The sequence below is a fragment of the Microtus oregoni genome, unplaced genomic scaffold (genome assembly GCF_018167655.1).
Source record: "Microtus oregoni isolate MIOR12 unplaced genomic scaffold, Mior012 000025F_ref0000491, whole genome shotgun sequence".
Classification (NCBI taxonomy): domain Eukaryota; kingdom Metazoa; phylum Chordata; class Mammalia; order Rodentia; family Cricetidae; genus Microtus; species Microtus oregoni.
The window spans coordinates 26,148,308-26,217,458 of NW_024543084.1; the positions used below are offsets into that span (position 1 = coordinate 26,148,308).

Consider the following 69,151-nt stretch of genomic DNA (forward strand, 5'->3'; position numbering starts at 1 on the left):
GGTCCCCAGCCCGGACACCTATGGATAATTAATGCACGTAGGTTTGTTGTGTTAAATTGTGTGTGGGGGTGTGTGTGCATGTGTTGTGGGGGGTGCATGTAGGTGTAGGTGCCTCTGGAGGCCAGGAGAGGGCACTGGGTGCCTGGAGCTGGAGTTACAGGTGGTTTAGCATCCATGTGGGTGCTGGGGACTGAACTCAGGTCCTCTGCGAGAGCAGCCAGTGCTCATAGCCACTGAGTCAGATTTCTAGCCCTGATCTTTATCTCTGAGACACATTCTCTCTATGTAGCCTAGGCTAGCTTCCACCTCATGCCAGTCCTGCCTCAGCTCTCCAAGTTCTGAAGTAAAAGGTGTGAGCCTCCACATTCAGCACCCCTTTCCCTCACAAGACAGGACTTCTCTGTGTAGCCCTGAGTGTCCTGGAACTTGCTTTGCAGACCAGCCTGGCCTCAAACTCACAGAGATCCACCTGCCTCTGCCTCCCAAATGCTGGGACTAAAGGCGTGTCGCCACCATGCCTGCCAGGTCTCTTTTTTAATATATGCTTTTTTATTTCATTTATCAGTGTGTGTGTGTGTGTGTGTGTGTGTGTGTGTGTGTGTGACAGAGAGAGAGAGAGAGAGAGAGAGAGAGAGAGAGAGAGAACACACCACACATGGACATCAGAGGACAACTTGCACGGTTAGTTATTGTCTTCCATCATGTGGGTTCTGGGTTGTTGGACATGGCAGTAAATGCTTTAACCGCAGAGACAGCTTGCTAGCTCATGTCTTAGATTTTTGGAGACAGAGTCTCACTCTGTAGTTCAGGCTGGCCTTGAACTTGAAGCAATCCTTTTCCTCTACGTTCTGAGTACAGAGTGACAGGCGTGAGTTACCAGGCCCAGCTCTTTTCCATTTCAATTTTCTGGGTTTCTCTGTTTTTTGTTTTGTTTTGTTTTGACAGAGTCTTACTATGTAGTCCAGGCTTGTCTCCAACTTGCAGTGATCCTCCTGCCTCCGTTTCTCAGCGCTGAGGCCACCAGCTCTGTCACCATGCCCACCTCCCAGAGCCTCCTTGGTGCAGGCTAAGCCCTCCCAACCCCCAGCCCCCGCTTCTCACAGCAGCTTTCTCAGAAAAGCCATCTCTACCATCGTCCGCAGCTTGTGAAATGTCCTCCCTGTTGTTGCCCGGCATCTGCAAGCCGAGCTTGCTATGCAATCACGCAGAGGACTTGTGGTTCAGTGAGCGCCACCTATGGGTGGCTGCAGGATGCTCTTCCCCCTGGATTGGAAAGCGAGTGGTTCTGCCCGCCCTCGAGGAACACAGGACAGGAAAAGGACAAGGCCATGGGCAGCCAGGCCAGCCCCCCTCTTGTGTGGAACCCTGTAGTCTGGCTTTGCTCAGCCTGTTTCCCCTCTGAGAAATAGGATGAGCCACTCTCCTCCACTTGGTTATGGATATCTCAGTTCCTGGCACGGCACTAGGAGGACTGAAAATATGCCCACTGTAGTCTGGCGTGATGGTGTACACCTTCAACCCCTGTGCTTGGTGATAGGCAGGTGGAGCTCTGTGAATTTCAGAGTAAATACAGAATTTACGTAGTAAATACACTCACACACTCACACACACAGACAGAGACACAGTCACACACACTCACTACACACACACACACACACACACACACACACACACACACGCTCACACCCCAAGGCAGGGTCTCTCTAAGCACGTTGGAGGTTTTAGGAGCTTTAACCAGAGGGCGGCTGCAGGTCTGAGTGTCCTACTTGTGAACGTTTTGACCTCGGCTGCAACTTTCTCCAGCCCAAGTTTCAGAGCCGTGCACCTGGCTCGCGACCGGTACTGAGCCTCCTGTCATGACGCAGAGGCCAGCCTGGAGGGACACATGCAGGCCTGCAGGCCTTTGGCTCTGTGGCCTCAGGCAAGAGAAGTCTTGGTCTGTATTCATCACCAAGGCTTAAGGACGTCAAGGAACACATGATCGCACTGAGACCGTTCTTGGGGTACGGAAACGGAAGGCCCGGCCCGGGATAATACCCCACCGCGACACTTTGGCTCAATGCGGCTTTTCAGGCACAGGGGCTCAGAGCTGCACTCTGGGCGGGGTCTGGCCCAGTTATATCTGGCACAGCCGTTCCCTTTGGGTGGCTGCAGCTGCCCGGGTGGGGGCCACAGTGCCTGCTTCAGCACTCGTACTAGCAGGTGCCAGTGGCCACTTTACATAGCCACGCTTGGTGTCCCTCGCCCACCTCTCCCCTCCCCAGCTCTGAGCAGGGGCCACAGACACAGAAAGCTCAGGTCTGTCTCACTTCTACTTTTCGCTTTTACTAGCCTGGGGAGCACGGCGCTCGTCGAGAGGACCTGGAGTTGGGCTGTGTGCTCCACCTGGACGGACTAGTGAAGGTGGAACCAAGTCTTGTAACAGAAGCAGGGTCAGCCTAGGCTGTGGTGGCCAGGGCCTCTGGACTGCTGTGTGACCTCAGGCTACTGCCTTCCCTTCCCTGGAAGATGGAAATAGTTCCAGCGATGTCTTTATAATCTGTCAGTCTGCTCCAGCTTGTGCTACTTTTTGGCCTGGAACTCACAAAGATCCCCCTGCTTCGGCCTCCTGAGTGCACAGGAATTAAAGGTGTATGTCACTGGACTTAGAGTTTTTTCTTTCCTCTTTTAAAAAAAATACTTTAAAATCACACGTATTTATTTACTTTATTATGCTGTATGTTTTTATAGGGTCAGTGGACAACTTACAGGACACAGGCCCTGGGGACCAAACTCGGACTGTCAGGGCCTTTTTTTTTTTTTTTTTTTTTTTTGGTTTTTCGAGACAGGGTTTCTCTGTGGTTTTGGAGCCTGTCCTGGAACTAGCTCTTGTAGACCAGGCTGGTCTCGAACTCACAGAGATCCGCCTGCCTCTGCCTCCCGAGTGCTGGGATTAAAGGCGTGCGCCACCACGGCCCGGCCCAGGGCCTTTATTCTATTTCTCTGACTCCTTTTGTTGCCGCCATTTTGTTTTAGGGTATGTTTCTTTGTTTTCTGAGATAGGGTTTCTCTTCATAGCCCAAGCTCATCTGGATGTCACTATGTGGCCAAAGCTGGTTTCAAATATTTTGCAATCCTCCTGTCTCAGCCTCCCAAGTGCTGAGGTAACAGATGTCAGTCAATACACCTGTTCCTTTTTTTTCCTGTCTCACGTAGCTCGGGCTAGCCCAAACTCTATATGCAACTATGGTCCTCCTACCTCCACATCTGGAATGCTGTGTTATGCTGCGGGGGTGGAATTCAGGCTTTTATGCTTGCTAAGCAAGCACTCTACCAACTGAGCCACAGTGCCAGGCCCTAGCTATTATTTTTATTCATTTATTGTTTAATTTTTAATTGGGTATGTGTGTCTGTATGCAGATTTGTGCGCATGACTGCAGGTGCCCTCCTAGGCCGCAGGTCCTCACTCCCCAGGAGCTGGAGTTACGGTGACGTGGGTGCTGGGAACTAAATCCCTTCCCTGCACATGCTCTTGACCATGGCACCATCCCTTCACACCCCTGGTTTCATTTATTTGTTTTAGATTGTATTTGTGTATGTGGGCTTGTGTGTGTGTGTGTGTTTACCTGCATGTATGTATGTGCGTTGCATATATTCCTTCTACCTGCACGGTTCAGAGGGTGTCAGACCCCCTGGAGCTGGAGTTACAGATGGCTGTGAGCTACCCTGTGGGTGCTGGGAACTGATCCTATGTCCCCTGCAAGAGCCGTCAGTGCTCTTAGCTGCCGAACCATTTCTCCAGCTCTGGGCTCTGTTTTCACTTGAACATGGGGTTTTTACAAGCTGGCTCAGTCTGGAACCTTCAGACAAGGCCCTGGCCTCCCAGTAGGTTTTTCACCTAGGACAGAATCCAGGGAAGGTTATGAACGCAGAAAGAATCCAGGGACAGTTATGAACGGGGAAAATGGGCCTAGAAAAGCAAAGCCACCTGCTTGGGTTGTCCAGCGGTCACAGAGAAGGTTGTGTCTCTGGAGAGGTTTGTGAAATCAGGTCCCCGTGTCCCTGCAGTCTCAGACTGGCAAGGGACGTAGAGATGGAGCCTTCCCCCGGGGAACAGTCCAGCTCAGAGCAGGAGCTGAGTCCGGCTTAAATAGTGGCTCCCAAAATATCAGGCCAAGGATAGGCTGAGCCTGGTGCGGGCGCGGTTGGCTCATGTCGTGGTTTCCTGCTTGCTAAGATGTTTCCTGCTGATAGCCCTCTGGCAGCCTTATCTGTGACCCGGGGGGACACTCAGGGGACAGGCTGTGCTGGCCCTGGCAGGGGCTGTGAGGACGGGAAGGGGGCAGGGCCCAGGTCGCTGTGGCTGGGCACCCCCTCGTTCACACGTTTTCAGAAAGAGCACTGTATCGGGAGTCCTGCTGCGTGAGCATCTGTTATTACCACTTTCCAGCCCTCTGTGTCCCTCAAGGAGCTCCAATGTAGGGGAACACAGATGTCCCGACCAGGCAGCCTCAGGGCTCTGCTGCAGGGGGATGAGAACACAAAAGCGTCTGTATGGAGGAGGGACATTGCACATGAGAAACCTCACACAGGAGTTCACCGGGAAGATGGCATGGCAGGGATGACCAAGCAGAGGGAGCATAACGCACAACGCGTAGAATCGAGTTTCTATTGCCCCCTTCCCAGGGGAGCAAATGGAGGGTACAAGATGGAACCTAAAGCCTGCCTCTTTAAAGTTTGTTTCTAAAATGTGTTTGTGTTTATATGTGTGTGTATGCGTGCATGGGCGTCTGTATTGTGTGCATGTGTGTGTGCATGTGTGTGCATGTGTGTACGTGTGTGTGCATGTGTGTGCGCGTGTGCGCGCACGTGTGTGTGCACGTGTGTGCACGTGCATATGCCATGGTGGACATGGAGAAGTCAGAGGATAATTGGGAAGTAGGTTCTCTCCTTCTACCAAGTAGGTCCCTGAGGATCGAACCCTGGTCCTAAGGCTTGGCAGAAAGCATCTTTACCCACTAAGCCATCTCACGGCCTGGAAATCTGATTCTTTCCCTGCCCTCATCAACCAAGACACAGACTTCTGGAGAATTCTTTTGCTATTGTTGTGGTTATGATTTTAATATAGGGTCTTGTTCTGTGGCCCAAGCTGGCATGGAGCTCATATCTCCTGCCTCAGCCGCAACACACAAAACATGCAAACACAAAACATGTCACCTGCCTCAAAACACTGCTCTTTTACTTTAAAGGTTTTTTTTTTTTTTTTTTTTGAGGGGAGAGGATTCAAGACAGGATTTCTCTGTGTAGCCCCTGCTCTCCTGCCTCTGCCTCCCGAGTGCTGGGATTAAAGGTGTGCGCCACCACTGCCCAGTTTAAAAAGTGTTTCTATTGCAAGCTTACTACTGAAAATACATAACTGACACCCAGTCTATACGTCTGCCTGAACGCCTGTGAGTGTGTGTGCATTTGCATGTGTAGGTGGTCAGAAAGGAAACTTATTTTGCTATGAATTCACCAAAACAGTGAGATCGTGCATGAGTTACATAGAGACATCCTTTACTTAGGGTAAGAACATTCCATTTTCACCTTCCTGCATCTCGTAAAATCCTGGCACCTGTATATACTGTCTTCAAAATGGGCCAGGATGGGGCAGGAGAGATTGTTCGCTGGGTAGAGAGACTAGCCATTGAGCCTGAGGACCTGAGCACATGGTGCTCACAAGCACACACAAATAGTGTGGTTCTAAAACAGTTATAAAAAGATAAATGTTCAAACAAGTGTGTGTGGTGTGTATGTCTGTGTGTCTGTGTGGTGTGTGTGTGGTATGTGTGGTGTGTGGTGTGTGTGGTGTGTGTGGTGTGTGATGTGTGTGGTATGTGTGGTGTGTGTGGTGTGTGGTGTGTGTGGTGTGTGTGGTGTATGTGGTATGTGTGGTGTGTGTGGTGTGTGTGGTGTGTGTGGTGTATGTGGTATGTGTGGTGTATGTGGTGTGTGTGGTGTGTGTGGTGTATGTGGTGTGTGTGGTGTGTGTGGTGTGTGTGGTGTATGTGGTGTGGTGTGTGTGGTGTGTGGTGTGTGTGGTGTGTGGTGTGTGTGGTGTGTGTGTGGTGTGTGGTGTGTGTGGTGTGTGTGGTGTGTGGTGTGTGTGGTGTGTGTGGTGTGTGTGTGGTGTGTGTGTGGTGTGTGGTGTGTGGTGTGTGGTGTGTGTGGTGTGTGGTGTGTGTGGTGTGTGTGGTGTGTGTGGTGTGTGTGGTGTGTGTGTGGTGTGTGTGGTGTGTGTGGTGTGTGGTGTGTGTGGTGTGTGGTGTGTGTGGTGTATGTGGTGTGTGTGGTGTGTGTAGTGTGTGGTGTGTGGTGTGTGTGGTGTGTGGTGTGTGGTGTGTGTGGTGTGTGGTGTGTGGTGTGTGTGGTGTGTTTGGTGTGTGGTGTGTGTGGTGTGTGTGGTGTGTGGTGTGTGTGGTGTGTGTGGTGTGTGTGGTGTGTGTGTGGTGTGTGTGGTGTGTGTGGTGTGTGTGGTGTGTGTGGTGTGTGTGTGGTGTGTGTGGTGTGTGTGTGGTGTGTGTGGTGTGTGTGGTGTGTGTGGTGTATGTGGTGTGTGTGGTGTGTGTGGTGTGTGTGGTGTGTGGTGTGTGTGGTGTGTGTGGTGTGTGTGTGGTGTGTGTGGTGTATGTGGTGTGTGTGGTGTGTGTGGTGTGTGTGGTGTGTGTGGTGTGTGTGTGGTGTGTGTGGTGTGTGTGTGGTGTGTGTGGTGTGTGTGGTGTGTGTGGTGTATGTGGTGTGTGTGGTGTGTGTGGTGTGTGGTGTATGTGGTGTGTGTGGTGTGTGGTGTATGTGGTGTGTGTGGTGTGTGTGGTGTGTGTGGTGTGTGTGTGGTGTGTGTGTGGTGTGTGTGGTGTGTGTGTGGTGTGTGGTGTGTGGTGTGTGGTGTGTGTGGTGTGTGTGGTGTGTGGTGTATGTGGTGTGTGTGGTGTGTGGTGTATGTGGTGTGTGTGGTGTGTGTGGTGTGTGTGGTGTGTGTGTGGTGTGTGTGTGGTGTGTGTGGTGTGTGTGTGGTGTGTGGTGTGTGGTGTGTGGTGTGTGTGGTGTGTGTGGTGTGTGTGGTGTGTGTGTGGTGTGTGGCGTGTGGCGTGTGTGGCGTGTGTGGCGTGTGGTGTGTGTGGTGTGTGTGGTGTGTGTGGTGTGTGGTGTGTGTGGTGTGTGGTGTGTGTGGTGTGTGTGGTGTGTGTGGTGTGGTGTGTGTGGTGGTGTGGTGTGTGTGGTGTGTGGTGTATGTGGTGTGTGTGGTGTGTGTGGTGTGGTGTGTGTGGTGTGGTGTGTGTGGTGTGTGTGGTGTGTGTGGTGTGTGTGGTGTGGTGTGTGTGGTGTGTGTGGTGTGTGTGGTGTGTGGTGTGTGTGGTGTGTGTGGTGTGTGTAGTGTGTGGTGTGTGTGTGGTGTGTGGTGTGTGTGGTGTGTGTGGTGTGTGGTGTGTGTGGTGTGTGTAGGTTCATGGCTAACACAGTGCAGCCCACCTACACTGTGGAATATTGAATACTGGGAAGGGGCAGAGCTTTGACACACGTTGCCTGGAGAACAAGACACGGAGTGGCAGAGCCGGGCAGAGAAGGCCCCACAGCATGTCCTCCCCGCACCACACAGTGCTCAAATCAAGGCAGTTAACGGGCATAGGACACAGATCACAGGCTGCCAGGGCCTGGGGTGGGTGGGTGTGGTTGCTCTTGGGGATGGGGTGACGTTTCCTTCTGGTAAATGGAATGATCTGGAAGTTGGTGACAATGATAGCTGTGCTGCATTTAATGCTAAGCTGTGTGGATTTAAGTTCAACTAGAATGTTCTTAGGGGCTGGGGATGTAGCTTGTAGCTCAGCGGCAGAGGGGTTGCCCAGCAGGCATTCCCAGCACAAAGCAGAGGTGGCAGTGCCCGCCTGCAGCCACCTCAGCGCTGGGGATTTGAGTGTAGTAGGAAGAGCGGCGGTGGGCTGCGTTCCCGCCCAGCTCCGCACAACTAGCTTTACCCAAAATAATTACATGGAAACTGTATTTTTTTTAAATACTGCTTGGCCCATTAGTTCTAGCCTCTTATTGGCTAATTTTTACATCTTGATTAACTGATTAACCCATTTCTAATAATCTGTGTAGCACCACAAGCTGGCAGCTTACCAGGAAGATTTTTAACCTGCCTCTGCCTCGGAGAGGAGAATTATGGTGACTGCCTGACTCGGCTTCTTTCTCCCAGCATTCTGTTCTGTTTACTCCGCCTACCTAATTTTCTGTCCTATTAAAGGGCCAAGGCAGTCTCTTTATTTAACCAATGAAATTAACACAAAACAGAAGACTCTCCCCCATCATATGAGGGCGGGGGTGGGGGTGGGGGGAGATCACTCCAGTCTCTAGAACTTGGCAGACTGGCTGCCAGTCTGGCTGCATGAGACCCTTTTTCAAAATAAAGCTGTGTTTGGTGGAACACACCTGTAATTCCAGCACTTTGACACTTGGGTAAGAAGGTCCATTGAAGTTTGTGGCCAACATGGGCTATTTAGTTTGATTCAGTTCCCCAAAACTACACACATATATTTATTTGTGTCTGTTTTCTTAAAAAATTCTTTATTTGTGTGTATCTGTGTGAGTGGTGTGTGCACACAGAAGCCATGGTCCTGCTGTGTCCCTCTCTACCTTGTCCCTTGAGCCAGGGTCTGGTTGAACCTGGGGCCAGGCTGGCAGCCAGCAAGCCCCAGCATCCTCTGTCTCCACCCCCACAGTGCTGGGGTTACAGGATCACAGACAGTTTTTCACATGGGTGCCAGGATCTGAATTCGAGCCCGCATGCTTGCACGGAAAGCTCTGTCCCCCTACACCGTCCCAGCCCACTAAGTATGGATTTTCCAGCATGTGGCAGGTGTGGATCCAGAATAGAACATTATTACACTGTCATGGAGGAATTTTGGGGTTCATTCTTGACTCGAGACCTTGACTATGACGACACTGACTTCCTGCATGCACCCCCCATCCCACCAGACTCACCCTGAGAGTTCAGGCCCTTCTGAGCCCATTTCCCAGACAAGGCTTGGGGACTCAGAGGCCAGCAAGGTGGCAGTCAGGTTTGGTGGGCTCCAGCCCCCTCGAGCCCAGCCCCTCCCATGCAGCAGGTGTAGTGGGCATGGCCACGTGACAACACACCTCCCACAAACCCTTCACGTGGCTTGTCTGCTGCTGCCAGGCCTTCTGGGAAGCTGTGCCAGGTGCAGCCTGTTTCTCTTGGAAGCAGCTTGGATGGGGAGGGGTGGGAAACAGCTGGGTGAGTGGAGCGGGAAGTGCAGCTTCTGCAGGAAAGGGCTGCGGGGATCAGCCTGCTGTGTCTCCGGCTGTGCACCCTGGACTTGGTGTGCTTCTGTGGGGCTTGCATCTTCAGGGCCACTGCCTGCTGACTCAGGGTCTGTGTGTGAGTAGGGAGCATGTGTGTGGAGTGTATGTGTGGCATCTGAGTGTGCAGTGTGTGTGTGTGCTTGTGTATGTGGGACATGTGAGTGTGTATGACATGAGTGTGTGGTGTGTGAGTGTGTATGTGTGTGTGACATGAGTGTGTGTGGAGTGCGTGTGAGTGTGTGGCATGGGTGTGGTGTGTGAGTGTGGCATGTAAGTGTGCTCAGATCTGTGCAGCTGCATGCTCACAGCGGCCACAGAAGTATGTCAGGCTCCATCCACAGTCACTCTTGGCTAACTCCTTTGAGGCAGTCTCTTCCTGAACTTAGGATGTCTTTTAGTAGCTGTCATTCTTCTGACCATTTTGCCCCCCTCAATGTTGGGGTTACAGGCATTTGTGGGGCTCCTCGCTCATTACATGGATGTTCAGATCAAAACTCCAGTACTCATGCTTGCATAGCAAGTGCTTATAACTGCATCTCAGCTCTCCTGCCCCTTGGGAGAGACCTTTCCTTCAGTGGTGTAGCCACTGGGAGCTTGTGCTCCTGTATACAGCCCTGCGTGCTCCTGAAAGTCATTAAGTAACCAAGAAGAGGAGGAGCAGGAGGAGCAGCAGAAGGAGGAGGGAGAGCAGTAGCAGGAGGAGGAGGAAAAGGAGGAGGAACAGCAGGAGGAGGAGCAGAAGGAGGAGGGGGAGCAGCAGAGGAGGAGCAGGAGGAGGAGTAGCAGGAGGAAGAGCAGCAGCAGGAGCAGCAGGAGAGGGAGCAGCAGCAAGAGGAAGAGCAGCAGGAGAAGGGATCAGTGGGTGTTGGAGGGGGACAGAAGAGTGAATACAATAAAAACACATCACATGTGTGTATGGAAACATAAGAATGGAATTCAATATGCATAATTCATATAAGTGAATTAAAAACTCTAGGGCACAGAGATAAAGGTAGTTGTTGGGCCTCTGGAATTGGCATGGCTCAAGAAAGTAGACATGTCAGTTCCCACTGAATCCCTGCTCTCATGTCCAGCAGCAGGCACAGAGCCTGGATTGCAAAGTGGTTGTAACCTGCATAAGCCACTCCCACGGGCAGGGTTGCAATCAGAGCCTGATATCACTAAGTGCTGGCATGAATACAGAGCAACTGAACATTCTCCCTCGCTGCTGCGGAAGAAAAGAGGCTTACCAGCGTGGGAAACTGCAGCATCCCTTATGCTGAGTTCAGATTCTGCCTATAATCCAAATATTCTATCCTGGACACTAGCCACACATCTGCCACAGTGAGACAGGCATGCTGGGAATAGCTTCATGCCCATGCTCATGATGGAACCGTATGCAGTAAGGACAAAAGGGATGCGGTTCACTGCACACAGGTGACTAGGAGGATATAACAGCCAAAGTTTGCACAAAGCAGGTATAACAGCGACTGGAGAGTCTGCTGATGTAATGATGGCCAAGGACAGAGAAGCTGGCGACAACTGCAGAGGACTTGAGAGCTTCCCAGCACCATGTAGGATAGCTTACAACTCTCCAGCTCCAGGAATCTGACATGGTCTCCTGGCCCCGGGGGCTCTTATGGGCACACACACAAATAATAAGTAAGATCTTAAGACAACTGAAACTAACCAGCGGTTTTGCCGGACATTTTTCTCTAGGAAGAATGACTACAGTCAAGGGCATGCAGGGAGGATTCGTGTATCAGGATACACATTTGTACTTGAGCTTGGGTGTGACTCGGGTGGAGCCCCTGCCTAGGATCCCGAGTGAGGGGCTGGGGGCGTGGCTCAGGGGTGGAACCTCTGCCTAGGATCCCGAGTGAGGGGCTGGGGGCGTGGCTCAGGGGTGGAACCTCTGCCTAGGATCCCGAGTGAGGGGCTGGGGGCGTGGCTCAGGGGTGGAACCTCTGCCTAGGATCCCGAGTGAGGGGCTGGGGGCGTGGCTCAGGAACGAGCTCCTACCAAGGAGACAATGTAAATTCCACTCCCAGGTTGATGGAGGTTGGGTGGTGTGGGGCAGGGGCTGCAGTTCATGATAGGTGGTGGAAAAAGCATGTGTGCCACGCAAGGAATTTACAAGAAATTTCAAGACACCACCTTCCTACCTTGCCAAGAGCAAGGGTCTTTCACAAAGAAAGAAGGAATTCTGCTACTGGGAATCTACTTAAAAGAAATGCAGGGCGATGGTCAGACTGATCTTTGTGCCGCATCTCGAAGGTGGGACGGCTCATGCGGCAGCCAAGATGAGCAGTGAGACGCGTGCAGCTGGGTCATACTCAGGCACAAAAAGGGAATGAAGCACTTACCTGTGCCACAGTGAGACCAAACTGGAAACCTTCCTGAGTGACAGCAGACATGTAGGGCTTCACAGTGTGACCTCACTGACCTGAAGCATCCAGACCAGGCTACTGCATGCAGATGGTAGCAGAGCAATGGCTTCCAGGGTTTAGGGAAGCATGTGGGGATGAAGGACATGGTAGGATTCGGGGTCACACAATATCGCCAGTGTTTGGAATGCTCATTTCAAAGCCCTCCGTGAGCCTGGGGAGACTACTTGGTCAATAAGTGCTTCGGCAGCAGTATCTCTAATCCCAATGCTCTTGCAACCAGGAGGGAGCATCAGCAGGGCAGTCAGAGTGACCAAGAAACCCTGCCTTGAATGGGGTGGAAGGCAAGGCCACACCTGAGGGTGTTCTCCTGTATCCAAAGGCGTGCAATGTTCTTTTTTTTTTTTTTTTTTTGGATTTTTTCGAGACAGGGTTTCTCCGTAGCTTTTTGGTTCCTGTCCTGGAACTAGCTCTTGTAGACCAGGCTGGTCTCGAACTCACAGAGATCCGCCTGCCTCTGCCTCCCGAGTGCTGGGATTAAAGGCGTGCGCCACCACCGCCCGGCTGTCGTGCAACGTTCTTACATGGCCCCCTAGATCAGCAGTTCTCAAATTGGAGTCACAACCCCCTTGACAAACCTCTGTCTCCAAAAATATCTACAGTATGATTCATAACAGTAGTAAAATTATGGTTATGAAGTAGCAATGGAATAATTGTATGGTTTGGAGGCACCACAACACACAAAAAAACTGTATTAAAGGGTCACAGTATTAAGAAGATTGAGAACCACTGCCTCAAATCATTAAAAATCAATTATCAATGGTGGTGCACGCCTTTAATCCCAGCACTCGGGAGGCAGAGGCAGGCGGACCTCTGTGAGTTCGAGACCGGCCTGGTCTACAGAGCTAGTTCCAGGACAGGCTCCAAAGCCACAGAGAAACCCTGTCTCGAAAAACCAAAAAAAAAAAAAAAAACGAAAAATCAATTATCAGCTACCTGGTACCTGAATTTCACCTCTTTGTAAAAGCAGTTGTGCTCAGCAGGGGCGGTCCATGCCTTTAATTCCAGTGCTCAGGAAGCAGAGGAAATCCAATCTCTGAGTTTGCAGGGAACTTCATCTACAAAGTGAGTTCCAGGACAGCCAGGGAAACCCTGCCTTGAAAAAAAGCAAAAGCCAGAGGCTGGAGAGATGGCTCAGTGGTTAAGAGCATTGCCTGCTCTTCCAGAGTCCTGAGTTCAATTCCTAGCAGCCACATGGTGGCTCACAACCATCTGTAATGAGGTCTGGTGCCCTCTTCTGGCCTGCAGGCGTACACGCAGACAGAATATTGTATACATAATAAATAAAAAAATATTAAAAATATATTTTAAAAAATCAAAAGCCAACACAAAACAAAAATGTAGGTCAGACATGGTACTTCATGCACCCTGTCTCAAACAAACCAGCCAGGGCTGGGCTGGGCTTCGCTTGGCAGAGCATTTGCCTGTCTGTCATGAAGCCTGAGGTTCACGTCCAAACACTGGGTAAACGGGGTGTGGTGGCACAGGCCTACATCTTCAGCACCCACATCTTCAGGAGGTAAAAGCGGGATTCTGAGTTTGAGGTCATTCTTGGCTACATCAAAAATTTGAGGCCAACTAGTTAGCTACATGAGACCCGGCACCACTCATAGGTTTGCACATGCAGACAAAACATTCAAAACAAGAACACCCAACCCAGCCTGCCTTGCCTCCTTTTCTGTGGATAGCTATTTCTAACACACGTGTGCCCCCTAGTGGTCATAACTGGAAGTGTCCTATGAACAGTCTGCACATCCCAAGGATAAGAGATAGCTTTTCTCCCTGAGAACAGAGCAGTGACAACCAGGCTTTAGGGACAGAGGCAACTGTGGAACCAGGGACAGCTGTGTGTCTGTGTGCAACAAGTTGGAGGGACAAAAAATGTTGGTCACGGTTTCTCTCATGCATGTCAAGACGTAGCTAACATCAGAACAGGCTGTGTTGGGGTGGGGGAAGATGGGCGGGGCAGGGTTGCTGCGGGGACAGAGGGGGCCAGCAGGGTAGGGTAGGGAGTGAGGGTTTTCTCTGAGGGCACTGAGGAGCCATGGTAGGCTTCTGAACAGGGGAGAGGAGAGAGATGACCACAATTAGTCCTATGTCATTTTGTGTCTCGGGTCTCATGTGTGCTGTGTGCATCTGGATACTCAGGCATGCTTAGTGACCTATTTTCCCCCGGGGTCCTGCGGCTGCAGCCCAGAGCCCTGTGCAGGCTGGGTGGAGCCCACCCCAGGGCTGCCCCATTTGAGTCCACTGTTTGAGGAATGTGGTTCAACCTTTGGGGACACCTAAGGTGTGTAACTGGGGCCGGGGCTTTCCCCTAGGCAGGCTGGAAATGTCACTCAGCTATCCCACAATCTTTGAAAAGCCCGTCTGTCTGTCTGTCTGAGTTTTGAAGGTCATGCATATTCTTTTTCTCCGGCCCGCCTTTTGTTGTTTTTCTCACTGTGTTGCCGAAGCATAGCTGCAGAGACGAGCGAACAGATGTGTGCGGTTGCTTTCTTCTTCTTGTTCTTCAAGACAGGGCTTCTCTGTGCAGTCTTGGATGTCCAGGAACTCGCTCTGTACACCAGGCTGGCCTCGAACTCACAGAGATCCACCTGCCTCTGCCTCCCGAGTGCTGGGATTAAAGGCGTGCGCCACCACTGCCCAGCTGTAGTAACTATTTTTTTTAAAAGAACCAGGAAGATGGATACAGGGTAAAGGTGTTACTTATCCTGATGACCTGAATTTAAGCCCAAGATATACATGGTGGAGGAGAGACTGACTCCTGAAACTTGTCCTACACACCAAATAAATGAATGAAAAGACCGACTCCAAACCAGAATGTGGGCCAGGTGCTAGGGCTCGCCTTTAATCCCAGCACTCGGGTGGCAGAGGCAGGTGGTTCTGTGCATTACAGACAAGCTTGGTTACAGACTAGCTTGGTTACAGAGTGAAACTATCTCAACTAAGCAATGCGACCTGTTCCCCCGGTGGTTGATGAATGTCCACTCACAAGTGAACAAGCCGGTCCAGACCAGGCCACATTTCACTGTGCGTGTGACCGTGCGCTGTAGGCAGGACACAAGCAAGCCCCCAGAGGCTTGCACCTTTAAGGCCAACACCAGGGAGGCAGAAGCAGGATAGCTCAGTGAGATCCAGTCCAGCCTAGTCTACATAGTGAGTTCTGGGACAGCTAGGGCTATGGAAAGAGAACCTGTCTCACAACAACCAAAACCAACAACAGAAAAAAGCATAGAAGTATTCCTTCACAGTTCTAGAGGCTGCCATGTTTTCCAGCACCTTCCGTGTCATCTCAGGACAGGACTAACAATATGAGGCAAACGCCCTCCATCGGGAACATTGTTTTCTTTGCAGTGTGGGGACAGAGTCCAGAGCCTTATGTGTTCCAGATGCCAACTTTTTTTTTTTTTTTAAAAAAATTTACTTTTATGTGGCCGGGGAGCTGGTTCGGTAGTGCAGAGCCCATGCTGTTCTTGCAGTGGACCTGAGTTTGGTCCCCAGCACCTGTGGTGGCCCACAGTCTGTCACTCCAGTTTCTTCACCCATCTACTTACTTTTATGGCGATGGGGTTTTACCTGCATGTATGGGTGTGCCAAGCGCATGCAGTGCCCCCGAAGGCCGGAAGAGGATACAGACAGTTGTAAGAAGAGGATACAGACAGTTGTAAGCCTCCCTGTGGGTGCTGGGCAGAACTCAGAGACAGTCACCTTTCCAGCCCCTTTACCCACTTCTTGTTATTTGCTGAGACAGGGTATTATGATTCTCCTGCCTCAAACTCCAAAGTACTGGAGTCACAGGCGGGGGCCACCATACCTGCCTTGGTTCCTTTTATTCTGAGCGTGTATATTAGCTCACATGGAGGTCAGAGGGCAGCTGTCTCTATCTTGCAAGTGAGCCCTGAGGGTTGAGCTCAGGCCCTCAGACTTGGCAGCCATTTCACTTGCTGCACCATCTTGCTGGCTGATGTTGGTACTCACATTGGCTGGCAGACTGCAGACCAGCTTTCCTCCTCTGTCTCCTGCTATCTGTGTTCTGAGACATCGGTGCTCAGCCGTGCTCCCTGCTTGGGGCTGAGCTTGGGCTTCTCTGTGCCCTGTCATGGCCCAGCCTGCGCCTCTGCCTTTCAGGTGACATTTCTTCTTGTTGGTGTGCAAGTACGGAAGCCAGAACCCTGCACACCTCTGTCCCTCCCAGAACCCTGCACACCTCTCCCTCCCAGAACCCTGCACACCTCTGTCCCTCCCAGAACCCTGCACACCTCTGTCCCTCCCAGAACCCTGCACACCTCTGTCCCTCTCATGCGCAGCTCAGCGGGGGGTGCACAGAGCCATAGCCTGCAGTGCTGCAGACTGTAGAGGGTGGCAGGGTGGTGGACACAGTCCGAACTGGGCAGCCTTCAGAGCCACCGGTGGGTGAGGAAGGGTGAGGCCTCCAAGGTGCTGTCAGGTTCTGCTCTAGGCCCCGAGCTGGGAGCTGGCCTTGCTGCACTAGGAAGGTTGTTCTTGGCCATGGGGGGGTGAGATGCACGTGACACATCCCAAGTAGGAGCGGGGTGCCGAGAGAGGCAGAGCCCAGAGTGTGAGGATGCTGAAAGGGCAGAGTCCATGGACAGACCATGGAGACACAACTCCCAGGCCCATCAGAACTTGGGCACCAGTCTGGGGGCTGAGCCCAAGCCTGGACAGGTGAGAACATGGAAGCCTCCAATTTCAGACCACCCGAGGAAGGCTACCATCCACAGGAGACAACAGGCTAGACCCAGTGAGGATAATCTACCCTGTGTCCCTCAGAAGGGCTCCAGCTACTCAGGAGAGGGTCAGCTTCCCCTCACTGCTAGGTCTACTTGGCCACAACCCAGGGTGTCCAAGTGGGCCTGAACCACAGCAGAAAGGACAGACAGCAAGTGTAACAAATGGACTTTAATGCAATTGTCACACAGGGGTAGAGGGCAAGGTGGCCCTGTATAGTGACAGTAGCTCGTGCCTGCCCAGGGACCCTCGGGGGCAAAGGCTGAGAGGCCATGTCCCCTCTCGGGGAAACACTGTTGTGGCCTAGGGCTGGCACAGGAAGCACAGCCAGCCAGGCGACTGTCCTGGACATGGTGCAGTGTCAGAGGGGACAGCTGCCCTCACTGAGTGCTCCGTGGTGACTGCCCAGAACATGTGTGACAGGACACGTGTAACAAATGACAGTGATCAACATGCTCAACAAAATGGCAGCGAAAGGAGACCCTGTGGTGGGCGAGAATGGCATCCACAGGGTGGCGAGTGGCCAGGCATGTGGCACCAGGAGCCAAGGCTCAAGCTGGCTTGTCTCTGGGGAGGGCTGGCAGGCCCTTCCTTCCCACCCCAGAACAGAATGGGATCAGGGAAGAGGTTCTGCGTGGGTTCACGCAGGATTGAGGAGGGTTGCTGCTTATGTCCAGAGCCACCCTCCAGCTTCAGTTTTGGTGCGTGTGGCCGATGCGTCCTGAGGCCGGGTGGGCTGGGGTGGTTGCAGAGGCCCCTCACTGGGTCCGGAGCTGGTAATCTAGAAACATGGGCACCCACCCTCAGCTCCACATGGGGACACGGGACACCCACCCTCAGCTCCATACAGGAAGCCCCAGCCCAGAGAGACCTCACAGGTCAGGCAGCCGCTCACCTCCGTTCTGTGTGATGTAGCGCACCCAGGGCAGCGCCTGGTAGCCGCTCTTCTCAATGATCTTCAGGTAGCGCACCTGGACACAAAGGCTCTGAGTGTGCCGCATCCCCGCTATCGCCCCTCATCCAAGGGGCAAGGCCAAGGGGCAGGCCAGGCACAGCAGGAGGGGTTGTCAGAAGTGGTCAGGCCCCAGTTTTTCAGGGGACCAGGATGTACCCCTCACCCATACACCTTCTGAGAGGCTCCAAGGAAATAGACCCCAGGCCAGGATTGGGGTTCGGGGTTCCTGCTGTGACTCTGGGCTTAAGTGTTCCAGGCAGTGCCCTGGCACTCATACCTGGATGCCAGAGGTAGTGAAGTAGGGGATCTCGAACTTGACACTGATGGGAGGTTTGCCCTCCTTGTCTTCGGCCTCTACACTGGGAAGACCAAAATGGGCCCGCATGAGGTACTCCTTGCCACCCTGGGTAGACAACATAAGGGGCTGTTAGGCAGCTGCCCAGCGGTGCGGCCCACAACCAATGTGCTGTCTCCCAGGCTTGTCCATCGCTCCCAGGAGCCGAAACTGGGCAGGCTGTGCAGGGGCTCCACCACCTCCCAGGGAGAGACAGGCCAGACTGGCCACGGTGGGAAAGGGAGCCTGGGAGAACACTGAGGGTGGTGTGTTCCACAGCACAGCCCGCCTTCTCAGTCTCTGGACATGTAAGAAATGAAAAGAGGCCCAGGCAGAATGACAGTGCTGAACCATGGGTGGGCTCAGGTTCCCGGGAACCCAGCAATAACTTGGAGGTGATTTGAGATTGGTCAGGCAGGACTGGCTGGGGCCTTTGCCCTACCCTGGCTAGGTAGAGCATCAGGTCTGGGCCTGGCTGTCCCCTGTGCCTGGCACCCTGGCTCTCGCTCTATCTGGGACAATGTGGCCTTTGGTCTCCTGAGCTCAGGCTGAGGGGCAGAGGAGTGGCCGTGAATACAGCCCTGCCTAGGAGTTGGAGTGCCCTAGGGCTGAGCCTTGGCTCCTGCACAGGTGCTCCACATCAGCTCCCAGCCATAAAGGACACCATGGAATCTCCATGGGAGATGGTGAAAATAACATTCCAGCTCCTGGACCCAAAAGCAAAGGGAGGAGAAAGTGGAAAGAGAAGATCTACCCATAGGAAAATTCAGGCAAACTGAGTTAAGCTGAGTCTCATAACCCAGCATTCAGGAGAGAAAAGCAGGAGAATGGAGGCAAGTTCAAGGTCAGCTTGGGATACATGGTGAATTTGAAGTCAGCCTGAACGACATGGTAATTTTGGGGCCAACCTATAATCCATGATGAATTTCAGGCCGCCTGGGCTACATAGTTAGAAGGTCAGGTTGCTGGAACTGGAATTATAGACAATTGTGAGCTGCCATGTGGGTGCTGGGAATTGAATCTGGGTCCTCTGGAAGAGTAGTTGGTGATCTTAACCACTGAACCATCTCTCCAGCCCCATGGGGGAGGTGTTTAGGGGCATGTGTGAATATGGGGCTCACCGGAAAGGACTTGATGGACCACACGATCTCGCTGTTCTCGGGGACCCACTTGACACTCCCCACTGTAGTCTTGAACTTGGGCGAGTCAGCATCGTTGGGGACCGGTATGTGGATCTCTACATTGTTGGCTGTTGACCGCCGCTTGAACTGGCTCTTGGCCTGCAAGGAGGCCCCGGGCAGAGGCTCTAGGATGCAGGGGAGGGAGTCTAGCGACCCCCACCCCAGCCACCTACCAGGGCTACACAGTCTCTACTTGGCAGTGGGTCCCCACTTTCTACCACCAGGCTTTTCCAGCCAGTGCCCACACCTGACTCTCCCTCCTGTCTCAGGCCTCCAATTGCCCGCCCCCCTAGGACAAGGTAAGTGTCTGCAGTATGAGCCGGTCCCAGGTAACAGGGTGCCTGCTCTCCCACCGACCTTGACCATGTACTCGATGCGGCTGTGGGAATGCTTCTCAATCACAGACTCAATCCAGATCAAAGGCTTCACCTGCGGGGAGGGCGGAAGGAAGGCACAACAAGTCTCACTCTACTGAGGGGAAACTGAAGCCTGTTCTTCCCAGCCAGTGTGCAGGCAAGAGGTAGGCAGTCTACCCAAGGAAGTCCAGCAATGGGCAAGGCTTCTGCTCACCTACAGGGCTGGAGGGTGGCACAGCAGGTGAGTGAGAGCTGATACTGAGCTTCCCTGGGAACCTGCTACCCTGGGAGGCACTCACGTGGGTATTGAGGCGGTAGGACATGAGTTCAAACTCTCCATCGGGAGGGATGAAGGAGATGGTGCGGTCGTTCTCAAAGCGTGACAGCCGCACGCACTGGTGGAACTTCACATCCTCCAGCTCCACCGACTTGCTCTTCCCTCCTGTGTGGGGCAGGGGTGAGGTTGGCATGCGGCTTCGAGTCCCCGTGCAGAGACCACCTTGGCAGACCAGAGCCTACCCCATATCCAGAAGACATCTCTTTCGTATGCACAAGGGGCCAGTTCCTAGACAACTGTCATCCTCCTGCCTCCACATCTCAGCCTAACACTGGCATGGAGTCTTGGGGTCTGGGCTCCCTGTGCCATGTTAAGTCTTCAGCAGCTGGTAGACAGCAGCTGGTCAAGACACATTTGCTAAGTGGGTATGGGTGACACCATGGTGTCCCACCCACTTCAGAGGGCACACATAGAGCTAGCAAGTCCAGGAGGCCAGCAGGGGCCAGGAACCTGAAACTAGGCCTCCGAGGTATAGCCAATGAGAAGCCACAGAAGCCCAGGCACGCCCACCTGTGCTGTGCTCTACCATTGGAAGCCTCACCATAGAAAGCACCTTGGTGTGTGACCTCCCAACAGCACAAGCCTCTGTTTGTGGGACAGGCTGGGCCTCACTGATGATGTCTAAGTGTTCAGAACCTTTGCTCTCTGTCACCCTCGTGACAGCTTCACAGTGTAGTCCACGATGGCCTTCCACCTCAGTGTCCCGAGGAATAGGATGACAGGCAGGAGCCTCCACATCAGCCTGGATCTTTCTGTGATTTTGGTGCTGGTAGATACTGAACCCAGGTCTGCTCGGTCAGTGTCGACCGACCTGCAGCCCTAGCCTTTGAGGCCTTTTGAGCAGTGTGAAGTTCTTTGTTACATCTTATTTACTGTATACGGGAGGGTGTGTGCTTCAGTGTGCACATGTAAGTGAGAAGGCAACTTGCAGGAAGTGCTTCCCTTCCACCGTGGGCTCACGAGATCACATCAAGCTTGTGGGGCTTGGCAGCAAGCACCTTTGCCTGCTGAGCCACCTCAATGACCCAAGGCATTTTCTTAGGCCTGTCACCTGAAAGCAGTTAGCTGTGGCACTAGGGTCAGGGGAAGCCACCTCCCTGAGGCAAGAATGATCCAGCCTCTGCACTGTTCTGGGTACTCACGGCCTGTGTTGTCGAAGAGGACCTTGTCATTGAGGCCCAGGCGCAGCTCAGGCATGCCTGAGAGGAAGACGCGCATCTTGATGGAGCCCACAATCTCACTGCGCAGCACATTGCCATTGGCACTGACCTGAGGACAGTGGGAACCATGTAAGGCGTGACCTCCACCACTTCTGGCTCAAATGCAAACTTGACTTTCTCCCTAGTGTTTGTCCCAAGGATAAGCAGATGAGCCAGATGCAGTTGAGAAGGTCCCAAGCCTGAAGGGCTGGCGATGTTCCACTTCCAGAGGCGGTCACTCATCTGAGCAGATGGAAACCCAAGCCCAGTTTTACGTGCACAGAAACTGGACTACAGTGTCTGGTGATGTCACCATGACAGTACTACAGAGGGCCTATTTGAACCTAGACTGGCTGGGGGCCACCAGCAGACACTACCTGTTAGTGGCCCCAAATGATACAGCAAACACGGCTGCTATTTTGTTGGCTGTTTTCTAAATTTGCAGCCCCATGTTGAAAGGGTGGCACAGCAAACAGGGTGCAGAGCACAATGGCACAACCCAGAGCACCCTCGGCACGTGTACGTCAGCATTCGCAGCACTGGGTGAGGATGGGAAAGCCTTAGGGACTTCCCAGGTCCTGGTGGTCCTCAAGAGAGCACCATTTTGAGTGTGATCCATCATTTGCCCAAATACCATGTGACACACAGCTCGAGGTGCCTTGCAGAAGCCACTAAGATAACCACACCACGAGACAAGGGCAGAAAGAAGCAGAAGGAAGAAACAACAGAACCCTGAAATGTCTCCATGACCCACAGGAAGAGGAGGAAGGAGACGGAGAACAGGAAGCAGAAAAGAAGGCAAAACAGCAGCCCAGAAACTCAGTGAGTACAGATGATCTAAACACATCAATCAGGAGACAGAGACTGGGGCTGGGAAGGTGGCTCAGAGGTAAAGTGCTTGCCATGCAAACATGAGGACCTGAGTTCAAGTCTCCAGAGCCTCCTAAAGCTGATGTTTATTCTAAGCACCTGCAATGGAGGTGGGGACAGAATTCCCTGGGCCTCCAAGCCTGGTGTAACACATCAACAAACAAGCAAAGAAGAAAAGGACCATCTCAAACAAGGTGGAAGGCTCAGACTGACACCCAAGACTGTCCTCTGAGCTCCACTGTGGCACTCACATGCCTACATTCAATCACACAAATGTGCCCAAATAATGTCTACCAGAACTCACTCTGAGTAAGATGTTGGCAGATTCAAAGTAGAGGATAAGCTGTGGAACACCCTCCTCAGCCTCAGGCATTTGAACACATTCCCCAGTTGGTGCAGTTTGGGAGGCTCAGGAGGTGTGGCCTTGCTGGAGAATGGCCGTCACCGGGGATGGGCTTTCAGGTTTCCAACTTCATGCCATTCCCTGTTCCCTTTGTTTCATGCTTACAGTTGGAGCTGTCAGCTTCCAGCTCCAGATATCTTGTCTACCACCTGTTGCCATGCTGTCCCTGCCTCTGGAAACCATAATCCCAATAAACCCTCTCCTTAAAAAGGTACCCTGGTCACAGTATTTTACCACAGCAAGAGAAAAACAACTAATACATAGGGGAAGTGTAAGAGATAGGTGTGGGGTGCACTTGGGAGGCTGAGGCAGGTGGATATCTGTGTGTTCAAGGACAGTGATGCTACCTTTCTTTGTGGTGCAGGCTCACTGCATACCTAGTGCCAGAGGCTCCAAGCCCAGGCTTTCGCTCCACTGATGCCTCACCATCTGCTGAGATACTCACAGGAGAAAAGACTGTCAACATCAGTATTTATCAGCAGGTTCAATTCTTTTGCTTTGAATAAAGAAGCAGAGCCATCTCATTTATTCCAGAGATTTCCATGAGTCCCAGCCTAACCAGGGCTAAATAGAGAGGCCTTGTATTAATTAGAACGAAACAAAACCAAGGCCAGGTAGGGAGGTGTACAGCTTTAACCCCAGTGCTCTGCCCAGGCCAGCCAGGGCTACACAGTGAGGCCCTCTTACAAAATACAGACTACAATAAACACAAACCAAAGGAGACAGGTTGTAAGAGCATATGCTATGCAAACACTAATAAAAATTACAAATGTATGGAACACACGTGTCATCCCAGCACCTGGGAGGTGGACTTTCAGCTCTTGGTTCCCAGCACTCATGTCAGGTGGCTCACAACTGCCTGTAACTGCAACTTCAATGGAGTCTACTCCCTTACTGGCCTCTATAGGCATCTGCACTTTCATGTATACACGCTCCCACATGCATACACACACACACACACACACACACACACACACACACACATATACACCCGAAATGCACACACAAATACACATACCCCAAATGCACACACAAACACAACAAACATACAAACACACTGAATATACACACAAATATATGCACACTCCACTACACATATATACACACACCCTGCATGCATATACACACATACATAAACAAGCACACCCTGCATGCGTGCACATATAAATACACATATATACATATACAACCCACACGCATATAACATATATATTACATACACCCCACATGTATACACACAAATACACACATACATCTCAATGCATACACACAAAAATATACATATACACACCTCACATGCATACACATACAAATATGCACATACAAATACATATGCACACACACAAATATATATACATACACACACCCCACATGTACACACGTACAAATACAGACACACATATACATACATACACACATTCCATATGCATATACACAAATACACCACAAATACACACATACACACACCCCATATGCAAACACATACAAATACACACCCCGCATACATACGAACATACAAATGCACACATATACACATTCACACATAATAAATTTTTTTTGCCTGATGTAACTATTGATTGGTAACCTGACAGGCTCTAGAGTCACCCAGGAGACAGGCCTCGAGGCAGAGGCAGGTCCGGGAGTTAACTGAGGAAGGAAGACCCACCCAGAATGTGAGGGCCCCATCTCATAGGCTGGGGGTCTGGAGAAGTGAAAAGGAGGAAGCCAGGGGAACTGCACCCTTCACTACTCTGCTTCCTGACTGTGGACTACATGACAGCTGCCCACATTCCTGCCACCATGACTTCCCAATCATGACGGGCTGTGATGTAGAATGAACCCTTCCTCCCTTAGGTTGTACTTGTTAGCTCTTTTGTGACAGCTACACAAGTAACTAACACCCCCTGTGTGCAGAGGTCCTGGGTTACACACCCAGTACCACAAAAACCAAACACCATGCAAGGAACATAAGAAGCCAAAAGTTCAAACCACCCATGAGCTCGGCATTCTAGAAAATTAGCAGTCTTGCAGTATGGTCTTTAGAAGTGGCAATAAAAGTCCAGGGTCTCTTGGTAACAGAGCTTTCCAACTTTATACATGCTTTATGTGTTTGGTCTGGTTACATGCGTGCATATGCCTGTGTGTGAGCATGTGGAGGCCAGAGTTTCACATCAGCTATCTTGGCCTATGGTTGCCTATCCTTTGTTTGAGGCAGGGTCTCAAACTGAGCTGAAGCTCAGTGCTGGGTTACAGTGCATAGCACCACACCCAGCTTCCACTCATGTGCTGGAATCTGATCTTGGGTCCTCATGCTTGTATACAAGCGCTCTGCTGCTGTACCTATGTTTTACTTTAAAATGTTATTTTTACTGTGCAGGAGTGTATATGCTATGTGTTGGGTGGAGATCAGAAGACGACTTTGGGTCTTCTTTCTGAGGCCTCTGGGGGTGGAGCTCAGGACAACAGGGTTCAGCAGCAGCTTGGCTCACTGAGCCATCTTCCCAGCCCTATTTCTTTAAATTGTCATTATTTATATTATTACTGTGTGTGTACACGCACACGTGTATGCATGAGTGCACATGTGTGAGCTCAGAGGACAACTTGCAGGAGTTAGTTCTCTTTTCCTACCACAGGTCCCAGGATGGAACCCAGATGGTCAGAGGCCCTTCACCTGCTGAGTCATCTCAGTGGCCCTTCTATTTTTGTTTTCCTGAGACAGTTGTGACCCTGGAAGGTCAGGAACTTGAGGTCCCTCTACCTCAGTCTCTAGAGAACCACCACAATATTATCCCTACAGATTCTAAGTGAGAGGGAGGCTAGGACAGAGGGAGGAGGGTCTCTCCAGTAGTCGAGGAAGCCCTGGTATCTACTGCCAAGGCCCCAACTGCTCTGCTGGTTTTCAGTGTTATCCCTCTGACTTCCATCCTGGAAAAGACGGCAAGTTAGGAAAAGAAGAGAGAAGGCAGCCTACCAAGAGGTTAACGGCTTCAATGACGTCCAGGAACACTTCGTTCTTCCGGTACTTGATGCCCTCTGAGCGCCAGGACACAGCATTGGTGACAGTGGCTGGGGGCCGAGGGGCTCCCGTTTCCAGCTTGTGTCCTTCCTGAGTGATGTACCTATGGGCCACCCCCTCAGTTACAGAGATGACATGCAATGTTGGGCCTTGACTCTGGGCTGGGACTAAGCAGCAGGGTAGGCCCAACCACTGGAATCCCTGCGGCAGCGGGCTCTAGGAGGGCGGCCTCTGACTTGGCACAGTGTGCAGTTAGCGTGAGCAGGCTGCATATACTTAGTTTCAGAGGCAGGGTGCTGGTTCTGGGTAGGGAACAGGGAATCAAGTGGTCAGCACTGTGGGTACTTGGAACTGACTGAGCCCTGGGCCGTCCAGTGACCCCCATCCCACCAGAACAGCAATGGCAGCTTTCCCTGAACTCCTGTCAAAGGGGGACCTGACATCCCAGGCTGCATAGAAGGGATGAAGTGTAGCATGGGTCCTGCTGGCCTCTGCCTATGCAGGCAGGGTTGCCCAGTAAACAGGACACACAGCCTTCTCCTGTCTGCCCAGCACTCCCTAGGCAGAGGCAGGAGGATCAGGACCATCTTAAAATAACTAAAAAGAGCGGGGACGAAAAGAGCAACCTGCCTGCCCTGATGGGCTGGTAACTGAGGCACTGGGGCACATGCACTCACTCCTGCAAGATCTTGCTGTCTGTGGTCTGTGGGTAGCCAAAGTCCATGAGCTCATCCAGTAGCTCGTAGATGATGACGAAGTTGTCTCGGATGCTCTCCTCCTCCAGCTCCTTAAAGTACTCGGAGAAGACCTGGGCAGGGCACAGCAGAATAGGCCTTAGCCCAGCCCGAGGGCCATTCTGGCCCTCCCCCATGGGTGATGCCTCTGTGGGTGATGGTACAGGCCCTGAAATGGACCACAGGCACTGACCAGGAGGAATGACCCTGTATCAGCAATGCAGCTGCCTGAGGCCTCTTCAGTCAACCCCAACTGTGCCTGTCACCCGTCTCTGACTCAAGGCTGCTGCCCACCTCTCTAAGGTGTTGGCTGTCTGGCTGTAAACAAGTATCTATATTTTCAGTGGGTAAGGAGGGGACCCAGAGGGTTACCAGGAGGCCTCTCTTCATACCAATACTGGAGCAAGCCCGTCATTAGAACAAGTGGGAAAGGCCAGCCCTGGAGAAACATGCCACATCCCTGCTCACCCCAACGACCTAGTCATAGCCCACGTGCCAGAGGTGGCAAAGCAAGGCTGTTCACAGTGGGTCTGCTCAGAAGGAAACCACCTGGGGGGTTCTCCCAGTAGGCTCCATTGCTCCATCCCCAGCCTAAAGGCACCCATGAGGGAGGAAAAAAAAGGTTCCCAACCCGCAGAGGCACTCAGTGGAAACCCAAACCAGCCCTGGAGCCCTTGCTCAATCCCAGCACCAAACAAACAGGCTGCCCATAGCTCTTCTGCCTTCATTCCAGCTGTTTCAGCAGCCAGAGGTGTCCTAGGTAAAACTGTGCATAACCAGTATCAGACTGTACATTCTGACATGTCCCCAAGGCCCAGCCTGTGCATCTAACTGACCCCAACCCCTATGTTCAGGCATAGGGCCTGGATTACACTATGTACCCTCCTGCCCAAAACATTTGCACAGCTATGATGTCTCCCCATTTTTTTCACTTTCTTGGGGATGCAGTGGAGGCCAAAGACCTCACCTACAAGGAAGCTTGGGCTTCCTGGCCTAGGATCACCTGATATACAATGCTACAATCCTTCACCCAAAGCCCTTCCCAAGAGAAGTCCCACTGCTGGGGGCCTTACCTGCACCACCTTGTAGAGGAAGGAGAATACCAGCGACACACAAGCATTCTTTTTTGAAGTGGCGACCACTGCATGGTGGCAGAGTCAAGAAGCCTTCTGGGACTGGGATAACACATCTCAGACCCCCCATGTCTCCCTGTCCCAGCAGCACTTCATCTGTCCACTGGGCCCAAGATTAGGACTAGCCACCATTAGGGGTTTCGTCCAACTAAGATTATATATGGGTATACATGGGTGTCCACGAAGAACAGACAGTGAGAGAGACAGCCATTTCACTAACACTGACTACCGAATTCGGCTGAAGACAACCAGGTACAATGGTACTTCCACCTGACTTACAACCCAACTGAGGTTTGGTTAACTGAAAGGAAAAAAACAGGGGCTGGAGAGATGGCTCTGTGGTTAAGAGCACTGGTTGCTCTTCTAGAGAGCCCAAGTTCAATTCCTAGCATCCAAACAGTAGCTTATTACCGGCTGTAACTCTAGTCCCTGGGGTATCCAATGCCTTCTAGCCTGCATAGGCACTGTGCACACACATACATGCAGGCAAAATACTTTTACACATAAATTTTTTTTTTTAGAAATGAAAAAGTAAAGAAAAAATGGGTTGCTAAACAGGTAAAGAGTTTAAATACAAATAGCATCCTACAGGCTAGAAAAAGACACTCCCAGAGGCCGTAAGGCTACTGAATGAAAATACAGGGCCAGAGGTGGGCTACCTGAAAGAACACTAGTCCACTGGAGTGTGGGACTGACAGGCCTTGCTCTTCTCCCCATTCCCTTAGATTACACCCCTAAAGATAGCCACCAAGGTCTATTCCCTCATTTGACCACTTCCTCCTCCTGCCACTGACTACCAAGGTCCAGCAATCAGAAGCCCCCTTTGGTTCACCGAATTAACATGCCCAATTAAAATTAAACACCTTGTCCTAACATGGAGATTTTCCCCTTACTTTTATAAACCACATTTGCCTATGGACCAGATCTGTCTCCCCTCTCCCTTGTTCCTTCCCCTTCTCCCCCATTCTCTATCCTCAGGGCTTCTAGAGATGGGGATATTTCTGGGACCCACCCTGAAGTGGGGGCACCTATCACCACAGCTAACCTGTGGCTCCAGGAGCATGCCTGGGTGGGAAGGTGGGGCGGAACTACAAGGCTAGAGCATGTGTCCATAGGAAGAGGCAGCGTCTGCACCTGTTGGAGGTGCACACACATTTACTTACTGCAGAGCTGGTACCCCCCACTGCTTACTGAACAGTCAAAGCCCCAAGTGGTGGGTACACCCATGGTGGGTTTCCAGCTGGCAGCATGTTTGGTTTGTGGCTGAAGAGGAGCTGGGGATTCAGGGCACATGAGAATTCCCCACCCCTACTCCTACCCCATTTCCCTCATTTATCCACTCCTGCCTCTGACAATCTGGCCTCCCTATCCAAAGACCTACCGTGTTTAACATGACATGCTTTCAAAGCCAACCTTGGGCCTAGCCGGCCCCCACTCTGGCCACGTGTCCCTCGCTCCCAGGCTGCAGCTTTTGGAATATACTTAGCATTCTCTGAACCGCGTGCCCTCTGGCTGCCCAGCTGTCCTGAGCCAGTGGGCATGTCACCCCAAGCCCCCGCTCCACAGCACAGGGATACGGTAGAGGTTGTTGTGCTTGATCCACATGAAGCGCACGCCACCATGGGCCAAGATGGGTGACAGCATGCCCTCCTCCTCCTTCTCCATCAGGATGGGCATGAAGTGCTCCACCTCCGACATGTCCACATCCCCACGGTAGTTCCGGCAGATGAGCACCTGCATGAGGAAGAAAAGGGGGTGGGAACCCTCTGTGAAGGGACAGGACTTCAGGCCAGGTTGACTTCCATCCTAGGCAAGTCCCACCACAAAGCTCTCCTGCAGTCAGAGGGCAGAGAAGGGGAGGGGCTGAATCCCTCAGACACCAGGGCGAGTTCCACTCCATGTAGACCTGCTGGCACACTCGGCTCTCCTGACAGCCTAAGTTCATGGACCCTCACTGAGGCCTGCACACGTGTGGCCCTGTTCTGGTCTTCCTCCTTACACAGAGCATCTGAACCACTGCCTATCACAAAGTGTGGCCCTGTCCTGGTCTTCCTCCTTACACAGAGCATCTGAACCACTGCCTATCACAAAGGACTGTCCTGGTCTTCCTCCTTACACAGAGCATCTGAACCACTGCCTATCACAAAGTGTGGCCCTGTCCTGGTCTTCCTCCTTACACAGAGCATCTGAACCACTGCCTATCACAAAGGACTGTCCTGGTCTTCCTCCTTACACAGAGCATCTGAACCACTGCCTATCACAAAGGACTGTCCTGGTCTTCCTCCTTACACAGAGCATCTGGACCACTGCCTATCACAAAGGACTGTCCTGGTCTTCCTCCTTACACAGAGCATCTGAATCACTGCCTATCACAAAGGACTGTCCTGGTCTTCCTCCTTACACAGAGCATCTGAACCACTGCCTATCACAAAGAACTGTGGAATGGGGATAACCACACCACAAAGTTAGTGTTTCCTCAGCAAGTGACACCAGAGTTTGATGGAGGAAGGTCATAGGTTAAATAAAAAGAAACTGCTTGGCCCTCATTGGTTAGAAGATATGTGGGAGGAATAAACAGAACAGAATGCTGGGAGGAAGAGGAAGTGAGTTCAGACTCCACAGCTCTACTCTCGGGAGCAGACGCCTCAGAGAGACGCCATGCTCCCAGCTCCCAGGCAGATGCATGCGATGAAGCTCCGACCCAGGATGGACGTAGGCTAGAATCTTCCCGGTAAGCGCACCTAGGAGCACTACACAGATGATTAGAAATGGGCTAAATTAATATGTGAGAATTAGCCTAGAAGAGGCTAGATAGAAATGGGCCAAGCAGTGATTAAATGAATACAGTTTGTGTGTTGTTATTTCGGGCATAAGCTAGCCGAGCAGGCGGCCGGGGTGCTGGAAACACAACCCCACCGCTCCTATTACTACAAGAGTTAAACACGACCCGGTGGCTCTTTCTGGTGACATCTTCGGTAGAGAAGAAGCTATATGTGTCAGTGGACACTCAAAGGTGAAAGGAACTGGGCCCGATGAGCCCAGGCTAGTTTCAAATCCACCATGTAGCCAATGATAACCCTGATCCTCACCTCCTGAGTGCTGGGAGGAAGGCATGAGCTATCACCTCACGTCACATATATGAGCACTTCAGTGGACCAGAGACAGGGACATGTCTTTCAACTGATGCACAGGGCCTCTGGGTCCACACCATCCCAAGGCACTCCACTGCTAGGTTCCAGGATCTGAGGGCCCTCCAATCTCTACACAGTGCCTTGGTGTCTGCAGAAAGCCTGCTCAGAACTCACTTTGATGACAAGAAAGACACCTGTAGCTTTTGTTAAAATGATTTCACTATGTAGCCCAGGCTAGCCTCAAACTCATGGCAATCCTGAGAACTGGGATTATAGGCATGAAACACCAAAATGCAAACCCCCCTCTGTGTGTGTGTGTGTGTGTGTGTGTGTGTGTGTGTGTGTGTTACATGAGTCTGAGTGTGGAGGCCAGGGGATGACATGGGGTATTTTCCTCAACCTTACATATTGAGCAGAGCCTCTCCTTTGAGCTCAGAGTTTGCCACCTCAGCTAGTCAGCATGCTCCTGAGATCCTGGGGCATCATAATTTCCTGGCGTTGATGTGGGTTCTGGGGATCTAAACTCAGACCATTATAGTTATACAGCAAGCACTTTCCCTGTTGAAAATACTCTCCTGAGCATAGTGACACACACTTCTAATCCTAGTGGTTGGTGGGTAGAGGCAGATGGATCCCTGTGAGTTTACATACCAAGTTTCAGACAAGTGAGACCCTGTCTTTAAAAATTCCCAGGGTTGCCGGGTGGTGGTGGTGCATGAGCTGGGCTGTGGTGGTCCAAGCCTTTAACCCCAGCACTTGGGAGGTAGAGGCAGGCAGATATCTGAGTTTGAGACCAGCCTGGTCTACAAAGTGAGTTCCAGAATAGCCAAGGGAAACCCTGTCTCAAAAACAAAACAAAACAACCCCCCCCCAAAAAAAACCAGCAATGGCTGGAGAGATGGCTCATTGGTTAAGAGCTCTGGCTGCTCTTCCAGAGGACCCAGGTTCAATTCCTAGCACCCACATGGTAGCTCACAGCTCGCTGTAACTCCAGTTCCAGGGGATCTGGCATCCTTACACATACATGCAGGCAAACACCAATGCACATTAGAAAAACAACAACAATAAAAAGCCCTGGGTTGCCAAGTGCACCCAGCACTTGGGAGGCAGGAGCAGGTGGATCTGTGAGTTCAAGGCCAGCCTGGTCTACAGAGTGAGTTTCAGAACAGCCAAGGCTGCAGAGAAACTCTGTCTCAAGAAACAAACAAACAAATCCCAGGGGTTGAGAAAATGGTTCACTGCTTAAGTTCATTGCTGTTCAGAGGCCCAGGTTCAGTTCCCAGCATCCACTTTAGGTAACTCACAACTGCTTCTAACTCCAGCGCCAGGGGATCTAATTTCTTCTGACTTGCACAAGCACCTGCACTCTTGTGCTACCCAATCTCTCTTACACACACACACACACACACACACACACACACACACACACACTCTTTTAAAAATCATTTTATCCCATCCAGGGCTAGCTGAGCGCAGACAAAGACATGAATGCAGGGCATGGGACTCTATATGCCAGGCACGAGGAGGTCCAGGGTAGGCTCTGCCCTCAGAGTCACTGTGCATCGTAAAAGACAGCGGACGGAGGTGCACCCTGAAGGATCCTGAGGAAATGGGAGGGCCACGTGGAAACTGTGGGTGAGGGCTGAGGATGGCCCTGGTTACACAGGGTGACAGTGCCCATCTTGTCACACTGCCTGCTGCAGCACTCCTGAGTGGTGTACAGGCACCAGCTGCCTCAGAACCTGTCATTTCAGAAAACATTCCGTATCTGTTGCTTCCAGCTGGGACAGTGCAGCAAAAGTGGTTCCTTCCTTCCTTTCCTAAGCCCTTGGGTCTTGAAGGGGACATGGCACTCACTGGGTAAGCGTCTGGGTCTGACGCCCTGGCCAAGGGACTTCCCTTTGCCCACTCCTAGTCCTCTTGCTATCTCCTATATGATAGACTACAGTGCCCAGAGAGGTGGAGTGGCCTGCCTGAGGTAACAGCAGGCAGAGCAGGGCCAGGATCTAAGTGACACCCTCACTCCCACTTGCTGTGTGGCTGCCTGTGCTCACTGGAAACTGCTGTCCTAGGCAGCTCGAAGGCCACTTTCTTTCCCAGGTGTCCAGGAACTAGACTAGATTGGTCAAAGAGTCAGTCAGGAGTACCTGACAGGCCACCTCATCAGGGCTGTCCAGGAGTTTGTTTGCTTGTTGAGCAAATGTGTACTACCACGGTGGTCAAGGCAGATGTGGTTCCTGACTGTCACTGCTGCCTGGGACAGACAATGGGGGAGACTTTCCCAATAGCCCCACCTTCATCAAGGCTTGATGGGATGGGGAGTGGTGTTAGGAAAGCCCTGGGGATTCAGGTGGTGTGGCACGGAGGAAGACAGGTGAGACATTGGGGCCACAGCTCCTCTCTGCCATCCTCTCACTCCATGGTCCTTCCCCATGAAGAAGCTAGAAAGGGCAGCCTCTCTCTGTTTAAACCCATCAGGAAGCTCAGGGTAGTAGCCTATCCCCAGGAGAAGGGGTGATTCTCACATCCCTACAATTTGCTCCTTAAGTAAACAGGAGTTTACTTCTGAGACCTGTGGTCTCCAGGATGCCCTATGGTTCCATAGCGGCTGCATCCTGAACATTTTCCAGGTACACCACACGCTGTCTTTCCCATGGCTCCTTTTTTCCTCAGGAACAGACAGATAAACACGCATGTGATGCAGTGGGCAGCATGAGCCAGAAGATGAAGTGTGGTCAGGGTGGGGAAAGCTGGAATATGATCTCAGCCAGAGCAAGCAGGAGAGGCTTCCTGGAGGAGGCGCTGTCTGAACTGAAGACAGACCCATAGCTCTCCATAGGAGCAAGTTACAAAGGCTCCGAGGCAGAAGCAGACAGACTGTCCAGGGACCTGTCAGGTTCTCCACTGGCTGAAGTGGGATGAGCCAGGACCACTGGGCTGGGGGACTACAAAATCTCAGACTACACAGGTCCTTGTAAATAACAGGGAACAGCCTGGGGCTTTGTTTCCAGTGTCCAGAAGAAGAGCATCGGGAAGAAGGAGGGGAAACTATAGAGCTCAGCATTCCAGACCAGGGCCAGGCTGCAAAGCAGGGAAGCTATGGGGTAGCTGGAGAAACAATAGACAGCAGCCAAGCATTCTTGAAGGACCTCCTACTTGCCAAAGGTGGCCACAAGAGATCCCTTGGTAATCAGAGACTCAGCCTGGCACATTGTCATGAGACGGTCTTCATTTTGAAAGGAGGCAGGGAAGTTTATAGCCTCCTTGGGGAGCTTTCCAAAGGCAGGTCTGCTCACACCCCATCCTGGGGCCTCCTCTCATTGGAGCCCTAGTGTGGTCCCACTAGTCTGTGGGCTGCCTTATACCCTACATGCCAACTGGGACACCTGTCACCTCCTCAGAACTAGCTCAGGTGCCCAGCTCTGCCTGGAAGTCTTTTGTAATTTCTCTGACTGCCAAACAGAAGGTAAGCAACCCTTTGGCTGCTGGTCTGTTTCCTGCTAAGCCTAAATACCACACTCTGTAAGCCTTGCGCAGGGTCAGGCCTGAATCATACCTATAGTAACCTAGATAAGACTCTTTGGATCAGCCAGGAAGACAAAGCTCAGAGAGGCCATGGGTTTGTCTATGGTCACACACTTCAGCTGCAGAAATGGACTGAGTCCATACACGAGTCTAGCTTTACAGCTTCAGCCTGCTAGGTGTCAATGAGGTGTTGGCTAAAGGAACAAGCAAGCCATGCCAGGCAGCCCACTGTGCCTCTAGGACAGGGCAGAAGGCAGAGCATGTGCCATACAGCCTAGGGAATGCTGTGCCTCCCCAGGTTCCCAGAAGGCTGTGGAGGCAGTCCAGATCTGGGACTTCTGGGACTCCAGTTGTTGTTGACCTTGGGTGGCATCCAAGGCAGGCACACACTCAAGGGCTAAGGAAAACGCTGGGGCTGGGGCACTCCACCTCTTTACTTCTGAACACCTCAGCTCTTCCAAGTGGCTGGACACCAATGTTCTCTCACCAATGAATGCTGAATGTGTCTACTGTGGCTGGACCTGTTCTGGTAGCTCCCAAACCTAAGAGGCTGGTCACCTGCTTTCGACCTTGGCGGACTGATGGACAGTGATGGCCCATTTCTGAAGGCTGAACATACATTTCTGTGAGAGGCTTTTGCACTGGGCACACTGTGGTCCCTGGCAGAGCACTCGTTGAAGAGACGCAAGGCACTGGGTTATGTCCTCAGTGTCACAAAACCATAAATGAGCCATACCCAGATCCCACGCAAAACAGCCAGGTGCATGACACCTTCAACTCCTGAGGCAGAGGCAAGCCTATCTGAGGCGAATGCCAGCCTGATCTACAGTGTGCTCAGGACAGCCTGGGCTACACAAAGAAACTTGTCTTATAAAACCAAGAGGTGGGGGTTAGCCAGGTGCGTCTGGGAAGTACAGATAGGCAGATCCATGTGGCTTAAAGGCCAGGCAGGTCCTGCTGAATTGGTCTATTGACTGGGTTTGATTACAAGAGCCCATGGAAGGGTAGTAGGGTCTCCTTCCCTCCCCCCCCCCATGGGCAAACCCGCACAAACACACATGAATGAAGTTTTCTTTCTCAGATTCCCCTCGGGAAGATGGGTCCTGTTTCTGTCCAGGGCCTTAAAGTCTCAGCAGTCTTGTTTTTCCCCAGTCAGGAAAGCTCTTTCTGACCCCCAGCTGGGGCTGCCAGTCCTTTATGAACACATGGTTCCAACAGTCATTTATTTATCTGTGCTTTTCCAAGTGACTGAGCTTAGCCGTAACGGATTCTTGCCCACCAGGCTTAGCACCCTGCCTGGTTTCTCCGAAAGCATCAGCTGAAAGCAAGGATGCTTGCGATGGGACTTTCAGACGGCTACTTCCCAATAAACAGTGGGGCTGTGGGCGGTCTGTTTCCCCCTTGGTAAAACCGCATTCCTATCACATCACCCGTTTCTCTTAACTCAAAGTCACAGGAAGCACTGCTACTCTAGGGAGAAAGAGCTGAAGCCTGCACGCTGCGGAGGGCGGGGACGACCTGAGGACACAGTTCCAGCCACGCCTCCGGCCAAGGGTCGCCCGGTCTGGGGGCGCGGGGTCCTCAGCTTCCGGTCGATGGCAGAGGCCAAATCCAGTAACCGGGCGCACGAGGCGGGAAAGGGGCAAAGCGGACGGTTACCTAGCAACCACAGCCCACCAAGTTAGCTAGAGATGGGGCGGGACTCGCAAAGACCACCGGCTGTTTCCTAGCAACAGGGCGGACCGGCAAGCGAGGCTGCCCCGCCTGCCTGACGCCCTGGAAGAGCTGGCCGTCCAGTTACCTAGCAACAGGGTGGGTCCCGACAGGGCGAGGGCCTCGCTGTTGCCTGGCAACGGAGAGGGTGGAGAGCCCTTCAGTACCTTGCCTTTCAGGTCCAGTACGTAGACGGCGCTGGCGGACATGGCTGCTTTGGAAGGCCTCGGCAATAGCCGAGGGCGGCGGCAACGGCAGGAACTGCCGGCGTTCAGCAAGGCCCGGCGCGCCCCGCGACACTTCCCCCCACTTCCGGTCCATGAAGCAGCGCGCGGACCGTTATGTCCGGTCTGAGGGGCAAGCAGCGAGTGCGCAGGTGCACAAAAGAATAGGTGCAGGCGCAGTACGAACTTTGTGGCAGTATTTTTTATCCAAAGCCCAAACGGACCGGAAGTAAGTCTAGCGGGCGGAGCCTCCCTGGCAGGAGGGGCCCGGGCGGGGCAATTGTATCATCACTCCAGTGGCCGGCAGGCTGGAAGGAAGGTGGACGCTTTTACACCCGCTGCTGTGGGAGGTCGGCCTTGCCTTCGGCACAAGTCTAGTAAACTAGTATCCGGCCACCAGCTGTGATTCACTGTAAGGTGGCGACTAAAGGAAGTCACTCTCTGAAAGGCAATCAAACGTTATCAGCGGTCACCTGCCAGTGTCAACCTGTCAATGACTGCTCCACCCTATCGAGCCCCAGTGAACCCAGGTGACTAGCACCTGTGTTACTCAGCCACTGTGCCTTGTGCAGAGTATGACGATGACCCCATTTCCTTTTAACTCTGTCATTCTTAAGTGTCCCTCCCCCGTCGGGAGATCAAACCAGCACCAACCCCCCCCCCCCCCGTGGGTTTCTTCTTTGTGTGTGTAAGTTCTTATACACACCGGGAGGTCAGAGGACAACTTGCAAGGGTCAGTTTTCTCCTTTCAGCACGTGGGTCCCAGAGATCACACTCGGGTCATCAGTTTCGGCAGCAGTCTTTTTACTTGCAGCCCCCCTTCAGGTTTTAAAAAGTAATTTCACGACTGGAGAAGAATTCACTCTTAACCACCAAGACCTCTTTGTTCCCAACACTCACATACTCCAGTTCCAGGTGATCTGATGCCTCTGTGAACACCTGCACTCTACACGGGCCTGAACATGGACAATTTTAAATAAGTTGTTTTTTAAGTAATGTTTTAGTGAGGCATGGTAGCGTGTACCTTCAATCCCAGCACTTGGAAGGCAGAGGCAGGCAGATCTCTGTGTCCCAGACCAGTCAGAGTTACATATAGTAAGACAAAGTTTAAATTTTTTTTTAAAATTTAGTTGCTGGTGGTGGCGCACGCCTTTTATCCCAGCACTTGGGAGGCAGAGGTTGAAGGATCTCTGTGAGTCTGAGACCAGACTGGTTCTACAGAACAAGTTCCAGGACAGACTCCAAAGCTACACAGAAAAAGTCTCAAAAAATCAAAACCAAAAAAATTTAATATGTCCGTTGTCAATTTCATATTTTTACATTTTGATCATTCTAGCTTATTTCCTTATTACTCCCTTCTTTATTTTTTAAACATTTATTGTGTGTGAGCATGTGGAGTTCAGAAAACAACGCGTGGAAATCAGTTCTTTCCTTCCACCATGTGGATGCTGGGACTCAAACACAAGTCTTCAGGCTTGGGGGCAAGAGCCTTTATCTGCTGAGCCACCCTGCCAAACTCCTGGTAGGCTGCAGGTTTGTAGCCTGGGCTACAGAACCTAGGAAAAGCCAGCAAAAAAGGGCATGTGGTGCACACCTTCAATCCTACCACTCTAGAGGTTCTAGAGTATTCCAGACCAATCAAGGTTGCATGCACAGTGAGACCCAGTCTCAACACCCCCCATACGTCAAAACAACAAAAACCAAATAACTAAATCTCACACCACTAAATTGTCTCATGCACAAAATTCTTCAAGACTGTGTATTTTGTATACTATGTTCAAAGACAGAAAAATTCATATAAAATGACCTCAGGCTATATGCATAGGTACAAAAAAAAAAGAAATGAAATGGATGCAAACCTGTGACATCACTGCAATATCTCATTACATATCACAGAATCAGTGTTGCCTAAATCCAGAAAAATTCCAAATCCAAAATGGTCCTAAACACTTGAGACAAGGCACGTACACCCTATATGCATCTCCCTCAGTCAGGAACACAGGTAGAATAAATGTGTCAACTGGACTGTGAGCGTTATATGATTTATCAGTGGGTAAAGACACCAACAGCCAAGTCTCACAACCTGAGAGATCCAATCCCCCCAGGATCCACATGTTAGAAGGACAGAGACAATTCTTCAAGCTGTTCTCTACACGTGTGCATACACAACACATATTGTAACACACACACATCATTAAAAAAACAGAAGCATCTCATTTCCCCCATGAGCAGTTTCGTGCTGTGCCTTCTTCACAGGGCAGAATCGAAAGGTGTCCCTGTGGTGAACAGCATGCACAGACATACTGACTCCACTTCATGACTGACACTTGCTTTATTCTACATGCCAGCTCCAGGAATTCCTGGTAGCCTTTCAGTATCCATGGTAACAGAAGTTGCTTCTCTCCAGTGTGTGCACAGGTTCTCCAAGAGGTCCACCTAGACTCTCAGATGACGAAGCTCTACAGAATCTGCAACAGGGCCCTCCCACCACACCAGGTCTGCTGGCACTTTGCCCTGGCATTGTCTGGTATTTGGTGTCCTTAAGCCAGGAATACCAAGCAGGCTTATGACATGTGCCATATGCTTGGAGCCCCAGGTGCCATCATTGAAAACTGGATTGATTAGCAATGTCTGCAATGGCAACCACCAGGTGGATTGAGGGGCAGGGTATGTGCTGGAGACCTGTGTCCCATCCTTGCTTCAGGTGGCTGTTGCTCAATGTAGGCTGTGTGGTCTGATGTCCAGGTGGCCCAAAAGCAGCAGCACTGTGGAAACTTGTGTGGTGGGCCACAGGTAGGAGCTTCCTGTCCTGGCATTATGGTGCAGATGAAGACAGATGCCACAATCAGGGTGGGAAGGGTACCCTCCTTCCATGGGCCTAACCCAGAAAAGACCCGAGCCTGTCAAAGCACAATGTTGCAGTTCAAATAGAAAAGGGTACACCCGGTGAAAGGACAGCCTGACTTTAATCAAGTTTCAGAAAAGTCTGGTTTCAGCAGATGTACCAGGCAGGTGTAGGGCATTCTAGAAAACACCGAGGTGAGCAAAACAGCCAGCCTGACCTGTCTTTTGCACCGGGGCAAGTTACTTGGTCCAGCTGACTTTAGGAATGTCATAGTGCTCGGTGAGTGTGTCCAGGTGTCGGTTGAAGTCCTGTGAAAGAGAGGCCACATCAGCGTGAACCAGGTAGGCAGTGCCCCCATCTGTGCCCAGCCCGTCTCACACACTCCACCACAGGTCTCCAATCACCCCAAATGAGCCTGGGGAAGCACCACGCCTGAGGGTATGCTCCAACTGTCCAAGCCGCACTGCCCTGGGCTCAGGCTCCCCACAGGTGCAGGGCTCACCTCCACTCTCTGCTTATGGGTTTTGGACGCCTTCTTCAGGATTCTTTCCATTTGCTGGAGAGAGAAGAGACTGGGATGAGTTCCCATGCCCAACACAGTCTATAGCTGTCTCTCTCCTGCCACCTCACTCAGGAGGGGCCCCTGTTTAGTCTCCCTGTAACCCCAGCATCCCTTATAGGCAGATCCTGCCAGAAGTTGGGCACTGGCTTTGTTTTGCCTTGGGCCATGGTGAAACCCTGGGCTGGAAGGAAGGAAACGAAGAAGCAGAGAACATGAAGCAAGAGGCCCTAGGGAGGAGGAACTGAGGGGACAGGACCCAAATGAATGTTCAGTGTCCCACTTTTCATTTCTGTTACCAAAACAAAATACCCAGGCAAAAAAGTAAACTTGGGGGACAAAGTTATTTGGCTTGCTATTTCAGGTCACAGGCCACCATGGGGGGAAAGGGAAGGCAGTCTTAGGGCCACAAGTCAGGCAAGCGCATAGAGAAATGGATAGGAGCAAGCTTCACGCTCAGTTTTCTCTGCTCTTACAGTTCAAAACTCAAACCCTGGCACTAAAGAGCTTCAGTTCAGTGGTGAAGAGCACCTGCTCTCTTTCAGAGTCAGCACCAAGACGGCGGCTAGCAATTTTCTCTAAGTCCAGGATCAGGGATCCTCCACCCTTTTCAGTCTCCTCTGGCAGCATGACACTTGTACACATAAACACAGACGTCTCACACCAGAAACTGGTGCTGTGCATGATGGGCAAGGATGGCCGGTCTTCCCATCCCAGTGCAAATCAAGACAGTCCTTCACTGAGACTCCTTCCACCATCCTAGCTTGTGTTAAGATGTCAGTTAGGGAGCTCAGAGAGCCACAAGACCATAGCCAGTCAGCCCACGTCGTCATTCAGTTGTAGATGCTAAACAGTGACTCCATTCAGGTACAGGTTAGACCAGAGAACACGACTGGCGAGGGGAGACAAAGAGCATGGGGCTAGCAAGACAGCAAAGGGGCAGGCTGTGCCAAGTCCCACGGCACAGCGGAGAGACCACACATCTCCGGAACTGTGGCCAGCTGGAGGAGTCAACACATAATCAAAGCCCTTCACTAGATGGAGACGGTGCCCTCCTGGGTTTGCCCGGCACATGGGTATCACATATAACACTGCACCCCACAAGTCCAAATACTTCAGGTTATTTTCAAAAACAGAAAAGAAAGACCTATTCTGGGTGTGGTGGGTATACGGGAGGCCTGAAGCAGGAGGATCAGAGGATCCCATTTCAAACATGAGGACAAGGGCCAGAAAATGGCTTAGAAAGCAAAGGCGCCTGGAGTTCAATCCCTGGGACCGACATGGTGGGAGGGAGAACCAACTCCTCTATTGTCTTCTGAATGTCTTGAGCACACAAAAGAGGTTTTTAGAAACATGAAGATGGGGACAGTGTTTAAATGTTCAGTGGACACTCAGTTAAAAGCACTGGCAGGTTTTCCATAGGACCAGTTCAGTTCCAAGCACCCACACAGCAGCTCAGAATCATCTATAATTCCAGCCCTGGGGGAACCTGCTGCCCTCTTCTGGCCTCCTTGGGCACTGCACTGACAAAAACCAATACATACTATATATATTTGCTGGGTTTTGCTTGTGTGTTTTTTAAGTGAAGATGAGGACCAGACTGCGGAACTGGGAACAAGGCAGAAGACGCAGAGCCCGGGCCCCTCCATCTGCTGCCCCCCTTATCTGCAGCTGACCCACTCCACCCAAAGGGGCGGCCTAGCAATCTGGTCATCACCTTGATCCATGTCCTCCCACCTCACCTCTTATCACAGTCACCTCTCTTCCACGCAAACAGAACAGGTTGCAATTTGAATACAAGCTCCTTGCCCTGAGGGCCAGTCCTCTTCTGTTCTTTGTTTATTTAGGTTTTTTGAGACAGGGTTTCTCTGTGTAGCCCTGGCTGTCCTGGAACTTGCTCTATAGATCAGGCTAGCCTTGAACTCATTGAGCTTCATCTGCTTCTGCCTCCAGAGTGCTATGATTAAAGGTGTGGGCACCGCCACTCAGCCCGTTCTTTTTTGTTCCGTCTTCATGGCTCAGAGACTCTCCTGCACCTCCTACCCCATCTCACCCGTGTCTGTCTGTCCAGCGTCTGTCCTGCTCCTATCCCCCATTTCTTGTCCTCAGGCCAAAATACGGAATGAGGACCCAAGTCTGAATACACAAAGTCTCGGGCTGAAGAATAAGAAGCAGATTGTGGCTGGTGAGATGGCTCAGTGGGTAAAGTTGCTGGCCGCCAAACTGGACAACCTGAGTTTGATCCTGGGACCCTCACAAGGAAAGAGTGACCTGCCTCCCACAAGTTGTCCTCCGACCTCCATGAATATACTATGGCACTCGAGTACATACACTGGTAACAATAAATAAGTCTTAAAAATGTGGTGGTATAACTGGATTCTATTACAGAGAATGTGGGGATCGACTAACGATGTCTGAGGTAGATGTATCCGAAGGGAGTGCACACATGTCCTCCAAAAGCCACCACTTTTGCTCTCTGAACAAAGGGTCTCATCCTGCAGCCTACACTGGCTGGAACTCACAACGCCCACCACTCCTGGCTCCAAGATGCTTTCTATTCCCCATCCCACCGCTGCCTTCGTCCCCACAAAGGATCTAACTAGCCATCCTTCCTTCCTCCCCAGGCCAACCATCGTTAATCACCATCACCCTTGGCTGCACCAGCTGCTCACCCTCAGTTCTCACCACTCCCCCGCAAGAGTGACTTCAGCCATCCTCTAAGTGGATGAAAATCGGCTATTCCTCTCGGAATCAGCAGACAGTGCCAGCCCCGGGCCTACCCTGCAGCCCCATGTGCACGGAAATTAGACCCGAGTGATGCCTGCATTTTGTTCAGAGCCAGTGCACAAGACACCAGGCTGGTGATGCTCAGCCTCAGCCTGATACATGGGAGAAAACCATCTCTTTCTCTGTAGAAGTAAGTGTACCAGTTGCCCTGGTTTCTTCTCACTCTGTGCTACAGAGGGAGTCCAAACACCTTCAGAGCCTCATCTGAGGAGAGAGGGACTGCCTTCAGAGAAGAACAACAGACCTGGCAGGGTATGGCTGGGCTGAGGTATGCACTGGGTCCCGGGGAATCCTACATGGCAAAGCAGGAGCCACACACCTAGGCTTATTTTCCGTCTAAGCCTAGCAGGCTGAGCCTGTCTTACTGGCCTCTCCTCTCTCTCAGGATCTCTAATGTTTAAAGAAGACAGGGTGTTGGGTGCTGTCATCCCAACAAGCACGTCTGAGGTCATCCTTGTCTACAGGATGAGTCTGAGGACAGCCTAGGCTAGAGACAAATGGTGCCTCAAAAACACCCAAAATAACCAGTGTGGCCCCGTGGGCCACAGCATTCCTTTCAGGAACCAGGTGAGGCAGGAGTTCAAGGTCACCTCCCCACCTCCAAACAACTACAAAGCCCATTTGAAGATAGAAAGCAAGTTGTTATGGAAGCAGACTTTGTGGTACCCTAAGAGCAATGAATGTTGTTAACAGCAGGTGTAAAGTGGTGACACTTGCCTGTCATCCTAGTACACAGGAAAGCTAGGTTAGGCAGGGCCACAAGCCCAGGATACAGGGAGAGATGGGGGAAGGACCTGGGCTACACGGGGAGTTGGGGAAGGCCTGGGCTACACGGGGAGTTGGGGAAGGCCTGGGCTACATGGCGACTCCGGGGGCCGCCCGCCCTCCGCGGTCCCCGCCGCCGGCCTCACCCGTTTCTCCTGCATCTTCTCGAAGGCCGCCTGCGCCGGCGTGCGCTTGTCCAGGCAGCGCCTCTTCTCCTCCTCGCTCTTCTTACTCGTCCCCATGGCCTCCAGCAGCTTGGCCTTGTCTTTGTCCTTTTTCTTCTTCTTCCTGGGGGAGAAGGGGCCGGTAAGTGGCCGGAGCCCGGGGTCGGCCCTCGGGGACAGACCGCGGGCTCCCGGGCCTCACCGCTTCGTCACGCCCAGTTCCGCGACGCCTTTCAGCTTCAGGGGGCCCTTCTGGACCTGCTCGTAGGCCTCCATGGGGCTCGCCCGCCGCCCGCGAAACCTCCGCACACTTCCTGTTTGTAAACGGTATTTCCTCCCGACACCCGCCTCGCTTTCTTCTGATTGGTCGAGTAGGCGAGACGTAAGCGTACTTAGGTCTTAGAGCTCCGGCATACTTCCGGTCTCACACCCGCTCACGCGCGTGCGTTGTGTTTGAGGGTCGACTTCCGGCTTTGTGGACATCCTCTTTAGCTTTGTGGAATTTGAAGTCTTAATTACTATATTTTTTTCTAATTAGGAAATTACATTTAAAGCCAGGTGATGTTAGTGCACTCCTTTTTTTGTTGTTGTTTTGTTTTTTGGTTTTTCGAGACAGGGTTTCTCAGTAATGTTGGAGCCTGTCCTGGAACTAGCTCTTGTAGACCAGGCTGGACTCGAACTCACAGAGATCCGCCTGCCTCTGCCTCCCGAGTGCTGGGATTAAAGGCGTGCACCACCGCCCCTGTTAGTGCACGCCTTTCATCCCACACTCGGGAAGCAGAGGCAGGCGGATCTCTGCCACACCTAACAACCTTATTTCTCAACTACTGGGATCATAAATGTGCGGGGATTTTTGTTTTCTTTGGCAATGTTTTGGAGGATAAATTTATCTGTGTGCTGTGGTGAGCAAGTGGAGTGAGAGGGCAATGTAGGTTTGCTCTTTCCGCTGTGTGTCCAGGGAGTGGACCCTCTACTGCGGCTCGGGACAGGGTCTGGCCTGAAGCTTGTGACTTTACTGGTCTTCCTGCCTTAGTACTGAGCAACAGACCTGAGCCGCCGTTCCTGGACCAGTTTCTTGGTCATCAACTTGATTCCATCTAGAATTAACTAAAATCCAACTGGGCACACTTGTGAGGAATTATTTTCTTAATTAAATTATTTAAAGTGGGAAGATCCACCTTTAAACCAGATCATTTGAGATGGAAGATCTGCTTTTAATCTGGGCCACACCTTTTGCTGATAGTTTATATACAAGTAAGTAGAAGAAGAACACGCCGAAGGGGACTCCTGCACAGCAGGGACTTCCTCCCGGACCCCTGATTAGGCACAGACCACACCCAAACACACATTTTCACAGAGAGATTCTTTATTGAGCGGGGAAGAAAAGTTAAAGTGTTTGCTTTCTGACTCAGGCAGAAAACAGCAAATGACCTTGCAGATGTAATTTTTTTTCGAGACAGGACTTTTATGTGTAACAGCCCTCACTGTCCTGGAGCTCACTCTGTAGACCAGGCTGGCCTCGAACTCACAGAGATCCGCCTGCCTCTGCCTCAAGTGCTGGGATTAAATGCGTGTGCCACCACTGCTCACGCAGATGTAATTTTTAAGAAGAGAAAAAGGGGAGGTCTGTGATAGAATGAGCTAGGATGTGGTGGTAAGGAGATGGGGGACAAGGGAAAGGGTGAAGAGTGTTTGTCCTGAGGGAAAATAGGCAAATGGCAGTTTATAAAGTTAAAAAAAAAAACTCATGTTAGGACGAGGTGTTTTAATTGGATTTAAATTATGGTAGCCAAAGGGGACTTCTGATTGCTGGATTTCAATACTTTTTGATAGCTGGACCTTGATAGTCAGTCTCAGGAGGAGAAAGTGCCTAAGGGAATAGACCTTTGTGGCTAGCTTTAGGAATGTAATCTAACAGTTTTTATCAAGGCAGAAGGAATGGGGGGGAACAGGGCAAGTTCTGCCAGAGCCATATTTGCCATGGTCAGACTGGCTAGAGTCCCTTCAAGAGCTCTCTCTGTCTGCTTGCCCGCTTGCTGGCAAGCCCATTCCTTCACTGGCATTGGAGTCTATTTCTTTAGGATTCTAGTGTGGACTGGAGACCAGCTAAGACGTCCAGCCTTATGCACTGACCAACTACTGGATTCTTGGACTTTCCATTGGCAGACAGCCATTGTTGGAGTAGCTGGACCACAGCCTGTGAGCACTCTAATAATCAATCCCCTTTATATATTCATTCTATCGGTGCTGTACCCTGACTAATACAATATATATGCAATAGGACCCCAGACCTTAGCAGAACTAACACCATGTTGAAAGCATCATTCTGACCTTATAACACAGAGGCCCCCAACACCTGCCAAAATGGGAAGAAAGACAAAGACATAACCCATCAAAACCCCAGTCCATAGATGAGGATCCAGGAAAGTCCCTGCATGTACTAAGAGCTTTTTCACTTCTGTAAAAGTGCTTCTTGCTGTTCTCGCTAACTGAAGTGTGTCAACCAGGGTGTGTTTTATGCATAAAAGAAAAAGATCTGGCTGGGTGGTGGTGGAACTATGCTTTTAATCCCATAACTCAGGAGGCAGAGGCAGGCAGAGTTTACTTTGAGTTTAAGGCCATCCTGTTCTACAGAACTAGTTCTAGGATAACCAGGGACACACAGAAAAAGCCTGTCCTGAAAAACAAAACAAAACCAAACCAAAACGAAAGACAAAATGTGAGACTTGGGGCTGTGTAATTTGGTCAAATTCACCATTCAGACTCTGGCCCACAACAAAGACTTTCTTTTCAGCTTTAAGAGTGTCCTTGTGTGTTTTCTGGGTTTATATATAAAACATACTGAAAGACCCTACAGACCCCCTCCTCAAAACCTGCAGCTAGCATGCTCCCGGGGGAACGTCCTGTTTGCTTAAGAACATCCCATGTGCTTGAGAGAGCAGGATGTCTATGAGATAGGAAGACTGCAAGGCAGGATATCAATAAGATAGGACATCAACAAAGCAGGTTGACTGCAAAACAGGATATCTATAAGATAGGAACAGGATGACTGTTGCCAGACATCCATGCTGAGAGAGGAAACCATTCATGCCCCCTGCCTCATTCCGATAACCACGATTTTGCTTCTGTAAACTTGCTTTTTGCTCTTCCCTATAAAAAGCCCGCCCTCCAGTTGGCAGGCGTGCAAGTCTTCCAAGAGATCTTGCCGCCCGCAGGTACCTGTGTCTACTCAATAAACCTCTTGTGATTTGCATCTGTGCGGTCTCGGTCTGTTCCTTGGCATTGGGGAGGTCTCCTCCTGAAAAAAGGTCCTGGTCGAAGGTCTTTCATTATGCTATGTTCGAGTGTTTTGCTTGTGTCTATATAAGTGCAGCATGTGTATGCCTACTGTGGAATAATTCTTTTGTACACTGTAAATATGCATTGCTCTTGTTGTTAATAAAAAGCTGATTGGCTGATGTCTGCAGGAAGTGATTGGGCGAGACAGCCAGAGACAGCCAGAATGCTGGAATGAAGAAGGATGGAGTCAGAGAAGTCACCAGCTACATGGAGAATTAGTCAGACACACAAAATGAGACAGAGATAAAAGCCACAAGCCTCAAGGCAACACATAAATTAATAGAAATGGGTTAAGTTGTAAAAGCTAGTTAGTAATAATTCTAAGCTATTGGCCGAACATTTATAAGTAACAATAAGTCTTCATGTTGGTTATTTGGGAGCAGGTGGTCAGGACAGAAAAACTCTGCCTATATATGCCCAGTGTTCAGGGAAGCGAGAAGAGGGCATTGCATCTCCTGAATAAGTCACAGATGCTTATGAGCTGCCATGTTGGTGCTGGGACTAGAACCCAGGTACTGCTGAGCCATCTCTCCATCCCATAGTGTGTGTGTGTGTGTGTGTGTGTGTGTGTGTGTTAAGAACATTTAAAATCTCTTTTAAACAGTTTAAAGCTAGGAGCTAGAGAGATAGCTCAGCAGTTAAGAGCACTTTCTGGGGGCTGGAGAGATGGCTCAGCGGTTAAGATGCTCTTCCAAGGGTCCTGAGTTCAATTCCCAGCAACCACATGGTGGCTCACAACCATCTGTAATGAGGTCTGGTGCCCTCTTCTGGCCTTCAGGCATACACGCAGACAGAATATTGTATACATAATAAATAAATAAATAAATAAATATTTTTTTTTAAAAAAGAGCACTTTCTGTTCTTGCAGAGGCCCAGGGTTCAGTTCCCAGCACCCACGTGATGACTCACAACCATCCATAGGCACATATGTGGTGCACACACTGACACAGAGAAAACACAGCACATTTTAAAAAGTAAAATAGATCCAATAATATAAAATTAAAAAATGTCAGAACTAGCCAGGGGTGGTCATTAAGGCCTTCAATCCAAGAACTCAGAGGAGCAGGAGGAGGCAGGAGAATCAAAGTAAGTGTACCAGCCTGGTCTGCATAGTGAGACTGTCTCTCAAAAACAACAAAAGCTAGCATTGTTGTTATCAGTTATAGTCACGCTGTACCACAGAGCTCTTCAGCTTACTCCTCCAATCTACAGCTGTGTGTGTTTAGCTTCTCTCCGTATTGCTCTTCTATTTTCTGCTTAGGTGAGTTCAAGTCTCTGCTCCCCAACCTTCTTTTTCTTTTATTTCCATGTGTTGGGACTGGAGAGAGGGTTCAGCAGTTAATTTTGTTCCTAACACCAACATGGTGGCTCACAATCACCTATAACACCAGTTCCAGGGGATCCAACACCTGCTTTCTGGCCTCCACGGGCACGCGCACACAAATACACACACACACAACATGATAAACCTCTAAGGAGCTTCCATATCTAGACCCTTAAGAGAAATTAATTTGGTCTGAGTTGTGCCCTCAGGCTCAGAAAGGCCCTGCGTCTCACAGGGTTCCAGCAAGGGAAGACAGGAACCACAGACGAGGAAGTGGGCTGTGTGCGGCATTGACAGAAGTGTTTTGTAAGAATGGTCAGGTCATTTAAAGCATATATGTAAAGCAGTTTTCAGAAATAGGGCGAGGGAATGAATAGGGCACCTGCTCTTAATCCTAGGACAGAGAAAGCAGAGGAAGGAGGATTGTAGAAAGTTCCAGGCCAGCCTGGGCAACAGAATGAGACCCTGTCTCAAAAAACAAAACTAATGAAAGTAGGAAGGGGTGGGCCTGGGATTTGTTGGTAGAATATACCACCTAAAATAGGGAGGTAGAGGCAGAAGAATCAGGAATCAAGGTTATTACTGGCTGCAGAGTGAATTGAGGTTAGTCTGTACACCTGGTGTGTCTGTGTGCTTGTATGTATCTTCATAGAAAGTCCACATTAAGTGTTTGGTTACAGTGTAGGAAATGGACTAAAATACTGTGGGGGTGGGGCTGGAGAGATGGCTCACTGGTCAAGAGAGCTTGTTGCTAGTGCAGTAGACCCAGGTTGGTTCCCAGCACCCACATGGCACTCACAACTGTCTATAACTCCAGTTCTAAGGGCTTCATTACCCTCTTCTGACTTCCATGGGCACTGCATTCACATGGTGCACAGACATTAACGCAGGCAAAGCACCCATACACATAAAGAAATCTTTTGCCTGGCAGTGGTGGCACACACTTTTAATTCCAGTACTTGGGAGGCTGAAGCAGGTGGATCTCTGAGTTTGAGGCCAGCCTGGTCTATAAAGCGAGTTCCAGGACAGCTAGGGCTGTTACACAGAGAAATCATGTCTCAAAACAAACAAAACAAACAACAACAGAAAAGGAAAGGAGAGAGAGAGAGAGAGAGAGAGAGAGAGAGAGAGAGAACACCCCTGTCAGACTGGTCTCTAAGGAAATCTGTGGGGTGGTTATTATGAATGTGGCCCCAGTGGTGGCCCCAGTGGGACTCTGGCCGGTGAGCGAGGGCCTAAGACGCCTGGCAGATAGAACTTAAGTGGGAAGTTTTATTGGGGGAAGGGAAGGGAGAGAGAGGAAGGAGAAAGGGGGGGGTAGGAAGGAGGCGAAGGGAGGGGAGGGGAGGGGAGGGGAGGGGAGGAGAGGAGAGGAGACAGGGAAGGTCTGCCTGCCCTTGCAGAAGAGCTTCCGGAGAGATTGGGAGTGGGCGGAGCTTATCTCTCTTTTTTTTTTTCTTGGTTTATCGAGACAGGGTTTCTCTGTGGTTTTGGAGCCTGTCCTGGAACTAGCTCTTGTAGACCAGTTTATCTCTTAAAGGAACCTTTGCAACTGCGTAATGACATAGCAGCCATAGGACCCTGAGCTGACTAGGGTACTGCCTGGCTTCATCCTGCCAGGTGATGGGGCCGGCATAATGCCTGAATCCTAACAGCAGTGCCTTAATGGACTATTGATACAGGCGGGCTCAGCCCACTGTGGGTGGTGCCATCCCTGGGCAGGTGGTCCTTGGTGCTGTATGAAAGTAGGCTGAGGGAATGGAAAGATGGCTCAGCGGTTAAGAGCACTTGTTCTTGCAGAGAGTGGGGTTGAATTCCCAGCACTAACATGGTAGCTCACAGGCATCTATAGCTCTGGTTTCAGGGAATCTAATTCCCTCTTCTGACCTCTGTGGACATCAGGAACACACATACACATGGTGCACATAAAATAAAATAAATCTAAAAAGAAAAGAGACTATTGAGCAAGCCATAAGGAATGAGCCAAAAAACTGTGTTCCTCTATGCATTCTGCTCTGGTTTCTGCCCCTGGGTTCCTGTCATGAGTTCCTGCCCTCACTTCCTATCATGGTGGCTATAGGATGACGTGAGCCTGTCCTTCCTATCATGGTGAGCTGTAAGATGACATGAGCCTGTCCTTTCTGTCATGGTGGACTATGAACTGTAGGATGACGTGAGCCTGTTCTTCCCTACGTTGCTTTTTGTCATGGTAGTTATTGCAGTTAAAAAAAAAAAGGTAGACCTCCAGAAACAGACTCTGGCATTCACACACAGCACATACACCCACACACACACACCTTCTCTAAATAAATAAATAAAGTCCTGCTCTTTCCCAGGCAGCCAAGCAGCTTGGCCTCAGAGGTGAGTGTGAGTGACTTTGGAGATCCTTACTTGACCACCTGAAGCTGTGTGACATCTCTGAGTTCTGGTCCCTCCTTTATAAACCTTCAATGCTGACAAGATGGTGGCAGCAGTTATTGATGCTCTGAATGGATTCATTCAGATTGGTCCGTTTCATAGTCACAGACATTTCTTTACATAGAACATCCTCATTGTACAGATAGGGAAACAGAGGCACAGATGTTATCCAGCCTCTGCTTAGTGATGCATTGCTAGTTCTGTCAGTGCCCTCAGTAAAGTAAGCACTGCACAATGACTAGGATAGAGTCAAAGGGAAGGAGAGGAAGAGGAGGAAATGGAAGAGGGAGAGGACGGGGAGAGGAGGAGGAAAGAAAGGGGAGAGGAGGGGAGAGGAAAGAGTGAGAAGGGGAGAGGCAGGGAGAGGTGGGGGAGAGGCAAGGGTGAGAAGGGGAGAGGAGGGAAGAGAGGGGGAGAGGAGGGGAGAGGAGGAGGTGAGGAGGGGGGAGGGGGAGAGGAGAGAGAGGAGGGAGAGGAGGGAGAGAGGAGGAGGAGAGAAAGGGGAGAGGAGGGGAGAGTAAAGAGTGAGAAGGGGAGAAGCAGGGAGAGGTGGGGGAGAGGCAAGGGTGAGAAGGGGAGAGGAGGGAAGAGAAGGGGGAGAGGAGGGGAGAGGAGGAGGTGAGGAGGGGAGAAGGGGGAGAGGAGGGGAGAGGAGGAGGTGAGGAGGGGAGAAGGGGGAGAGGAGGGGAGAGGAGGAGGTGAGGAGGGGAGAAGGGGGAGAGGAGGGGAGAGGAGGGAGAGAGGAGGGAGAGAGGAGGAGGAAAGAAAGAGGAGAGGAGGGGAGAGGAAGGAGTGAGAAGGGGAGAGGCAGGGAGAGGTGGGGGAGAGGCAAGGGTGAGAAGGAGAGAGGGGGGAAGAGGAGGGGAGAGGAGGAGGAGAGGAGAGGAGGGGAGAGGAGGGGGAGAGGAGGGGAGAGGAGGAAGAGAGGAGGGAGAGAGGAGAGGAAGAGGAGGGGGAGAGAAAGGGGAGAGGAAGGGAGAGGAAGGAGTGAGAAGGGCAGGGAGAGGTGGGGGAGAGGCAAGGGTTGTTGAAATAAGAGCAGCGGGCTGTGTGCCCGGCACCTGGCGGGTCGCCCGCACGGCTAGCTTTACCCGAAATAATTACATGGAAACTATATTCTTTTAAACACTGCCTGGCCCATTAGTTTCAGTTTCTTATTGGCTAGCTCTTACATATCGATCTAACCCATTTCTATTAATCTGTGTAGCCCACGAGCTGGCTTACCAGGAATGATCTTAACCTGCGTCTGCCTGGAGTGGGAGAATCATGGCGACTCTCTGACTTAGCTTCTTTCTCCCAGCATTCTGTTCTGTTTACTCCACCCACCTAAGGGTTGGCCTATCAAGGGGCCTAGGCAGTTTCTTTATTAATAAGAAATCACTCCCACATCATTTCCCCTTTTTCTGTTTAAACAAAAAAGAAAGGCTTTAACTTTAACATAGTAAAATTACATATAACAAAACAGTTATCAAGTAAGAATTACAGTTATAATATTTATTATCTACTTTATCTTTCATCATAACTAAGGAAAACTACAACTATGTATCCATTCTTCAACTCCATCAAAGACTCCAGAAGGATATAATATTATCTAAGCAAACAAAAAGTAAGTAACTTCTAAAATTCTAGAAATGTCAGAGACATCTCGCTGCCTGTACAGCCACCCAAAGTTCCTCTGTACCGTTGGGGCATCCATCTTCAGCCTTCAGGCCCATAGTATCCAGCAGACATTTTCATCAAGCAGGAAATTCCAAAGACAGTTCAGTCACTTTCTGCTGTGTCCTGCAGAATGTCTCGTAGACTCTTAGTCAGGAACCCTGAAAGACCGTCTCACCTTTAGGCAAGTTCAGCAGTCCTCTCTCTGCGGGTTCTCTGTGTCCATTTTATGCAACAGTCCAGGCAAGAGCAGTTTCTTGCCCAAATGGCTATCAAACTCCATAAGGATCCTCTTCGATGCCCATCTTCCTCTCGAAGTAGATTGGTGCCGCCAGGAGCAGACATGTCTCATTGTCATGAAAAGTCCTAAGTTATTAAAATAGTTTAAATGCCATATTCTGCAGCCTTTGAGAGATATGAAGAATGCCTATCTGAAATATATCTCTATATATCTAGAAAATCTAAGTGACATGACTACAAATTTGACTATTATTTATGACTATCCATCAACAACCTATATTTCCTAATTATATATTACATTTTAAAAATGAACTACACAATCACAATACCTTAATCAAGATCAGAAATACATATACATATAACAAAATTGACCTTAAAATCCATACCAATGCAAATTATTCATACATATATCATTTCCCCCTTTAAATGTAAAGAACATTTATAAACAATATTTTGGGAACATGGGTGCAGTTTTTTCTCTCCAAACTGCTTTCTGCTGAATGGGGGCGCTGTTAATCAGATCATTTAGGGTGTAACCTGTGTGACAGGTTTATCTCAGTTGGCAGTTGAGTGAAGTAATTTTTTGAGGGTGTTCACAGGAACTTTTCGGGAGGTCGTGGTCTATCATACCATATCAGGATAGATGCAATCCACAGGGTCTGGTCCTCTGTGAAAACAAAAGAAGACCCTTTCCAAAGCATCATATCCTTAGACCCAAATTCTGAAGTCATACCCTCATGATATCCATTCTGGTTCCACTTGGCAGCCCATATAATGAAATGTCTGTCTGTACTTAGCTCCTTTACAGTCAAAAATTTTAAAGAAAACACAATGTACATAATCCAGACTCTCTGTGAATTTTCCATTTTTACGTGGCTTATTTTTACTTTATTTCTCTTAATCTATAACTATCTGTACTCTGTCTCTTTAAAGACTTTACCTTTTTTTTTAAACCATTAACTTTATTCTCTATATTCTTTTTCTTCTCCCTCTCAAGCCTACATACATTCATCCAACAGTGTTGTCTTTTTTTTTTTTTTTTGATTTTTCGAGTCAGGGTTTCTCCGTAGCTTTTGGTTCCTGTCCTGGAACTAGCTCTTGTAGACCAGGCTGGCCTCGAACTCACAGAGATCCGCCTGCCTCTGCCTCCCGAGTGCTGGGATTAAAGGCGTGCGCCACCACCGCCCGGCCAGTGTTGTCTTTTATGTCCAAATCTGTTTTATTGTGAATATGTAACATTTTTTTTTTTTACTATTCAGGAGCATTTCTTAAAATGTTAAGCAGTTCTTAAAAACTTAAGTTGCACCATGTAGAGGTAATACGGTACTACCTGTTTACTGCCAAGTCTAAACCTTAACTGCACTGTTATTATGATAATTATGGTAGTTCCTGCCTGAGGTCAGCACAGTTCAGCATGGAGCAGCTGCTCCAGCCTCAGAGTCATTTGGTGCCCCTGAGCCACACACAGTTCCAGGCACACAGCAGTCCACATTGCCATCAACCAAGCCGTAGCACATTACTCCAAATGCTCCATTCAAAAGCTCTGTCTCCCGCAGGAGCCAGACAGAGATCACAATGGCGGCACAGCCCAGAAAGCCGGCATTTTAAAACAGCCAGTTTTTTCCTTCTGCTGAGTCAGGAAAATTGCAAAATGGAGGACGTACCATTTTGTGCTAGCTCTGGGGCCGCCAGGTAGGAGCAGCACTCAGCACTTTAATTCTGAGACTGAGCGTGCAGCACAGAAATTCTTTTCATCCAAGTTACATCCAAATCTGACACGCAGAGCACTGCGCAGTCTGAAAACACTTCTTCCGCCTTCCTAAGCCTGATTCTGCCGTCTGCCCGGGTGCAGGCTGGGAGCGCTGAGCCATCAGCAAAGTCTCAGAGCACTCTCCTTCTGATCCCAAGTGGGAAAAGAAACATCCAGTCCCATAAAATCCATTGAAATGCTTTAAAGCCAGAGTTCAGGCTGGCAGCACAGCCCCAAGAAGCCGCGCTTTAAAATGACGCAGCGTTTTTTATGCTGCTGATGCTGAATCAGAAAATCTCTCTACAGCACGCCACCAACTAACAGCCAAAAGCTGTGTTAAATTCTGTTTTTTTTTTTCCTCTGATTAAAATTAAGCACTCTCAGGTTTTATGTGGAGTTCATTACCACGCTGGGTGCCACTCTGTTGAAATAAGAGTGGCAGGCTGCGTGCCCGGCACCCGGCCGCCCGCACGGCTAGCTTTACCCGAAATAATTACATGGAAACTATATTCTTTTAAACACTGCCTGGCCCATTAGTTTCAATTTCTTATTGGCTAGCTCTTACATATCGATCTAACCCATTTCTATTAATCTGTGTAGCCCACGAGCTGGCTTACCAGGAATGATCTTAACCTGCATCTGCCTGGAGTGGGAGAATCATGGCGACTCATGATTCAGCTTCTTTCTCCCAGCATTCTGTTCTGTTTTCTCCATCTACCTAAGGGTTGGCCTATCAAATGGGTCTAGGCAGTTTCTTTATTAATAAGAAATCACTCCCACATCAAAGGGTGAGAAGGGGAGAGGAGGGAAGAGAAGGGGGAGAGGAGGGGCAGAGGAGGGGAGAGGAGGAGGCAAGGAGGGGAGAGGAGGGGGAGAGGAGGGGAGAGGAGGGAGAGAGGAGGGTGATGGAGGAAGGTCATTGGTTAAATAAAAAGAAACTGCTTGGCCCTCATTGGTTAGAAGATAGGTGGGAGGAGTAAACAAAACAAAATGCTGGGAGGAAGAGGAAGTGAGCTCAGACTCCACAGCTCTCCTCTCGGGAGCAGACGCCTCAGAGAGATGCCATGCTCCCCTCGCCCGGCCAGACGCATGCGATGAAGCTCCAACCCAGGTTGGAGGTAGGTTAGAATCTCCCTGGTAAGCCACCTCATGGGCTACACAGATTTTAAGAAATGGGCTAGTTCAGGTGCGAGAGTTAGCCTAGAAGAGGCTAGATAGAAATGGGCCAAGCAGTGTTTAAATGAATACAGTTTGTGTGTTGTTATTTCTGGTGTAAAGCTAGCTGTGCGGGAGCCAGGCGGGACGAAAAGCAGGCCCGCCGCCCGTATTACTACAAATGGGCCGGAAGGCTGAAGATGGATGCCCCAACGGTACAGAGGAACTTTGGGTGACTGTCCAGGCAGCGAGATGTCTCTGTCATTTCTAGAGTTTTAAAAGTTGCTTTTTTCTTGTTTGCTTAGGTAGTATTGTATCTTTCTGGAATCTTTGATGGAGTTAAGAATAGTTAGTTATAGTTATAGTTTTCCTTAGTTATGATAAAGATTATTGTAACTTTTACTTGATAAAAGTTTGTTATATGTAATTTTGCTATGTTAAAGTTAAAGCCTTTTTTTTTTCATTTAAACACTGCTTGGCCCTTTAGCTCTAGCCCTTACAGGCTAATTCTCACATCCCGATCAACCCATCTCTAATAATCTGTGAGCACCGGTCTTACTGGGAAAGATTCAGCATGTCTAATCTGGCGGCTTGCTTCATCGTGTGCATCTGCCCGGGAGAGCGGAGCATGGCATCTCTCTGAGGCGTCTGCTCCTGAGAGGAGAGCTGTGGAGTCTGAGTTCACTTCCTCTTCCTCCCAGCGTTTTGTTCTGTTTACTCCTCCCACCTATCTTCTAACCAATGAGGGCCAAGCAGTTTCTTTTTATTTAACCAATGACCTTCCTCCATCAGGAGAGGAAGAGGAGGGGAGAGGAGGGAGTGAGAAGGGGAGAGGCAAGGGTGAGAAGGGGAGAAGAGGGAAGAGAAGGGGGAGAGGAGGGGAGAGGAGGAGGAGAGGAGGGGAGAGAAGGGAGAGAAGATGGGGAGAGGAGAGGAAGAGGAGGGGGAGAGGAGGGGTGAGAAGGGGAGACTGTAGGGGCCAAATCATGCAGGCCCATATTCCTACACTGTCTCTTAGTCAGAGAATTCTGAGCAACTGACAAGGTGCAATTGGCACCTGCCACACAGAAGGTGGTTGCCTAGCCTTTTGATGGAAGAGATGTTTTTCAGTCTAAATGACAAACTAGGCATAGACATGACAACAGGTATAGACGTGACCAAAGTCGTCCCCTCCCCCGCTAGGAAACAATGCTAAGGAAGTTTGCATTACCTGTTCCCTCTGTTCACCTTGATATAAAAGCTGTTTGGAAAATAAATGCAGGTGATTTTTCAGAATGTGATTTCAGATAGTCAGGATCTGAATGATCCCCGAACTCCCTCCCGATCCTGTCTGAATAGTGTCTCATTCCCAAGCCTCCACTCCGGTATAAAAAATGATTTATGTCAGGGCTGATCCCCAACAAATGGCGCCCAATGTGGGGCTTACTGGTGAACCCTGAAAAACATGAAAGAATGACCAGACATACGGAGGAGGATGTGAGGAACCTGTGAGAGAAAATTGCACCACATAAGTGAGTGATGAGCGCTCAGATTTAAGTAGTAGAATTTAAAAGGCAAAAGAGAGAAGCAGGAGAGTAAATCTGGAGTAAAACTTTTATAGTTATAAATGTGGGACAAGGAGATCATATTCAGTTATGTATGTTGATAGCTAAAGGAGCTAAAGTGGACCAGAAGAAACAAGGGCAGAGATATTTAGAGTTTGAAAATAGCATATTCCTGCCCTTGTGCTGGCTGTGTACCCAGAGGCATCAGCTTTGCCCCACCCCCCACCCCCCACCCCCACCCCCGGGATTTGGAGAGGCCAGGGTGAGGACCAACTTCTCCTACGCTGCTGCTTTTTCCCCCTGTAGCTTCTGAAAGGGTGGGAAGAACGAAGGGAATACGGCCTTTGGCCCAAGAATCACCTAGGTTACCTCTGAGATTGTGGAAGGCCTTGCACAAGCGTCATAGCCAGCTGAATCTACCCCGCCTGCGCAGTGAAGCCAGAAAGGCAAGCAGGAGACAAAGAAAGTTTAGAGAGCTAATTTTTAACTCCCAGTCAGCGCACAGAGCAGGTCAATAGAGATGCATAGAAGCTATGATTTGACCCATGAGCCAAGGAGCTTATACGGGTAATTACAGAGCTTTTACAGAGGAGAGGGTTCAAGAATTCTCCTAATTTTATGATTACAAGTTAAAATAAAAAGGCAAGGATAGTAAAAATCGGCGCAGCTACACCTGCGGGAGCTTGTGACCGCATGCTACGGTCTTAGAGTAGTCACGCCGGCAGACACCAGAGATCCTGCATATGTCCCAGCCGCCCCAACACGGCATGGCCTATGCCCAGGCAGAGCAAGGAATGAGGAATGGGCACTCCCTGCTCCCTAGTACAGCAGGAAGGCCAAGCCAAGCAGAGGACTGAGGGGCTGTGCCCTGCCCCTTGGTGCACAGCTAGGCTTCAGCTAAGAGTCAAGTCTAAACAGAAAGGCTGCAAAAACGGTAGCCTCAGGAAGCTGCAGCTTCAGGACAGTTAGGAATAAAAAATAAGCAGGTTAACTATGCCTTCTTTTTTCCACTGCACATTTTTTTGCTTCTTTGTCAAAAATCTGCTGTTGGTAGGTGTGTGGACTGATATCAGTTCCTTGCGTCCCCCTGTCTGTCTTTATGCCAATATCAAGCTGTTTTCAGTAACTGTGGCTGTGTAGTGAACTTTAAAGTCAGAGATTGTGATGCCCTTAGAAGTTCCTTTATTGTACAGGGTTGTTTCGGCTATCCTGAGTTTTTGTTTCTCCATATAAAGTTAAGTTTGTTCTTTCGAGGTCTGTAAAGAATTTTGCTGTAATTTTAATGGGCATTTGCATTGAATCTGTAAATTGCTTTTGGTAAGATTGTCATTTTCACTATGTTGTTTCTACCTTCCCAAGAGAATAGGAGATCTTTCCATTTTCTGTGTCTTCAGTTTCTTTCTTCAAAGATTAAAAATTCTTGTCATACAGGTTTTCCCGTTTGTTTAGTTAAGAGTTACTTCAAGATATCTTATTTTATTTGTGGCTATTGTGATGAGAAATGTTTTTTGCCAGGGCTGGTCCCTGACAAGAGACAAGAGGAAGAGGGGGTGGACTAGGAGGAGGAGGGAGGAGGAGTGGAGGGGAGGCTGGGAGGAAGAAAGGAGCAAGAACCATCCAGTATCTTCACACAGCGGTAACTAAAGCAGGTTGTGTAGAAAGGAGTGGCCACAACTAGAGGCATAACGTCCAGCTTCTTCCCTGTACCCGAGCGTGACAAAGGCAGCTTCTGACAGCCTAGCCCACTGAGTCAGGGGTGGGGAAGTGGGGACGACCACCCAGAATGAGCTATGGGTGTGGACCACAGTTGGAAACCTGCTACTTTGTAATCTCAAAGGAAGGAAAGAAAAATGAACTATTTAACCTTTTACCTTATTCCCCACTTTTAGTATAAAATACACCTGAACAGAGAAATGGCTTGTTGGGCCGGGCAGTGGTGGTGCACGCCTTTAATCCCAGCACTCGGGAGGCAGAGGCAGGCGGATTTCTGTGAGTTCGAGGCCAGCCTGGTCTACAAGAGCTAGTTCCAGGACAGGAACCAAAAGCTACGGAGAAACCCTGTCTCGAAAAATCCAAAAAAAAAAAAAAAAAAAGAAAAGAAAAAGAAAAAGAAATGGCTTGTTGGTTATCCAGGCAGAACTAGAACATTAGACCCTCTTGCTGAGGAGACAGACTCTGGCTAGCCAGTTCTCCCATTCCAGACTGGAGGTTGGTGTCGGGGCCGATCGTTTTCCTTAACTGCGGCTGTGGTGTGCTGCACCACTGACCTGCTGGGCCAGATGTGTGTGCTGCATTAGGGGACTCGTGCCTGGCATTGTAAATCAGGTCAAAAGCATACGGCAGCATTTTCTCGGTTGCTGTTCCCTCTTCCCGGATCACCAGCACGGCAGGGTCTCAGCTTTAGACTTTGGCTCTCTTTCTTCATCTAACTCAGCACTACAAGGACTGTAGTGTTCACTGCATGCTTCATCTCGCTGCATCTGTCCTTGCTCCTGACCAGCAGCCAGTCAGTTGTCCCTCCTCTCCTGTTTCCTTGTGTAGTGTTTGTGTACGGCCTGGTATCTTCCTCTATTGCTCACTATCCTTTCTTTTTAAGCCAGAGTCTCTCACTAACACAGAGCTCAGTGATTGGCCAGGTTGGCTGGCCCGTGAGCCCCAGGGATCGCCCTGTCTTCTTCCACCCAGACTCACCCCACCCACACCTCACCAGTAAGGGTCGTATGTACACAGAAAGACCTTTATTGGCTGAGCCATCTCCCTAGTCTACTTCCCTCCTTCCCTTCCTCCCTCCTCTTCCTCCTCTTTTTTTTTTCTTTGAGATGGGTTTCTCTGTGTGGCCCTGGCTATCCTGGAACTTGGTCTGTAGACCAGGCTGGCCTTGGATTCACAGAGATGGCCTCCCAAGTGTTGTGTGCAACCATGGCCTGGATCCTCCTCCTCTTTCTCCCTCTCCCTCTCCCTCCCCCCCCCCCATAAGGTCTAACTATGTTGCTTCAAGCTGACCTTAAGCTCAGGACTCTCCTGTCTCAGCCACACTCAACGTAACATCTGTCACCTTTAGACTGATCCTATGATATAGAAGCTAATGTAATTTCCATTTCACAAACAGGGTTCAGAGAAGTGAGACAGTTATCCAGGGCCACATAGCTACAGGGGGAAAGCTGGGGTTTGAGCTGGGGTGTGTGTTTGGCCTTCTCCTGAAGGTGTCCTGGGCCACCAGTCTCATCAGATGGAGATGAGCCTGGCTCCTCTGTGACCTCCCACAGCCCTCATTGCTCACCTGGGGACACATTCAAATGGTTGCCCAGAGAGCCAGACTGTAACTTGAGCTTCACTAAGCTTGGGGTGACTGGATGGGTGGGCGGGTGACAGCCAGGGCAGGGACATCTGCTCAGACACTATGTGCCTGGATGCCCCTGAGAAGCCACCTGTAATTTCAGTTCCAGTGGATTCAAGACTGTGGTCCCCAGCATGGGCAACAAGCAGACTGTGTTCACTCACGAGCAGCTGGAGGAATACCAGGTGGGTGTGGGTGGCGGGTCCTGCCAGCTGGTGCAGCTTGGTCTGGGTTCCAGGTAGCCAAGAGTCTCAGCAGAGCCTCGTTTGTGACATCTGTGTGTGTTCGGAGCCACTGAAGGGTTACGTGGAGACACCACCAGAGACAGGACTGGGCCAAGTCATTTCTCTTCCACAGGACTGTACTTTCTTCACGAGGAAGGAGATCATGAGGTCAGTGGGGGAGGTGACACCCCAAAACAACCTTCTAGTCACTGCCGGGGCTTTGTGAAATCTTTTTGTTGTTCTGTTTTGTTTGAGAAGGAGCCTGGGCTAGCCTCAAATTTACCTCTCAAGTGTGTGCCATTGTAGCTGGTTGCAGTTTTTTTTTTTTTTTTTAAATATTATTGTAGGAAGTGTTGTGCCCAGAGTATGGACCCCCTCCCCACAAACCACCAAGAGACCAGATCCGATGCAAAAGCAAAGAGTCTTTTTAATTATGAGTTAATTTGGGTCCTCTGTCCATCCGACACAGTGGGTGGAGTAGGAGAGCCCCCTGAGCTGCAATGGGGCAGGGTATATATTGGGGGTAGAGCAAGGAGGAGGTCTTCTAGTGGCAGAGTAACAGTCTCAGGACTGGCACACACCTCTGGGCTAGGGGACTCTGGGACTCTGTCTTGAGCTGATTGGTCAGCTGCGGAAAGGTGGCTATACCTGGAGGACATGGGGGTGGGGGCGGTACTGCATTCCACCATCCTCTGATTGGTGCCCTACCACATGGAGGATACCTGGCAGGTTCTTCCCAGTAATTAGGGTAAGGACGGGCAAGGTTGAGGGCTCAGCACATCCTGCGGAGTCAGGGGCCTACATCTTACTGGGTCTTTTCCGCAGCCTGTCATGGCTGTCAAAGCAGGGAGGGGGTTGGGTGAGGGTCTGGGCCCTGCAGGGAGTATGATGTGAATGTGCAGATGTGTGTAACACGTGCCATGATGCATGTGTAGCAGTCAGATGACAGTTTGTGGAGTTAGTTATTTTCTACCCCCTTGGGTGCTGGGGATGGAATCCAGATGGCTCAGATGTTCTCCTCCCACCATGTGGGTCTTAGGGGTGAAGCTCGGGTCATCAGGCTTGGCGGCAAGTCAGCAAGTGTCTTTACCAGATGATCCATTTCATCATTTTGGTTCCCCTTGTTTTGTTTTTTGGTTTTTGTTTTTTTTTTTTTTTGGATGGTTTCTCTTTTTTCCTTTTCCTTTTTTGTTTTTATTTCAAAGCATGGTTTCTCTGTGTAACCCTGACTATCCTGAAAGTTGCTCTATAGACCAGGCTGGCCTCAAACTCACCGAGATCTGCCTGCCTCTCCCGGAGTGCTGGGATCACAAGTGTGCTCCATCATGCTCGGGATCTTCTGTGGTGTGAAGGGAGCCAAGCTGTAGCACCGGCAGGCTTAAAGCTTTGATGTGGATGTTGCCTCCAGGGTAGAGATGGCTGGCTGGGGAGTCTCATTCTGTCACACGGGCAGAGTTTTGTACAAAGGTAGCAAAGAGCCAAGGAAGGGGCCGAGCCTTGGGGAGGCTCACTGGCATTTAGAGGCTGGAGTTCAGGGCAGAGTTGAGCTCCAGCTCTGAGCTGTGAGTGGCGTAGAGGAGGTCCTGGTGCGGGTGGGTGGCTCCTGGGTGACTGCGGACCTGGCTTGAGCCCAGATGAACCTCCTGTGTCATCCTTCTGTCGGACCATTATCCGTGACTTGGAGCCATGAAACCCAAGCTGGCTGGGGTTCAGCTCTGGGGTGCTCAGGGCCGAGCCCCTCTTGTGTGGACACAGAGCATCTATTATTGATGGGCACACTTCTCACCCATCAGCCCTTTATCTGTGTGAGGACAGTTGGCACGGCCACGTTGGCCATCATGAAGCCTGGGCACGGAGGACTTCCATTTCCGGGGCACACAGGCAGAATCCTGGTGAGTCTGGCATTTCGACTGGCTCCAACTTCCAGACTGTCAAACAGAAAAACTGAGACTGGGAGGAGAGAGGGACTCGCTGGATGCCACAAAGAAAGACAAACTGTGGGTCCTCGATACAGCTCAGCAAAAAAAGAGACTTGCTGCCAAGCCTGAGAACTAAGTTCAAACCCCAGGGCTCATACGGTAGGAGAGAATCCACTCCCATAAGCTGTCCTCTGACCCTGATATATGCACTGTAACATGTACATATACATACATATACACAAATAAATACATAACTGTAAAAATATTTTCAGAGGAGAGATAAACACTAGCAGCCCATACAAGGGGATGGGGTTAGGACTGAGGCTCACCAGCTGTCCTCAGGTATGTAGTCATGAGAAAACCTGGGGACATCCTTGTCCCTCTGAGAAAGTTCTTATCAACTTGGGAACATCAGAGATGCTAAGGATGGCCTCTTTGAGGTTTATTGTGCACCTTAAGGAGGGTACACCATCACCAATGTTTTGTAGATTCTCTTTTTTAAAAAAAATCCAACTAGAGGCCTGCCATCCCCACCCTTAGGGAGCTGAAGCAGAAAGAGTGTGATATAGCCTAGACTACATAGGGAGATAGCCTAGACTACATAGGGAGATAGCCTAGACTATATAGGGAGATAGCCTAGACTATATAGGGAGACTTTGTTTCAAAAACTAGCTGTTTGTGCCCTGCCCCTTGGGGAAACCTGCCTCCTAGCATGGAGAGAATGAAGGAAGCCTGAGACTTGGGTGGGGGAGTCAGTAGAGGCAGGATCCTGCTGATGTAATAATCAATTGTATAGGTTCTATAGCCAGGTCCCTCAAATATTGGCTCTGGAATGATCGATCAGTCATTGGTACCTCCCTCTAGCTCCATCTTCCAAGTCAACTCCTGCTCCTCCTTGTAAGCCCAACACCAATGCCTCCTCCTCCAGGAAGCCCTTCCTCCTTCCCTTGTTTCTGCTTCCCCTCTCCACCTTGGCCTTGTCTGTGGGGAGGGCAATAGAGGTGCCAATCTCCGGCTCTGTGTGCTCAAGGGTCAGACTCCGGCCTGGGCTCCTGGGGACCCAGTGTCCTTCCTTGTGGAGGAACTGCAAGTGTGTAAGGGGAGGGATAAGTCCCTACTGCTTCCTGGCTCTCAGCCTTTCCTGGCTTCTCTCTCCCCACACCAGACTCTTCTATCGCTACCAGGACCTGGCTCCCCAGCTGGTACCCCTAGACTATACCACTTGTCCTGAGGTGAAGGTTCCCTATGAGCTGATTGGCAGCATGCCAGAGCTGAAGGTATGCCTGGGCCTGGGGACAGAGGTGTCTGCATCATGTTCTTGTGAGGTAGGAGCTGCTGGCACCCACAGAAAAGAAAACAGGGCTCAGAGAGACACATAGCTGCCACGAGAGAGACGAGGCCGTGGGCTGGAGTGTGGTGGCACACAGATCTCCTGTAGAGGCAAGCAGGTCTCTGTTTGAGTGTGAGGCTGGGCTGAGCTACATAGCAAGTTCCAAGTCAGTCACGCAGTGAGCTGCTACAAAAAAAAAAAAAAAAGAGAGAGAGAGAGAGAGAGAGAGAGAGAAAAGAAAAAGAAAAGAAGAAAACAAAGAAAGGAAGATGAATTCAGAAAGTTGGGAAGGAGACATCTAAGGGTGCGGGAGGATAAGGCAGAGAGGGGGGATATGTGGGGGGGATGTGGGGGGGATGTGTGTGTGTGTGTGATGTGTGGGTGAGGAATGTGTGCGTGTCAGGGAATGTGTGTGGGAGAGTGAGGGAATGTGTATGTGTATGGGGGATGTGCGTGGGCAGTGTGGGGGGATGTGTATGTGGGGGGCGATGTTTGTGTGTGTGAGGATGTGTGTGGAGGGGATGCGGGAGGTTATGCGGGTGTGTTCTGAGGGGAATGTATGTATGTGTGGGCAAAATGTGTGGGTATGTGTATGTGTTGATGCAGAATCCGTGTTTTGTGTGGGAAAGGGGGATGTGTTTTTGTGGTGGTGGCAGCATATGTGTGTGTGGAGTGTGTGTGTGTGTGTGTGTGTGTAGGGGCAGTGTGTGTGTGGGGGGGTGATGTGTGTCGGGAATATGGGCTCGTGTGGATGGGGAGAATGTGTGTGTGTGTATGGAGAAAACCACCTGTAACCCAGCTCCACGGGATCTGACACTGTCTTGTGGTGTCACTCAGAGGTGGTTGTGGCACCAATCCTTGGGAAATATGAATAGACATTTACTCACCCAGCTGGCAGACCAAAGCACATTATTACCAAAGCCCAACTTGGTGAACCAGTGGAGTTCTGTCTTGGTCACTGTTCTGTTGCTGTGAAGGGACACCTTTACCATGGCAGCTCTTATTGGAGCTTGCTTGCGGTTTCAGAGGTTTAGTCCTTTACCATGGCAGGGAACAAGGTGGTACACAGGCAGGCATGATGCTGGAGAGGTTGAGATTTCTACATCTGGATCCACAGGTAGCAGGATGAAGGAGAGCCACTGGGCCTGGCTTGGACTTTGGAAACCTCAAAGCCTGCCTTCTGTGACACTCTTCCTCCAACACGGTCACACCTTCTAGTTCTTCTCAAGTAGTGCCACTCCCTGATGACTAAGCACTCAAATATATGAGCCTAAGGGGCCATTCTTCTTCCAACCATCCCAGTTCCTTACAGAAGCAAAAATGACTCACAGACAGCTGCATCACCAAAGTCCACCCCAGTGCAAGTGACATCTTACAGAGCTGGGAACCTGGAGTGCCCTGCACAGCCTGCAGGCAGCTCAGCAGATTTGAGAGTGTCCCCTCCAAGTGACTCAGTTGGCCTAGACCTCTTCATGGCTGAGCCTCTTTTAAGCAGCCCCGCTTGTCTGAGAGCATCTCTCAGCAGTCCTTAGAGATCTCTGCTCTTGGAGAAGAAGGGGCCAGTGAATCCGGTCAGTTTCAGGGACTTCCTGAGGCTACATTGAGTCCTGTGCTTCAGGGCTTAATGAACTACCCTGCAGGGTGAAATGTTTCTCCTTCCCTTAGACCAGTGATCCCTTTGGGGGTCAAATGACCCTTTGACAGGGGTCCAAGACCATTGGAAAACACAGATATTTACATTATGACTCATAACAGTATCAAAATTAGTTATAAAGTAGCAACAAAAATAGTTTTATGGTTGGGGGTCACTACAACATGAGGAACTGTGTCAAGGGTCACAGCACTGGGAAGGCTGAGAACCACAGTCCTAGAGCATATCTTCATTTCTCTTCCCTTTCTACATCTGTGCCTTAAGAAGTTTCCTTCTGCCAGGCAGTGGTGGCGCACGCCTTTAATCCCAGCGCTCAGGAAGCAGAGGCAGGAGGATTTTGTGAGTTCGAGGCCAGGGATTCACAGAGAACCCCTGTCTCAAAAACAACAAAGGAACAAAGATGTTTCCCTCCAAGAGGGGATATAAGAGGGTCACACACTAAAATTAGATTAGAAAACTCCCCTCTGGAAAGAGGTACAAACCTCAGGAAGTATCTGATTGATTAGTTTGAGTCACGTGTCCCTCTGGTCTGTTGTGGCTTGCAAGTGAATGTCAGGTTCTGATTGGCTCCCTTGGGTCACAAGGATCTTGTGGAACTGGAACTGGGGTGCGCAGGTGTAGGAGCCTGACTTCCTGTCCCAGACCCCTAGGTCCTGGGGATTGGGGCAGGGATGATACCCGTGGGGATGGGGGGCACTGCAGAGCAGGTATTTGTCTTCTTGTCGCCAGGACAACCCTTTCCGCCAGAGGATTGCACAGGTCTTCTCTCAAGATGGGGATGGTCACATGACCTTAGAGAACTTTCTCGATATGTTCTCAGTGATGAGTGAGATGGCTCCCCGGGACCTGAAGGCCTACTACGCCTTTAAGATTTATGGTGCGTGGGGCCCTGGGGTGGGAACCAGACAGAGACCATCTAATGCTCATCTCCCCAGGGACTCCAATGCCCACACAGCCCTGACCTCCACCCATCCTAGACCTCCTTGTACCCTATTCCAGCCACATTAGGTTCATCCTTTCTTGAATTTGTCAAATGCTTCCAGCCTCAGGACGTTTGCTTTTGCTGTGACCATCTACAGCCCCTTACTGGGAAGCCTATGCAGGGGCTCCACCCCTAGGCCACGCTCCCAGCATCTCACTGGGGGGGGGGGGTTGTAGGCAGAGGCTCCGCCCCTGAGCCACGCCCCCAGCATCCCACTGGGGGTTGTAGAGAGGCTCCGCCCCGAGCCACGCCCTCAGCATCTCACTGGGGGGGGGTTGTAGGCAGGGGCTCCACCCCTGAGCCCGCCCCCAGTCCCTCACTGGGGATTCTAGGCAGGGGCTCCGCCCTGAGCCATATCCCCATCTATCAGAGTGCATATAGGTGTTCGGTATTTTCTGAATGAGGGAATGTGGAATAGTAGCACTTCCTCAGGGCCTGGCCCATAACAGGTACTCAATAGGCAAGCGAGTCAATGAAGAACAGCAGGCGCTCAGTAAATGAACCTGTAAAACTCTCCCAGGCCCCAACAGCTCACAGACTCCATAGCTGATGATCCACTCGTGCTCCTGGGCATGTCCTGGGTGTCCCTGTCCCAGCCACGTCTGCTGTGAAGGTCATCAGGAGCACGTGCGGAGCTCATGCGTGGGCGCAGGTCTAAACACTTAAAACACCCTTTCACACTCTTTTAGCATGTGTGGGGGTTGATGAATGACAAATCACGACGACAGTGGCTGTAAAGTCAGCAAATGAATAAAAAGCAGCCATCGTGATGCCCGGTACACAGTTCGTGCTTAGTACGTGTTAGATGAATGAATGCAAAAAGAGAAAGAAAGAAAGAAAGAAAGAATTAACACATATGCCACACAGTAGGCACCTAGTAACTATTTCTTTTTTTCTTTTTTTTTTTAAATATTTATTTATTTATTATGCACACAATATTCTGTCTGTGTATATGTCTGCAGGCCAGAAAAGGGCACCAGACCTCATTACAGATGGTTGTGAGCCACCATGTGGTTGCCGGGAATTGAACTCAGGACCTCTGGAAGAGCAGGCAATGCTCTTAACCACTGAGCCATCTCTCCAGCCCGTAACTATTTCTTAAATGAGCAGACATGGTGCCTGACACAGTGAGGGCTAAATCAGTTCACTGAATGGATGGATAGATGAAAAGTTATCCCAACAGCTGGCAAACAGAAGGCACTCAATTAATGCTTGCTTACATAAGAGAAAATCAGTCATCATGGTGCCTGACATGTAATGAGTGTCGTATAAGTAAGAGAAACAGTTGTCACAGTGGCTGGGATTGCTCTCAGTGCCTGGGCGTCCTCCTGCCGCCTGCTCTCCCCAGCCCTACTATCGGCCTCACCTCACAGACTTCAACAATGATGACTACATTTGCGCGTGGGACCTGGAGCAGACGGTGACCAGGCTCACCCGTGGGGAGCTGAGTGCTGAGGAGGTGACCCTGGTCTGTGAGAAGGTGCTGGATGAAGCAGACAGCGACCATGATGGGCGGCTGTCCCTGGAGGACTTCCAAAACATGATCCTGCGGGCACCAGACTTCCTCAGGTGCAGGTTCAGACCCAGGGATGAGAATTCCTGCTGCACCGTCTGAGACCGCAGGGAACGACCCCAGATTCTGTGGCTTCAGCCCACTTTGTCCAAGGACCATAACCAGGAGGCTGTGGGCATCTGTGGACAGAAGCAGTGTGTCTGTCACCTGCCACAGTTTTGCTGTGAACTGTCACACAGCTGTCTTGGGCATCCTGGAGTAGGGTCAGAACCCCGACTGCAGGGCTGGGAAGGTGCGTGGCTGACACGGAGCCCCGACTGCAGGGCTGGGGAGGTTCCCAGCACCCACATGGTGGCTCACAACTGTCTGTAACTCTAGATCCAGGGAACACGACGCTCTCTTCTGGCCTCTGCAGGCTCCTGCATTTAACATGCTGCATATACACAGACCCAGGCACACTCCACACACAAATAATAAATAAATAGATAGATGTTTTAAAAACATAACATGGAAGCCACCTGAGGGATGACCCCGATGTTGACCTCTAGCCTAAGTCCCATGGGGACTGTTGGCGATTTCTAGGGTGTCCACATCTCTGTGAATCCCTACTTGCCCCTGGGGTCCCAGTGTCCATTGGGAACTCTCAGTGACATCTCTCCTTCCTCACAGCACCTTCCACATCCGCATCTGACAGCACCCGGAGGACACAGCTGATCTTTCCCCATCTCCACCCGACTCTCTGAATAAACAGGAATCAAACCTACCTCGGCATCTTTGCGTTTTCCTGTGTGGCCACACCCACTCTGGGTTACCATTTTCTTTTTCTTTTTTTTTTCTTTTTCTTTTTTTTTTTTTTGTTTTTTTTCGAGACAGGGTTTCTCTGTGGTTTTGGAGCCTGTCCTGAAACTAGCTCTTGTAGACCAGGCTGGTCTCGAACTCACAGAGATCTGCCTGCCTCTGCCTCCCAAGTGCTGGGATTAAAGGCGTGCGCCACCACCGCCCGGCTGGGTTACCATTTTCCAATCATAAAACAGATTAGCCTTCTTGAGCCACTGCACCTATGTGCACACACCCACCCACACATACACATCTAAAAACAAAACCAGTTATAGCTGGCTGGGGGTGGTACACTCAGGAGGCAGATCTCTGTGGTTCAAGGCCAACCTGGTCTATGTAGTGAGTTCCAGGACAGCCAGGGCTACCAGAGAGACCTTATTTCAAACAAAACAAAATAACAAAAATGAAAATAGGACAGGATTGGTGGGGCACAACTTTAATATTATCACCCAGGAGGCGTAGCAGGCAGATCTCTGTCAGTCCTGGCACAACCAGGAATACATGAGATCCTGTCTCAATTAACAACAATAGCGATTGTGATAACTAAAAGCCCCAAGTCCTCCTTGTCTCTTTTCTGCATGCTCCCCCTGAGAAAGAACGGCTGTCTTCTCCATCTCCCAAATGAAGACCAGAGAGGTCTACGTTCATCACAGTTCACACAGCCCTTCAGAGGCCACTGCCAGTCCCTGCCCTGTACAGGTGCCTTTGGGTGGGGGGCATGCATGTGCACGTGTGTTCTCATACAAGTGGGCTGTTGCCCCTCAGAGGCTGTCCAAGGTGGCTTTAATTCTTTTTATAATATTATTAGTGTGGAAGAGACACACGTGTGCCACAGCGTGTGCGGAGGTCAGAGGGCAGCTTGCGGGAGTCTGATGTCTCCTTCCACCGTGGGTCTGATCTCTCCTTCCACCACGGGTCTGATCTCTCCTTCCACCACGGGTCCCACAGCTCAAGCTCAGATCCTCAGGCTTAGCAGCCTTACCTGAGTCATCTCACCTGCTCAGATGTTTTTAACACTGGTCTGGAATTCCCTAAGTAAGCTAACGTGGCTGAGTGTGGAATGTGGAGCCCACGGATACAGAGGGCTAACCCATGATCAGAGAGGTTGGGATACAGGCCTGGCATGTGTTTTGCCCACAAAGTCACTGTGGTATTTTTAAGGTTATGCTTACTACATATATGTG

General features: G+C 50.6%; 4 protein-coding genes across 5 annotated transcripts in view; 1 reads left to right on the forward strand and 3 right to left on the reverse strand.

Moving 5' to 3' along the window:
- Positions 1-16,673: 16,673 nt before the first annotated feature.
- Positions 16,674-35,729, reverse strand: Ap1m1 (adaptor related protein complex 1 subunit mu 1). Its single transcript, XM_041674564.1, has 12 exons — positions 35,572-35,729; positions 28,613-28,769; positions 26,976-27,043; positions 25,846-25,976; positions 25,124-25,271; positions 20,823-20,949; positions 19,643-19,785; positions 19,345-19,416; positions 18,928-19,086; positions 17,750-17,875; positions 17,413-17,488; positions 16,674-17,298 (listed from the first exon to the last, which is right to left on the reverse strand). The coding sequence occupies exons 1-12, from the start codon at positions 35,611-35,613 to the stop codon at positions 17,276-17,278; spliced, it is 1,272 nt and encodes a 423-aa protein (XP_041530498.1). The 5' UTR covers positions 35,614-35,729; the 3' UTR covers positions 16,674-17,275.
- A 2,846-nt stretch (positions 35,730-38,575) lies between these two features.
- Positions 38,576-43,102, reverse strand: Fam32a (family with sequence similarity 32 member A). Its single transcript, XM_041675221.1, has 4 exons — positions 42,951-43,102; positions 42,731-42,872; positions 38,976-39,029; positions 38,576-38,781 (listed from the first exon to the last, which is right to left on the reverse strand). The coding sequence occupies exons 1-4, from the start codon at positions 43,022-43,024 to the stop codon at positions 38,713-38,715; spliced, it is 339 nt and encodes a 112-aa protein (XP_041531155.1). The 5' UTR covers positions 43,025-43,102; the 3' UTR covers positions 38,576-38,712.
- Positions 43,103-59,645: 16,543 nt separating this feature from the next.
- Cib3 (calcium and integrin binding family member 3) lies at positions 59,646-67,890 on the forward strand. 2 transcript variants are annotated; one of them, XM_041675152.1, is made up of 6 exons: positions 59,646-59,696; positions 59,869-59,903; positions 62,820-62,931; positions 65,365-65,512; positions 66,991-67,186; positions 67,800-67,890. In XM_041675152.1, the coding sequence occupies exons 1-6, from the start codon at positions 59,646-59,648 to the stop codon at positions 67,819-67,821; spliced, it is 564 nt and encodes a 187-aa protein (XP_041531086.1). In that variant the 3' UTR covers positions 67,822-67,890. The 2 variants fall into 2 exon arrangements, with proteins under 2 accessions (XP_041531086.1, XP_041531087.1); XM_041675153.1 differs by lacking the exons at positions 59,869-59,903; positions 62,820-62,931.
- Positions 67,891-68,402: 512 nt separating this feature from the next.
- Hsh2d (hematopoietic SH2 domain containing) overlaps positions 68,403-69,151 on the reverse strand; it is a 6,448-nt gene continuing 5,699 nt past the window's right edge. Inside the window, exon 5 of the mRNA XM_041675104.1 lies at positions 68,403-69,151. This exon is cut by the window's right edge and continues 770 nt beyond it. The gene's annotated coding sequence lies outside the window, so the exon portion shown is untranslated.

What these genes read in the sequence shown, in the direction of transcription:
- Cib3 (XM_041675152.1), top strand. Translation starts at nt 59,646, where the DNA reads ATGGGCAACAAGCAGACTGTGTTCACTCACGAGCAGCTGGAGGAATAC. An exon ending in CTACGCCTTTAAGATTTATG is followed by an intron (nt 65,513 to 66,990) that starts GTGCGTGGGGCC and finishes CTCACCTCACAG; the next exon opens with ACTTCAACAATGATGACTAC. An exon ending in CGGGCACCAGACTTCCTCAG is followed by an intron (nt 67,187 to 67,799) that starts GTGCAGGTTCAG and finishes CCTTCCTCACAG; the next exon opens with CACCTTCCACATCCGCATCT.
- Fam32a (XM_041675221.1), bottom strand. Translation starts at nt 43,024, where the DNA reads ATGGAGGCCTACGAGCAGGTCCAGAAGGGCCCCCTGAAGCTGAAAGGC. An exon ending in GAACTGGGCGTGACGAAGCG is followed by an intron (nt 42,873 to 42,950) that starts GTGAGGCCCGGG and finishes CTTCTCCCCCAG; the next exon opens with GAAGAAGAAGAAAAAGGACA. An exon ending in CCCATAAGCAGAGAGTGGAG is followed by an intron (nt 38,782 to 38,975) that starts GTGAGCCCTGCA and finishes TCTCTTTCACAG; the next exon opens with GACTTCAACCGACACCTGGA.
- Ap1m1 (XM_041674564.1), bottom strand. Translation starts at nt 35,613, where the DNA reads ATGTCCGCCAGCGCCGTCTACGTACTGGACCTGAAAGGCAAG. An exon ending in TCCTCTACAAGGTGGTGCAG is followed by an intron (nt 25,977 to 26,975) that starts GTAAGGCCCCCA and finishes TGCCCTGCCCAG; the next exon opens with GTCTTCTCCGAGTACTTTAA. An exon ending in CTACATCACACAGAACGGAG is followed by an intron (nt 17,299 to 17,412) that starts GTGAGCGGCTGC and finishes CCATGTTTCTAG; the next exon opens with ATTACCAGCTCCGGACCCAG.